Source organism: Anthonomus grandis, chromosome 5 (genome assembly GCF_022605725.1).
Source record: "Anthonomus grandis grandis chromosome 5, icAntGran1.3, whole genome shotgun sequence".
Taxonomy (NCBI): domain Eukaryota; kingdom Metazoa; phylum Arthropoda; class Insecta; order Coleoptera; family Curculionidae; genus Anthonomus; species Anthonomus grandis.
The window spans coordinates 9,394,799-9,466,887 of record NC_065550.1 but is presented as its reverse complement, the minus strand read 5'-3'; the positions used below and the strand labels follow the sequence as shown (position 1 = coordinate 9,466,887).

Genomic DNA, 72,089 nt, shown 5'->3' with positions numbered 1-72,089 from the left:
ACATGCATTCGACAATAACCATGGAATAAACTGGAATGCTTCGTCAATTTTAGCAAAGGAACCAATATCAAAATTACGTAAACTAAAGGAAAGGGCATTTATAACGTTAAATGAAGATAAATGCTTAGCTACTTGTTCGGTTGATTTTAATAATACATGAATTCCTTTGTTAAAAAGAGAGGTAGAACAGGGCATTTTTAAAATTAATTAATAATTTAAAATATATGATATTCATATATTTTCTATCATTAAATTACATTAAGATCACACCCCTTTAATTTTAAAAGAAGTAACCTTTGAATTTTTTGTTATCTTTCAAAACAGTTTGTCTATTAATTAACCGTGAAATATAAAAAAGTATTTAAGGTAATTATTAAAAGTATCTATTTAAAGGGAGGAGTTGTAAAGGAAGTATTAACGAGAAATTTAAAAGATAGGTATATTTTGTTCATACCTTTAATTTAATTTAATTTAATTTAATTTAATTTAATTTAATTTAATTTAATTTAATTTAATTTAATTTAATTTAATTTAATTTAATTTAATTTAATTTAATTTAATTTAATTTAATTTAATTTAATTTAATTTAATTTAATTTAATTTAATTTAATTTAATTTAATTTAATTTAATTTAATTTAATTTAATTTAACTTTATTTACCTTGATAACAGTAGTAGATATAACTACCAAAACGTTGGTTCAAATTAGGTATTTTTATTTAAAAAGTAGGTCTTCTCGTTGTCTTTATGGTTTTTAATTTTAATATTCATAATAAAGTTAGGTAGGATATTGAAAAGAAAAAACGAGCTCAGAGATTAATAGATTAAACCTCAGCTCCTAAGTATACAAAAAAAATCTATTATACCTTAAGTAAATTATTGTATTTAAAACTTATTGAACTTAAATTAAATTAAGTATAACGAAAGATATCATTAAAGATTTACTGTACTATTCTTTCTGTACTATTTCTTTTAAATACGTGAATAAGTCTATTTTCTTCTTTTCAATTTTTGAGCGTGTGAGATCAAAATTTCTAAATTGGTTTTTGCTATCAGTGACGTAATACCCAATAAAATAAGTAACTCATAACAGATCTAAGTAATAAAATACAGTGAAAACTATTTTTGCGGGATTACTTAATTGAAAATTAAGACTTTATCTCATTCATGGCGCCCTATTTAAAACGCCCCATTGTTTTGTGAATATGATTTTCTATTGAAATGCGTACTACCATACCAAGTGTCCCATATAAACTAATAAGAAAGTTAGTGTCACACAGAAACTGAATGTTAAAATATCCTCTTATTAAAGATTACTTACCTATCTAAAATTTGGGAACAGTCGCCTTATGCAGCATCGTTCGTCCGCCACTTATATAAATGTAGTCTTCATTAAAATGTTTTTCACAAATAAGTCTATTTTTTAGTAAAACCTCATCCATAACATATGGTTTCCACAATTATTTATCCATTCAGCGAGTATTTCTGGCTTTTTTAAAGGGAACTTAAAAAAAACTTATAATATTGTTTGTCCTTTTCTTCACGTTACTGCATCCACGATAAACGCAAATATTCATATTAAGTGACGACTTATTAACAAGTTTTATTTAAAAACAAGCAAAATAAATCTGCTCAATTAAAAGTATTAAAAAATAATAAAGGAAATTCAAACTTAACAATCTAGGTGTGTGCGAAAACTCGTAAGCCTGTTCGTCCGCTATGAAATGATGCATTCGTACAGGCAATGAAATGATGCAAGTTAAAGGACAACAACCAGCATTTGCTTTTTTAAAAAACAAATTTATTGAGAACAGGGACTAACTTAACTTACAACTAACTTGATTGATAGATAATGACAACATCGATTACTATATTAATTGTTATTGCTCTTGTCTATTACATTATATTTATACGTTCTAAAAATGATGACAATACAAACTAAGCTATTTCTAAATAAAGTATGCAGGGTCGGCATAAGGTGGCGGGTTGGTACCCGTAACTCCTCCCTCCTAAGAAATGAGCCCAGGGGTGAATTATATGACAATATGGCTCGGATTCTGTAGGGTTTCTTCGTCGTCACTGGTCGTGGTGGTGGTTTGGTTGGGATGTTTTCTTTTGGTCTGGATTAATTTTCTTGTCTTTCTTAGCAACAGGAAGGCGGCTACAGTGGTCATCAGGATATACAGGATGATGGTCCATACGCTAACATTTGTTATATGGACAGGTCCTTGGCTGGTTTCTTCCATTTTCTTGGCTTGGATGTCCATCATGGTTTGAATGTTCTTAAGTTCATCGAAGTTTAAGCTATTGAGTTCAAAGGGCTGTAAATCAATAGCATTAGGGTGAACATTTAAGTCTAAGGTCAGCTTGGGTAATTCAATGTTGTGAAAATGGGTGTTTGTATCGTGGAAACTTCTAATCTGGAAGTCCTGAACTTGTATGGTGCAGCTAGGGTTTAACTCAAGGACAAGGATGCCTTGGATTGGGATATTTTCTTTATTATGGCCACATTGTTGGACAGCTACGGTTTTTTTGGGGTGAAACAATTATCCATTTTTCTTGTTCCAGCTTCTGGATTTTCAAAGACTTGACCTCGGTTTGAATGGCTCGACAATTTGAGGGATGTTTTGAATACAACATCATTTGTACTTCACATGGCGGATCCTCGGATACGCTCAGAGGGCTGTTTTCTTTGCAGAGGTAGATTTCTGTAGCTACCTCTTGACATTTGGCATTGAACAGTACATATGAGTGTTCATTTAGGATAAGGTATTGACTTTGAGGGATAATTATTTGGTAAATGGAATTTAAGGGTACGGGCAAAGGGTAGAGGTGATATAGTACATAATTTTCGAGTTCAACTATAGGTACCTCTATTATAAAGAATATTTTATTTTCCTTTGTATAACCCTTAATTTCGACAATTTTTTCGAATAGTAAAATGTTCTCTAAAGTTGCCGCAAATGGTAACTTAGTTTTACTTAAGTTAGGGCCAATCCAAATCAAATTACTACTAAAGGAAATGACATAATAAAAATAAAAAATAATAACAAAGAATTTTCAAATAACAAAGACATGGCAAACTTTTGTAATCAGTATTTTATAAACGTAGGAGTAAATATGCAAAACCAAATAAAAAAACCAAAAAAACAATTCAAAATTAATCATAACAGTGTATCTTCAATGTTTCTAAAACCAACTAATAGGAATGAAATAATTAAACATATTTTTTCGTTAAAAAACAATTCAGCGCCTGGGATAGATACTATTAGCTCAAAATTTATAAAAAAATTTCATATTTACCTTATTAAACCATTGGTTCACATTATCAACCTAATATTTAAAACAGGAACAGTACCTACTCAATTTAAAGTATCAATAATCACTCCAATATATAAATCAGGTGATAAATGTGAAATAGGTAACTATCGTCCTATAAGTGTGATCAATAATTTTTCCAAGCTCTTCGAGAAATGTTTGAAAGATAGACTTATTGACTATTTACAAAAAAATAACATATTAACACAAAATCAGTTTGGTTTCATTGGGGGGCTCAGCGCATCCGATGCTGTCTGCGAATTAACAAAGCGAGTGAATCAGGCTTTTGATGGTGATAGAAAGTGTTTGGCAGTGTTTCTGGACCTAGCAAGGGCCTTTGACACTGTACCGCATGAGCTTTTGCTAGATACTTTAAGATCTTATGGTATTAGAGGTCCAGTGTCAAGGGTCTTTGAAAGTTACTTGGGGGACAGAAAACAGTCTTTAAAAATAAATAATGAGATTAGTGAACCATCTTATATAAAAATTGGAATTCCACAAGGAACAGTTATTGGACCTATACTCTTTATAACTTATATTAACGCTCTTACCAATCTTAAAATTCATGACGGGTCACTGATATCATATGCAGATGACACGGTTGCGGTGTTTCACGGAATTTCTTGGGGAGACACAAAAAAAACTGCAGAACTTGGTCTAGCAACAGTCAAGAACTGGCTGGATTCTTTTAAATTAAGTCTCAATAGTCAAAAAACAAACTATATTGCATTTTCTATAACAGCTGCTAATCGCCCCAGCTTTCAACAAATTAAACTTGAATTAATTGATATCAAGGAAGTTTCATTTACTAAATATCTGGGTATCATTGTGGATAAACATTTAAAATGGGACCAACACATTCTAAAATTAACACAAAACATCCGTAAACTTATTTATCGATTTCATATTTTGAGAAATATCTTAAATGAAAAACTACTAATTTTAATTTATAAATCCTTGGTTGAGTCCTTGTTAAGGTATGGGGTGATTGTCTGGGGAGGTCTATACAAGAATTGTTTAAAACAACTTAATGTAGTACAAAACTTTATTTTAAAAGTTATATACAAAAAACAAAAAAGATTTCCTACACAACAATTATATTCTGAAGAAATTTTTAATATACGCTCAATTTACATATTGTCAACATGCATTTATACACATAAATCAGAAAAAATCAAGAATTATGTTAGTCATTTCTACACAACCCGAAATAATATAAACAGACACCTAAAAATACCAAACATAAAAAAAACTATAGGGCAACGATTTTTAGGATACTTGTCCCCGAAATTTTATAACATCTTACCAAACAGCTTAAAAAATATAAATAATATTAAAAACTTTAGTAAGGTCTGTAGAAAATTTATTTATTCAAATATAGATAAATTTAATTTTTTTAAATAGTTTTGGGAAGGGAAATTTTATTGGAGAATTTTTGTTTAGTTGTAGATTATGGTTAGTTATATTTTATATTATTACTAAAATTTTGTGATTTCTCAGCATACACAAACAGATGTTACAACATCTAGGTGTATGTTAAAAACAATGACTGTTAACTATTATTATTGAATATAATTAAGTTAAAAATTGTTATAATATAACCAAAATGATTAATAAATTTGAATTTGAATTTGAAAAAAAAAAAAAAAAAAAAATTAATTTTATTTCATTTAGAAGTTCTTTTGGGTCGATTATAGAGCTGTGAAATATATTTAATTTCGAGAATGTAATCGCTATTTCGATGTTATCCAAGATATCGTATATATTTTGATACGCACTTATCACTTGAGAGACAAGTATTTCACTTAAAAAGAAAGAGTATGTATTTGTATTATTCAAATTCATTTGTTTAACCACCAATTCTAGTTTTTTTACACGATTTTCTAAAATACGTTGATTATGTGACAAATTTTTGCTTATGCTTTCGAAATGTTCGACAGATTTTTTAGATACGGTTATTTGCTCTTTTAAAAACGTTTTTTGCGAATTTTGGTTATTAGAGATTTCCAAAATAGCTTTGTCATATTTTTCAGCATCTTCTTGTGCGAGATTACCAGTTATGGTTTTTATAATGGAACCTAAACCGTTAATAAGTCCACGTTTCTTTGGGTTGTTAAATAAGGGATTTAGTTGTTCAATTTGTAAGTTTACTTTAGCACTTAACGAATTGACTAGATTATAGGAGTTTAAAAAGGAGTTATTGTCAAAGAATTTATGAATTGATTCTTTTAGTTTTATAAAAGTCTGTTCTAGGTATTTGGTTTCTTGGATTATGTCACTTACGTCAAAAATTTGTACAAAAGACCAATAGTCTGCTGTGTTTTGGGCATTGCCGAGTTTAAGTGGTAGTAGTCCAGGGTTCTGGTTGAGGTTATGAAATTGGGGAAGGGCTAGTTCTCTTCCAACGAGGGTGAAGATTCTGTAACAACAGGGGGTTTTCTTAATTCTTTAACATGAATTGTTGTTACCTTTTTAGATTGTTTATTTTTTACTTTAACTTTATTATGTTGTAGTAGTTGTAGTATTTCATAGGGGCCTTTAAATTTATTGTCTTTTTTGTTTCTAGTGTTGTTAGCTATATAAACAGTTTGACCTATTTTATATTGTGTTTGTTCTGGTCCGGCAGTGTTATGCTTTTCTACGATTTTTCTTTTTGTTCTTTATTACAGTGTTGTAAGCGTAAATTTTTCAGATTTTCTTTTAATAAATTGTCATGTTCGAGAGTAAGAGTTTGTTCACTTTCCATTTTTTGACAAAAATTTACGTCTAAAGAATTTATTGGTTCAACGTTAAATGATTTATTTATGTTGATTTCGACGGGGGTCTCATTAGAATTAGTGACCATAGTATAAGCGTAAAAGTTAGAAATGTTTACTAATGCTTTTGGAATTTCTACTCCATTTTCGAAATTTATGTAATCAAAAATTCCTAAACCAGATTCAATAGTCACAGGTAGTTTAATAACTTCTTGCGATCTTGGTGAAATGATTATAGAAAAGTTTTGAAAAAAATTGTCGGAATTATTATTGGTTATTTCTTTTGAGTTTTCGAAAATTATTGGAATGTCAGAGTTTTGTGTAGAAAGTCTACTATTTTTTAGGTCAATTTTAGCGTTTAGTTGTTTTAAGAGATCAGTACCAATCAATCCATCATATTTTTGAGAGAAGCTAAATAAATAAAATTTGTGTGAGCCACGGGTGTTAAATATTTTAAAAATAGGGATGTTAGCAACTTCATCGTGAAAGGAATTGGCGTGTGCTGTCTGTATATTAAATATCTCATTTGAAATGTGATTCCTGAAACATTTGTATGCTAGTTGCGGACTCATCAAACTTCTCGAGCTTCCAGTGTCGATTAAAAAATATGCTTGTATTTCTGGGATGTAAACGTACGGTAAATCTGATCTGATATTGTTAAGGTATATTAGGTTACGGGTTCGTGGTTTGTGATTTCGTGAAAATTTTGCTGTTCAGATTTATTGTAGGGTTCATCGGAACTATGAGGTAGATGACTTTGATCGTGTGATGAACTATCATGAGGTTCATCGTATTGAGTTTCTGGGAATGCACCAGTTAGTTGTGCATGTGGCGACAAAATTTCACTGTGATAATCAGAATAATTGTAATATAAATTAATATAGGGGTCATTGGAATAATTATCAGGATCGTAGTAATTATTTTCTGAATATTCGGGGTAAGCGGATTCCAAATTATTATGGATAATAGTGTTGCCAGAACTTGTATCCATAGGCTCAGGTTGATTTCTTCGAATAATAGAACTTGCTCGGGGATTAAAATTATTTGGTCTACTTGGGGGTAGAAAGGGTTGTCTAAAAGTAGAGCTATTACTACTTCTAAAAAGGTGGGGCTGTGAAGTAGAGTCAGTACGAGATCTATTTTGGAAGTTATTGCCTAGATGAACAGGACCTTGAGGAAAATTTGAACGATTCAAATTTTGGGGAATTGATCCAATACCTTGTGGTACATTAGATCTGAAAATATTTTGAGGTAATGGGGTCGGTTGAGGAGCATTTCTAAATGGAAAATTAGAGGTAGGAATATTCGTATATGGTCGTTGTTGGGGTTGATGCCTGGAAGAATGTGGGAAATTTCGAGGTGGTAAGGGTGGTAAAGTAAGCGGTCTTGAATAGTTTTGTTGAAAATTCTTGCCTTGAGAAAAATAAAGAAAGTTCTCTTCTACGACTAAAGAAATTGCTTTTTCCAAAGTGTCAGGGTTTCTTAGCCTAACAACAAGTTGAATTTGGTAAGGTAATCCATTTAAAAATGTTTTAAGGGCAAAATCTTCGTAGTGTGCTAACTTAATTCTACGTTCATTTTCATCTGCAACGGAAGTATTGAGTTTTGAAAATAAGAGTGAACGAGCATCTTGCACTCTCATACCAAATTGAACAGGATTTTCATTTCTACGTATTTTTAATAAAATTAAATCTTGTATCAAACATTCAATACTACGCTGATCTGAAAAAGCTATTAAAAGTGCGTCTTTAATTAATAACCATGAATTTAAATCTGAGTTAGAGCATATGAGATCGGCTGCACGACCTCTCAGTTTCATTAAAATTGTATCAATTAAAGCTAAATTTATCGGATTATTTAAATTAGCGGCATCTTGAAAGTTTTGAAGTACATGCTCACAAGCAGTGATAAATCTATTGAGTTGTCTTGGATTGCCATCAAAAGTAGGGATATTGTCAGCTTGATATCTTAACATACCAATATCTATTTGACTCATTTTCTTTTTTTCGATAGTAATTGAAGGTAAAGGTCTTAGTTCTTCGTGAGAAACGGTTTGCAAAAAATTTATGAACTCGTTGAGTTCTCTTATTTCATGCTCAGACATAAAAGAAATTCAAAAATCCAGTAAAATTTACAATTATTAACTGTAAAAATTGTAAAAATAAAGGTTATAAAAAGGTAAAGCGTCTTTTTATAAAGAAATTAAAATAAATGGTAAAAACTTCAATTAAAATTCACTCAAATAAAATAAAATACACCTTGGTAAATATTAAAATATACCAAAATACTCGAAAATAAATGCAAATATATATCACCAAAAGGATTTAAAAATAATGGTAAGGAAAAATGTTCACTTACAGTAAGGTTCTTGCCAAAATTTCCATTTGTCTCTTAGCCTAATTTCCTAAAGGAATCGATTTTTGTATTCCCAGGACCTAAACTATAGCTGTTCTCAATCCGGTGCTGAACGGGTGGTTGCTTCAGTTGGATCGCTGCAGGTACTTCCGACGATTCTTGTTCTTTGAAGGTTTCTGCAGGTCTTCTTTCAGCTTCCAGGGATTGTAGCGGTCTTCAAACCGTAGAAACGGACCCAAATATGGCGATTTTTGTCCAATATTGGAAAGATCGAACTACCGACTGCGCCAGTTAAAAGACAACAACCAGCATTTGCTTTTTTAAAAAACAAATTTATTGAGAACAGGGACTAACATAACTTACAACTAACTTGATTGATAGATAATGACTACATCGATTACTATATTAATTGTTATTGCTCTTGTCTATTACATTATATTTATACGTTCTAAAAATGATGACAATACAAACTAAGCTATTTCTAAATAAAGTATGCAGGGTCGGCATAAGGTGGCGGGTTGGTACCCGTAACTTGCACGAGATTTTTAAACGAGACCGGGGCGCGCTTCTTGTTGCGCCATCTATCCGCCGGCCGCTTTTAGAAGTACGAGTTTGCCCGTAAAGTTGCGCATCTTCCCATGTTCTCAATCCACGGTTGCAGCGTTGATTGAATATTTGGGAAGATAAGCAATCATGGGCTGGGATTCTAAAATCTGTGTTAAAAAATGTACCCGGTCGCGTAAATTCAAATCTTACTACGGTACAGCGCGGCTTCATGCTGTAAAACAGTAGACATTGTAGTTGCAATACGCATATTTTAATATACCATACCTTACTGCGGTACAGCGAAACTTGCCGCTGTAGCGCGGTAATGTTTGTCAACCACATACGCGGCATAATAAGGAACAATCCTTACTATCACGTCAACATGTGATCGATGCTATTTGCTTTTTAACGGCTTTTTTTTAAGAGTTGGGTTGCGTCGCTGTCATTGTCAATCAGTTGTTTTTCTTGATTCCACTAATAGGTATATCGATCTCTCGGTTTTGGAAAAATGTCTAAGAACGATATTTTAAACCAAATTAAATCGGTGTGTAGAGGTGAAGACGTGATTACTGACTACAATTATAAAGCAAATTAAGACTATTCTTGTATAATTAGATCGAAAATAACTAATGACGATGAACCCAGTAAGTGGTGTAATAACTGGGTAAAAACATTTAGTGCTGCTACATCTAATTGGATTGTCAGATATACATATCAATCGGCACAAAAGTATATTTATCGAAAAGTGTTTAAGTGCCACCACAGCAGTTTTGCCAAATCAAAGATGAAGAACAAAAACACTTCTCGAATGCGCGACAGGGACTGCAAGGCCACTATAGACATACTCATAAAGAAAATTAATTCAGATACAGTGAAAAATGATGAACACTTGAAGAAAGGACTAAATGTTCTTATTAAGGTGAGTTTGTTTTAAATTATTTTTGTACCACTTATTTATTCGCGAACGCCGACGACCAAGAGATGGCACTAAAGAGGGGGTCCAGAACATGAACATCCGAATTTAGATGCATTCTTATCTCTCTCGTAGATTAGAGTTGCCTATTTTCCTCTTTCTTAAAATCTCATCTGCTCCGCGATACCAATGCCTAACGCGAACGCATCACGAATCCTGTAAATATAGCAAAGCTCATTACTGTGTTGCCGATTGCCGTTGTTATTTACTCTTTTTTTTTAAACTACAATAATTGTACTGTATAGCGAGAGGAAAATTAAAAATTTAAAAGTACGGCAGAGATAGACTGCCTCTTGGTCATTCCCAGTCATCTTTTTGTGTAACCTCGTAGAACGATTAAAAATATGACAAGAATGACAGATAAAACGCATTTTTTAGATCATTCGGAATTCGGATGCACTCTATTTCTTTCGTACTTTTGAATTGTCTATTTTCCTCTCGCTTAAAAATCGCTCTGCTCCGCGATGCCAATGCCGAATTCGCCTGATTTCGCCATCGTGATTGGTGAATGGTCGATTTCGGCAGGGGGACGGAGAACGATTTTAACGGATTGGGCTTAGGCATAATAGTTCGAAAGTGCGCTCAATTTAGTTCAAATAATTTAGATGAACTAGATCGCTTTTTTAGTTACTAGTTTACTAAATCAAAGGAGAGATAACTGAGGCAAAAACGTATAGATATTATAAAAGATTTCAAGTTCAACAATAATTAAAAAATTAAAATTATTCCAACTTTCCAATAGAAGTGGTTATATGTCGATCTTTTTAGTCTTCTTTGTTACCTTTTAATCTTTTACAGTTTTTAACGATTTGAAACTGGACTAAAACCAGACTATAATAGAGTATTTAGTGTAGCGGTAAAACTGATTTGGTTTTGATTAGGTGTCACACCAAAGATTCCATTTCCTTAACACTACTTAACTTTATGTTTTACAACGATGCACAAATGCACCGACGGTGGTCTAAATTTTAAACATTAAATTTTTTGACAGATTTACATGCAAATATGTCAAAATAAGTTGTTTAAAATTTAAACCACCGTTATCTTTACGGTGCAATTGACCATAATGGTAAATAACAAATTTTTTTAGGTAAAATTCGAACATATTCACAATGTTATGGTGGCCGAAGCATTCAGTTACTTACGTATGACATTAGATACACAGAACACATTTCTTAAATATTTTGATGACGGAATGACACCGTCAGTGGCAAGAGCATACCATGAAATGTTTATTGAGTCGCAGTATGAAGGTCCTGATTTGTATGTTTATTTATCCAATGCTCAAGTTAATCCAACTGAAAGGCAAGTTAACTACCTGTACGAAAAAGGGAGGTAAATATCAATTTTAAAAATCTTCTCGTTTTATAGAACTCTTTCTTTCTTAGAACTGCTAATTTTGAAACTCGGGAAGAAAAAAGCATTTTGGATGTTCTACGACAAAAAGAGGAATCCTTAAGTCAAGCAGGAGTAAAACTTATAATTAAAGAAAATCCATTAATCATAATAGTTCTTACTCCTATAATGCTAAGAGCACATAGGCGAGACTATTCACATGACATTGTCTTTATCGACTCCAGTGGTTCGTGCGACCAAACTAATAGGTATTTCCATAACATTCTTATTTGCTGCCTTTAAGATAGAAGCTGTACCGTTAGCATGTATTTTACATACTGAACAAAGTGAGGCTAATTATACATTAGCATTTAGTTTATTGCGTGAGAAGTTAGGAAATGAAGGATTTGGCGGTTTTGGTTTTCCCAAAGTTATGATGACTTACGATTCTCTTGCAGAGAGAAACTCACTGAGGACCGTTATTCCAGAATCACATTTATTGTTTTGTATATTTCACGTATTTCAAGCCTTTTGGAGCAGCAACCATGGAATCTCAAAGGATCATAGAAAAATAATAATGACATAATTTCAACGACTGCTTTATTCAGTATGTGAAAAAGATGCAGAGGAGATTTATAATGAAACATATTTATTAAGTAATGAAATATATTTGCTATATGATAACCTTATTAAATACGTAAAAGGTATGTGGGAACGCAAAAGAGATTGGATTCTATGTTTCAGAAATCAACTTCTAATAAAAGAACACAACACTAACAACTTTGCTGAGGCTTCTATTAGAATTTTTAAGGACATCGTTTTACAACGTTGTAAAGCTTTCAACGCATGTGCCCTTGTTGACTTCTTCGTAACTGTATTTGAATCATATCACAGGAGGCATCTACTCACTTATGCAAACAACAGAAAAAAAAATATTAACAATCAAATGCTTTAGCAAAGCAAAAACATATCAATTTGTGAAATTGCAAAGAACACATACCGAGTTTCCTCTAGTACTCATAAAATGATGATGTTTTATACTGCATACACAGATATTTCATTCTGTGATTGCATATATGGACAAGGCGGTCGATTTTGTAAGCACCTTTGTGCTATTCAGCAAAAGTTGGGCATCATATTAAAATCAGCACCCAATCTCAACTTAAATGACAGGAAGGATTTAGCTAAATTGGCTCTGGGCGAAGATACGTGTACAGAATTTTTTAACACGATGGATACCGATGAAACGGGGCAAGATTTCGAAACTGACACTCCTTAACAAATATTGGAAAATTTGGAATCGGAAAAATTCTATAGATATACCCATCAACGGCGTTTCCCCTAATACTAACAAGAATTTAAGTAATAATGACCACTTGGTGCAGTAGCTGATCTCTCACAAGAGTTTCAGAGGATAACTAATATTGCTGCAAATAGTAATTCAGTGGATATGGCAAACACCGTCCTTAAACTTACAAGTAGATTTTGGGCTGTTTAATAATTAATTAAAAATCAGTTTTTTGCCGTCAAAATTTTTAAACATCCTAAAATTACGAAAACAGCAGAAGAAGCTTATTACGCTAGCTGCTGAAGCGCAGTCATGCCGTTTCAGCTGTATCGTGGTAAGGTCTGTATTACCTAAAAAAGCGTTAACGTAAATCCATTGTTTACTGCGCTTCAGCAGCACTCTTCGCTGTCCCACGGTAAGGATTGTATTAATTTAACCCTTTCAGGCACATAAAAGAAAAAGTCTTTAATCAAAAAATTTTTATTAATAAATAAAAACTTTATACTCTAACTTATAACTTAACTTTAATTTTTTTTTCTTAATTTATTTACAAGTTTCCTGCAGAACATGGTTTTATCTGGTAACCACTGTGAGACAACATAAACTCGTTCCGAAAACAAAGTCTTAAATTTATGTGGTATGGTACGTAATAAAAGTTTTTATCCGAATTGAGAATAAGCCAACATTACAAGTATTGCAGACCCATTTAGTTCGATGTGGCATTACTGTAGTGCTACATAGAGCACAACGTCTAGATCCTCCATGGACGGGCATATGAAGAGCATTACTTTTTCTTACCTCAGGCGGTACGTACGGCTTGTACCTATTTTCTTTTATGACGCTTTTTTTGCCAGGAGTGCCTTTTTTAGTCGCGCCAATAAGCCCAGAAATTATTCTAAGGCGAAATAACTTCATAGTTAGTTTTTCCGCATTCGGTGAGCTTCGATATAAAATATACAAGTTTACCACAGAAACATCAATGAAGTGCCAAAACAGTCTATGCCACCATTTTCTTGATTTTCTGTCAATACTGTAGCAAGATTTTATCTCATTATTTAGGTAGGATCTATATAAAAATTAAAACTGTAAATCAAATCAAAACTAAATAACACTAATTACAAAATATATTATCAAATTCTATGTTCATACTAGATAACTCATACTGGTTTCACCGCGAAACCATAACAAGAAACGTTTTTACTAATTTTACTTTTGCAGACATTTGACATATATCGCTCTAAACATAACCGTAATGCTACACACCTACCAATCATATTGTACTTACCGCTTAATTTTATGCCAAATTACAATAAAAAAACACCCGCGAAATTGGATACTTCTGCAAAAAACCACCTGACGGAAATATTTGAAGAACGGTAACCTCAAATTGAATCGATAGAACGCCTTAAAAACATTTAATTCAACGAGCCGATAACAGATATCGCTAATACTGTCGTTGGTTTCACTTAAAAACCACTGTGAGACAAAATAAAGACTTTTGATATGGTGGTTTCATAGTGAAACCACTATGCCTGAAAGGGTTAAAAGGCGTAACTGAAATCCATTCTTTACTGCGCTACGCTACAGCAACAGGGTCAGCTGTACGGTAGTAAGGTTTGGATTTACACGACCCGGTCGACTATCGGATTGCCGTTCAGTTTCGCGCACCGTGTGGTGCTGCCGCGAAGCGTCAAATCTAGGAACGATTTATTTTAGCTGCGTGGACTTGGCTTTTGGCTTCTTTGAGTCAGGTTTTCAACGACGCTGGAATCTCCGGTTACGCGGCCGTGTTGGATATATTTTAAGACATGGGATGATGCCGCCAACTATGTTTTTATTATTTTTTTTAAAAAACAACAAACACAGTGGTGTCATTTAGGTGGTCAAGTGATCTACTTAAGAGTATAGGAGTTAAAGAGACATTGAAATTTATTAAAAGTTAAATTTTATACACAAATAATTACTTAAATAAGTTCTTGAAACAAAAATTAATACAAAAATTATGTTTTCTCCATTTTGTGTTCAAGAGGATCAAGTTTTTAAATAAAAAGCCTGTTGCACTTATTAACTAAAAATTAATATTCAAAAAATATGTGGAACAAATTTTAAGATATAAGTAGGATTCACGTGAATATTATAGAGAATAACTGAAATAGTTCATAAGACTTAATACTTATGGTAATATAACTTCTTGATCAATAATTTTTTGTAAAAAGTAACCCATTTTGTTATATGATACAATATCTGAAAAATTGTGCAGCGTAGTGAGATCTGTAAAGTAAGGGGTTTTGAATAAGGATGTTAATAGAAATAGAAAATAGGCCACATCTTAAGTTTTAAGCCACACAGGCAAATTCTCAATTACCATTTGTTACAACTATACTTAAAACTAGAAAAAGATTTATTTATTTATTTATTTATTTTTATTTATTTCATGTACTTTACAGAAGTTTACTAAGTAAACGGTCCTATTACAAAGTACATACTAATGATAATAATAATAATAAAGATAACAAATGTTTTAAAAATAATTCAAAATAATACTTAATACTAACTTAATCTGGCCAGCACTAACTATAAAATTATATCTAACCGACATTTGAGTTCAGCACAACTTGTATTAAAAATATCAATGCTTTCTTGAATTCTGTTAAAGGTTTCACACAAATTAAATTATGGTGAACTTAAATGTCTATTATTAAGAGCTACATCCGACATATAAAATGTCTTACATCTTCTAGTAAGATACGCTGGAGCATTCACACTCAACCTTGAAAGAAATGTAGGATCATTTATTTGCCCATTTATTGTTTTATATAGATAAATAACTGCAAATTTTTGCCTCCTCTTATCTAATGATTGGAGGACATATCTTTCGCGTAATGTCGTGGTTGACACCTCACGGTCATATACCCCCCTTTCTCTAAAATAGATATAGCGGAGCATTTTATTTTACACCCGCTCCAACGTATATTTGTAACAGTTATAATATGGCGACCACACTATACATGCATAATCCAACAAACTACGTACAAATGAGACATACAACTGCTTGAGACAGGAAACACTCACGAAATCCTTAGTACTTCTGGCAATAAATCCATACATTTTGCATGCCCGGTTTGCCACTTCGTTTACATGTAGATTAAAAGTCAATCTTTTATCAAATAACACACCCAAATCTTTAATCTTTTCTACTCTAGTCAATAGACTATCTTGTATTTTATAACGAAATAATATATCTCTTTGTTTTCTATTATAAGACATAACTACACACTTATTGACATTAAAATATAATCTATTTTCTATTGACTATTGTACAACATTATTTAAATCGTCTTGTAGCATTCTACAGTCATCTATGTTATTTATTTGATAATATAATTTGAGATCATCAGCAAACAGCGAGCATGTAGCATGAGTTACTACTTGCGTCAGAGAGTTAATAAAAAGAAGAAAAAATAATGGTTCCAAATTGGAGCCTTGTGGTATGCCAGACGTAGGAGTAAATGGTCGCGAACTATGTCCCCCAATCACAACTATATGTCTACGGTTATACAAATAGGACTCAATAAAATGCACCAAATTATTATGAAAACCATATTCTCTATCTAATCTATCCAATAATATTTTAAATCATATCTTATCAAAAGCTTTTTCAAAATCTGTGTATACAATATCCATTTGACCCCTCTGATTCAGCACATCAGATATAGTTTGAGTGACACTTAATAAGTTGCTTACAGTTGATTTAGCTTTTAAAAATCCGTGTTGAAATATTGATATGCTAGATCTAACAGTACGATAAATAGTTCTAAAAATAATGGTTTCAAACACTTTAGCTGGTGCTGAGAGCACAGCAATAGGTCTGTAATTTTTTATTTCACTTAAAGATTGGACATATTTTTGCTACTTTCCAAGCATTGGAAAAAATTCCTGTTTTAAGGCTTAGATTAATCAAAAAACATAATGGGTAACTTAATATATCACAAAATCCCTTGTACAAATAGCTTGGAACATTATCTGGACCTATTGCTTTGTTCTCTTCTAATTTCTTAATAACATCAATTACATCATCTATATTTACATTATTTAAAAGTATTTCTGGTGAATAAATATTTTCTAATGTATTCCGGTTATTACCCTCTTCCCTCGAATAAACACTACTAAAATAGTCACTAAATGCATTAAATATTTCTTCACCAGAGTTAAATTCCGAATTGTCCATAAACATTTTGTTGGGTATATGCACAGATCCTTTCTTATTATTTATATATGACCAGAAAGATCGAGAGTCTACACTGATTTTGTCTTGTATTGCCTTTAAATATTTTTTGTGGGCGGTATTTATATCCTTTTTAATTTCAACTCTAAGTTTTTTAAATTGAAGATAATGATCTTGATTTTTGCTTAATTTGTATTTTTTCCGAGCTTTTTCTTTGAATTTTAGTTTATTTATAATATTTTTTGTAAACCAAACAGGATATTTTTTACATTTTTTTCCACCTTTAGGTACACATATATCAAAAATTGAATATAAAGTTCTATAAAATTCATCAATTGCTTTATTAATATCAGTGTGAGACTTCAGAAAGCTCCAGTCTATTTTTAGAAAAAGGTAATACATAGACAAAAAGTCAGCCTTGCGAAAATTATACCTTGACGATAAAGATGCCAACTCTTTTTGATTACTATTACAGCACAATGACAAGGATACTTTAAGAGTAGGGTGGTGTTTATCTTCTTTAACAAAACAAAAGTCACTTCTTAAAACAGTACAGTTACTTTTTGTAACCACTACATCTAGTATATGATTTAAGCTATTGGAAACAAAATTGACTTGTGTAGCATCATAAAAATTTAAAAATTGCAAAAATGTCTCTACAAACCTGTCTGACTCTCCTGTTTGGTAATATCGATTAAGATTTGTGATATTTAAGTCACCTATAATAATAATGTCAGAGTCAAACAGATATTGCTGTTTTTCTAGAAAATCATATAATCTTTCATACGAGTTAAGAGTACAAGATGGTGCTACATACAGGGTGTCATTGAAATGATGTAAAAAAATTCGGGGGGTGATAGTACTCCTAAAAATTTTAAAAAAAGTTCCTATAACTATAGGGTGGAAAATGCATATTAAGGGAGTTAGGGGCACTGAAAGGGTAAATTTAAAAAACGGTTTTTTGAAATTGTAGGCTTAAAAAATGAGATAAAATTTCGAAAAAAAATCCTCTGCCATAAATTTTGACCCAAAATCAAATGGTGATACTGAAAAATAATTTGGAAAATCGGAAAGGGTAGTTTTTGCAAGGGTAGGGGGTTAATTCGTGAATAACTTTTTTTAGGTTATTTTCTTCGCAACGTGGGTTCATTTTTTAAAAACTACATACTTTTTCCTACAAAAAAGGTACTCTTGTTGCACATCGCCCAGAACGATGGTTTTCGAGAAAATTGAAGGCAAAAAGTTTGCTCTGATGGGCTGCTAACTGGTTAAACAACATAAACTTATGAAAGTAGACTATCCCACTCGAGTCATCTTCTGTCGTTGGTTATTAAGAAAACAGGTACAAGAACCCCTTTTTTTGGCAAATATTTTATGCACGGATGAAGCTGGGTTTACAAGAAATGGAATTTTCAATTACCATAATACACATCACTGGTCCGATGAGAACCCTCATGCTGTTGTGGAAAGTCGACACCAAATTCGATTCTCAGTTAATGTTTGGGCGGGAATTCTTGGCGATAGACTTATTGGACCATTTTTTCTACCCCCGAGGTTAATTTGACACCTTTTGAAAAGTCGCTTGTTATTTATAATAATAAACATTTTAGGCTAAATGGTCAAAGTTACCTTAATTTTCTAATACATGATCTACCAGCACTTTTGGAGGAAGTTCCCATAGCACAGAGGCAGATCACGTATTTTATGCATGATGGTGCACCAGCTCATTTTCCGCTAGCGGTGAGGAATCATTTAAACCAAGTTTTTGAGAGGCGTTGCATAGGACGTTGTGGTCCACAAGCTTGGCCAGCAAGATCACCAGAATAAATAATCCTTCTTAATCCATTAGATTTCTACTTCTGGGGCCACTTGAAAACTTTGGTTTACTCAGTGCCGATTAATACTGAAGAGCAACTACGTCAACGCATTATCGACTGTTCCAATCAAATTCGTACAACCCCAGGGATATTCCACAGGGTACGCAGATCATGGAGAAGAAGAGCAGATGTCTATTGAAATGAATGGTGGTCACTTTGAACATTTACTATGAATGAATTAAGAAATGCATTATTTTAATAAGGAATTTTGGTAATTGGTTTATTTCGTTTTTTAAAGCAATAAGATGTTTTAAAAATCATAAAATTTAGATTTTTCAATTAATTATTTAATAACTACGTGTTTACTTTTGAAACCCCATAACTTTCATAGGTTTATGTTGTTTAACCAGTTAGCAACCCATCAGAGCAAACTTTTTGCCTTCAATTTTCTCGAAAACCATCGTTCTGGGCGATGTGCAACAAGAGTACCTTTTTTGTAGGAAAAAGTATGTAGTTTTTAAAAAATGAACCCACGTTGCGAAAAAAATAACCTAAAAAAAGTTATTTACGAATTAACCCCCTACCCTTGCAAAAACTACCCTTTCCGATTTTCCAAATTATTTTTCAGTATCACCATTTGATTTTGGGTCAAAATTTATGGCAGAGGATTTTTTTTCGAAATTTTATCTCGTTTTTTAAGCCTACAATTTCAAAAAACCGTTTTTTAAATTTACCCTTTCAGTGCCCCTAACTCCCTTAATATGCATTTTCCGCCCTATAGTTATAGGAACTTTTTTTAAAATTTTTAGGAGTACTATCACCCCCCGAATTTTTTTACACCATTTCAATGACACCCTGTATAATGTCAATAAATACAAATATTTACAATTTTCCTTTGTAAGTTTTACACACAAAAAATCAATATTTTCATCTATAAATCCTGTGTCAACAGTACTTACACAGAAATTATTTTTGGATGCTAGTAAAACTCCACCCCCTCTGGTTTTTCCACTTAGTTGAAAATCCCTATCAACTCTAAATACATTAAATATATTTGGAAATATTTCACAATCATTTACAGAGTTATGCAACCATGTTTCGGTTAATATTACAATATCATATTCATCAGATGTAGTCCAAATGCTCTCTAAAAACTCATCTATTTTCGTATTTAACCCTCTTACGTTCTGATATACAATATTTAGTGTCTTAGGTTCACTTACTGTCACACTTAGTTTCTCTGGTTCCTGTTGAAGCCTCTTCGAAAATTCTGCGAAGTATTCATCCCGTTAAAGCGACGTCCCATAGGGCGAAATGAAAAAGGTTTGACCACTACATTCAAAGGCCACAGATCACTGTTTAATATAAGTTTCTCCAACTGTGGCTCAAAAGATATTTTAAATGCTACTTTATGATCAAACTGACTATTTAATTTTTCACAACTGGACAAATCTATATCGTTCTTGATTAAATGGTCCTTTAGGCGTTCCTCCGTACAGTCAGGATGTAAATTTCCCACATAGTATCACTTTCTTTCGGCAGCTGCAGCTATATCCAAAACTCTTCCTGTGCCCTTAACCATACTTTGAATTTGGTTGCTAATTGATGTCTCATTTATTGTCGCTGACGATGATGCACTTATTCCATTTGCTATGGTAGGTCTGGTTTGCATTAGTTCTTTTGCCGGATTTGCATTTGTAATATTTAACAGTTTCTTTTCCTGCAGTGGTGTTTTGGTAACTGGACTACTTTTTGTTATGTTTTGAGTCAAAAATTCGACTAGTTCTTTGTTGGTACTTTTAATAGCCTGCACTATGCCATCCAATTTAATTGCAATCTGCTCAGATTGATCTTTCAGTGCACCATTAATGGTGGTCAACAAATCGTCATCTCTTCCCTGCTTGCTATTTTCAGAGATTTCGTCCACCTCAGTGACCGTTTCAGAGCTTGAATCCAGCATTGGTGGCTTAGTTTTTAAATATTCTATGTCTTGTTCCATCTCCTCAATTTTTTTATTTATTTCCATGATTGGATTATTCAATGACGGTGATTCTTGTAATTGTTGATTTTCAGATTTTTCCATAAGTTTTTTAATTGTTTCTTCAAGAATATTTATTTTATTATTTAGTTTTAGAATTGTTTTATCAAAATAAAATTCTATAAAAGATACCTAGTAACAAAAAAAACTAAGTCTTCATAATTTTTGAAGTTTTTTAACAAAAATAATGGTAACGTCTACAGAGTACTGAATTTCTTTAACCTCCAGTCATAGTTTGTGAAGTTTAATGTTAATAATTCCAAGTCATTAATTTTTCTTTTGGTATATTTATCTTGTTTATTTCTAAAAAGAGAATTTTGAGTGTTATGTTGCAATATATTGACCATAATTGGATAGTGATCTATGACACAAATAATATATAGCAATTTATTTGTTTTGTTGTTGTGCTGGTGTTAATAAAAAATGGATGTAAGCAGGTCTGAGTCAGAGAGTTGTTAGTTTAATATAGAGCAGAAAACCACAATTTGACATGAGACTGAGATATCATTTACTGTACTGCTATTTACGTCCTTTAAGTCAATATCTATATCCTCTGTAAAGATTTCTATATTATTTTTCAATTTGTCATCAAAAAAACATTATCAGCCCATCATTACTATTACATCCCCTCCATTATAGTATGTGCTATAACCTTCAATATTAAAATATTCAGAAGATGTTAATTGAAAACACTCAATACATAACTCACGGCAAAAATAAACACATCACAATGATTAAATTTTGCTTGTTGAAATAAAAGTAATAATTTATCAAAATTTTCTTGGTGAATTCTGACTAGTTATTACTTAAAGACTGTAAAATTAATAAATTTTTGCGAAATATCCAAAAACATTATATTAGAACACCTTGCCAAACTTTAAAACGGTTTTATTTGAATTATTCGATTAAAAAACAATGATTTTCAAAAATCCAAAAAAACACACATTCGACACTTCGAACATGCATTCGACTGGAATGCTTCCTCAATTTTAGCAAAGGCACCAATTTCAAAATTACCTAAACTAAAGGAAAGTGCATTTATAATGTTAAATAAAGATAAATGCTTAACTACTTGTTCGGTTGATTTTAATAATACATGGATTCCTTTGTTAAAAAGAGAGGTAGAACAGGACATTCTCAAAATTAATTAATAATTTAAAATATATGATATTCATATATTTTCTATCATTAAATTACATTAAGATCACACCTCTTTAATTTTAAAAGAAGTAACCTTTGAATTTTTTGTTATCTTTAAAAATAGTTTGTCAAGCTATTAATCAACTGTCAAATTATATAAAAAAGTATTTAAAGTATTTAAAGGGAGGAGTTGCAAAGGAAGTATTAACAAGAAATTTAAAATATAGGTATATTTTGTTCATACCTTTAATTTAATTTAATTTAACTTTATTTACCTTGATAACGGTAGTAAATATAACTACCGAAACGTTGGTTCAAATTAGGTATTTTTATTTAAAAAGTAGGTCTTCTCGTTGTTTTTATTGTTTTTAATTTTAATATTCATAACAAAGTTAGGTAGGATATTGAAAAGAAAAAACGAGCTCAGAGATTAATAGATTAAACCTCAGCTCCCAGGTATATAAAAAAAATCTATTATACCTTAAGTAAATTATTGTATTTAAAACTTATTGAAATTAAATTAAATTAAGTATAACGAAAGATATCATTAAAGATTTCCGTTCATATTTCTTTTAAATAAGTCTATTTTCTTCCTCTTTTCAATTTTTGAGCGTGTGAGATAGTATTTTCTCCCACGCTCCTAAGAGATCTAAGTAATAAAATACAGTGATAACTATTTTTGCGTGATTACTTAATTGAAAATTAAGACTTTATCTCATTCATGGCACCCTATTTAAAATTAAAAAAAAAAAAAGAATTCTATGATTATAATACAAGAAAGTAGCAAACGGGGTATCATTGTTTTGTGAATATGATTTTCTATTGAAATACGTACTACCATACCAAGTGTCTCATATTAAATAAGAAAGTTAGTGTCACACAGAAAATAACTGAATGTTAAAATATCCTCATATTAAAGATTACTTACCTTTCCAAAATTTGGGAACAGCCGCCTTATGCAGCATCGTTCGTCCGCCACTTATATACATGCAGCCTTTATTAAAATTTTTTTCACAAATAAGTCTATTTTTTAGTAAAACCTTATCCATAACATATATTGCCTGGTTTCCACAATTATTTATCCACTCAGCGAGTATTTCTGGCTTTTTTAAAGGGAACTTAAAAAAACTTATAATATTGTTTGTCCTTTTCTTCACGTTACTGCCTCCACGATAAACGCAAATTTTCATTTTAAGTGACGATCTATTAACAAGTTTTATTTATTAAGAAGCAAAATAAATCTGTTCAATTAAAAGTATTAAAAAATAATAAAGGAAATTCAAACTTAATAATCTAGGTGTGTGCGAAAACTCCTAAGCCTGTTTATCCTAGATCTGTTATGAGTTACTTATTTTATTGGGTATTACCGTTGATTGAATATTTGGGAAGATACGCAACCTTATGGGCTAAAGCGTGACCGCAAATATGCGTGAAAAATAGATGGCGATTCTCTCCAGTATGCGCGAAAATAATTTCGTCCGTCGCTTCTCATTAGTAATCGGCCGATCATCGAGTCGTGTGGGAGAGTTTTTGCACAGGTTCGTGTTTGCCGTATTGCAATTTGGTAGTTGTTAAAAAATTTTCTTGGATATCATAATCACAAATAGATAGATATATGTAAATGTGTTTAGTTTGTGAGACGATGGCTCCTTTAGGCAAAATTAATCAGTGTGCGTATATTAATTAAGACTTTGATTTATAACAACCTAATATGGGAATCTCAAAATCTTATTAGAAAATCTTTAAAAAAATCTAATTATAAACCTCACAGAAAATTATCTATTTTATCTACAAAAATCAATCCGAACTCTTAAAAATACTGTCTCTTCATGTCTATGAAAGCCATTTTCTCTTTTTCTTTTTTTTACTTTAAGAAAATTTTAAATCAATATATTATGTTTATGGTCTTTAGTGTTTTAAGTATTTTCAATAATTGTTTTCATGATGAAATTCATTCATGAAAAAGATAAAAATAAAGCCTAAAAAGCCTTTAAAGTTATTGAGAAACTGGTTATAGTACGAATGGTAGCTTTCCTAATTAAAAAAAATAACATATTAAATGAATGTCGAGTAATGTTTTCATTCCTGGAGAGATTATATTTGAGCTTGAAGAAGGTCACTTTGCTGCAGCGGTATTCTGCGACTTCTCTAAAGACTTTGACTGTGTCAACCATGGAATATTGCTCGGTAAGCTTTCTAGATATGGGTTTAGGGGAGTTGCTCTAGAATGGTTAAAATTTTGTTTTGTTAGACAGAAAAAAGTTTGTTTGGCCAAATGGTAGTTTGTCTGAACTTTGTGTAGTAAGCAGGGTTCGTTTCTCGGTCCTATTTTATTTCTATTGTATATAAATGACCTGGCGTTTCTCCAGATAAGAGGATTCTTCACTATTTTTGCAGATGACACCACTATCTTATGGGCAGACAATAATAAAAGCACATTAACAAAAACAATTTCTAAAGATTTATTAATGATTAAACAGTGATTTGATGCTAATTTGTTGTCTTTAAACATAGATAAGACTAAATTGTTAAGTTTTTATGTTCAGAGCAGTTCATGATTCACAAGAAAGAAATGGAAGCGAATAATTTTAACAGATTTCTTCGAATTGTTATCGATCATAAACGTAAGTTTCATGGAGATATGTCAGGAGGCAAAAACTGGCTAGACGATGTTATGCTGTTAGAGTGGTTTTAAATGAACTGAGATTGATATCTGCAAAAACGGTCTATTTTTTTTTGTCGAAAGTTGGAACTTACTTTCATACAAAAATACCTACAGTATAGAATAACATTTTGGAGTTGCATTAGTAAACGGCTTTTTGACTCGATGTTTGTTTTTAAAAAACGAGCCATTAAATATATGTGTCATAAATCTCCACAGGACATGCAGACCCCTATTTAAAGATACTTTCCTTGTGTTGCTTGTTTATTGTTGAGTCTGCTTGCCTAATATATAAAAAATATAAATTGTATCTTCAAAATAATGGTTCCTTAAAACATTATAATATCAGAAAAGAATACAATATTCCAATGCCCATCCCGAAAAGTGAACTAAGAATTCTCTTATTTACTTGAGCATACAAATTTTTAATCATTTTCCAAATGTCATAAAAGTCTCTAGAAGTTCTCCTCGCTTTAAAAAGTTCTTAACGAAACTTCTTAAAAGCAAGTATTTTTATAGCATTAGAATTTTTTTAAGATAGTTAGGAACAGGCCAATAGTATATAATTAGTTTTTAGTAAAGATGTAAAGGTTAGAATTTGGGATGTTACTCTAAAAAATTTTTAAGTCGTCTTGCTTTGAAATTGAAAATACATTTTGTGTTTATACTAGTATGTTGAACCCACTATTGTGTATTGTTTTTAAATTATGTGTTAGTAATATGTCGATTAATGTGCCTATTTTATATCATAGAAGTACCATGTCAACAAGTAGGTACCATGTATTTATGAATAAAGTATGTTTTGAATTTTTTGAAATTCGAAATTGTATTTAAAAGAGAGAGAGGTATATAATATTTAATAGGGATGATTCCAACAACTCACTAGAAATTACCTCGTTGAAAAAGTAATTCTTGTTGTAAAAGGGTTATTGAAAACTGCAAGTGGCCAACATGGAGTCGACAAGAAGAAAAAAAGTTGATTATGACTCTCTAAAGAAGGATTTAAGAGTTATTAAACGTCGTATTTAAAAGTTAAAGATGTTAACTTGTAAATGAGAGAAAGCGTTTACAACAATGTATAAATGATTTTATTTTATATTTTCAAATAACGCCAGAAAAAAATAAAAAAACCATTTTGCCAAATTTCACCTTTTTCCTGAATATTAGGAAGTATTTGGCATTTTTCCAATTTTTAGATTGCATTTATTCAATCATTGCATTTATATTGCGCAACTTTCGCCTAATTAAATCATTTACTGCTCATCCTTATTTTGGACATCCTGTATAATCGCGATGAGACCCTTCATACTGTTAAACAAAATATTTGTTTTTTTTTCTTATTAACTTTTTCTAGTTTTAAGAATTAGTAATTAAGTGTTTCCCTGTATTGCAAATTAAAGTGTGGCCTATTTTCGATATTTTATAGTGTTGTTACGCCCTTATTCAAAACATTTCAACCCTTATTCAAACATTCATACATTACTTAACCACCACATTTATCGAGTTATTTATGCGAGATCACAGCGCATTTAAATATCGGCAATAACAAAATAAATAAAAGCGCTGTTATCATCATCGCCCTTGTCTTAAAAAAATAATAAAACGGCCGAGCGCCCAAAGATTCCCGCGTCGTTAAACTGCAAATGGTCAATATAGCGCCGACAAAGAAAAACAAAGTTGATGATGGCTCTTTAAAGACAGAACGTCGTATTTTAAATTTTAAAGGTATCATCGTATAGGCGAGAAAAAGTGGTTACAATAATTTATTCATTTAATAAATACTTGTGTCATATATTTTGAAATAACGCCAGAAAAAAATAAAACGATTTTGCCAAATTTCAGTTTTTTGCAAAATTTAGGTTTTTTGTAAAAGTATTTAGATTTTATTATAAAAGGACACTATATTGCTCAACTTTCCTCTAATTATACCACCTCTATTGACGTCCTGTATAACCGTGATGCGGGGTCTTTAAACAAAATGTTTTTTTTTTGTTACTAGGTATCTTTTTATAGTTTTAAGTATAGTTGTAACAACTGGTAATTGAGAATTTTCCTGTGTCGCGTAAAACTTAAAATGTGGCCTATTTATTATTATCTATTATTTTCAATTTCTATTAACATCCTCACTCACAACCCCTTACTTTACAGATGTCACTACGCTGCATAATTTTTCAGATATTGAATCACATGACAAAATGGGTTACTTTTTACAAAAAATTTATTGATCAAGAAGTTATATTATGATCGGTATTAAGTCTTATGAATTATTTCAATTATTCTTTATAATATTTACGTGAAACCTACTTATATCTTAAAATTTGTTCCACATATTTTTTGTATATTAGTTTTTAGTTAATTAAGTGCAACGGGCTTTTTATTTAAAAACTTAACCTTCTTGAACACAAAATAAAGGAAACAATGTTTGTTGGAATTATAACTTGTATTAAACTTTGTTGGTAATTTTGTAAAAATAGCTTTTTATATATATTTTTGTATTAATTTTTGTCTCAAAAACATATTTTGGTAAGTAATTATTTGTTTATAAAATTTAACTTTTAAGAAATTTCAATATGCCTCCACCCTTAAGTATATCACTTATCACTTGACCACCACATAAATGACACCGTGTTGTATGTTCAAAAAAAATAATAAAAACATAGTTGGCAGCATCATCCCATATCTTAAAAGCGTCAGGACCGGTCAGCCGGAGACTCCAGCGTCGTTGAAAACCTGACTCAAAGAAGCCAAAAGCCATGTCCACGCAGCTAAAATAAATCGTTCCTAGATTTGACGCTTCGCGGCAGCACCTCACGGTGCACGAAACTGAACGGCAATCCGATAGTCGACCGGGTACACTTTTTAACACAGGATTGCGTATCTTCCCAAATATTCAATCAACGGTATTACGTTCAAAAATTATGAAGGCATCTGAGAGAATAGAAGTGTTTAAAAACACTTAAAAGAAACTGAAGGAATGGATAACAAGAGGACTGATTGCCTCAATTAAACACGTACAGGGATAGACTGCAGAAGAACCTACAAAAACATTACGATCATGAATTACAAACACTTACAAAGCTTATAGAAATCATTTAAATAAACTAATAAATATAACAAATTATACATTTTACAAAAACAAAATAAAAATAGAAACAAGAATGATATGAAAAAGTATATAAAATCATAAATAAGATAACCGGTGGAGCCAAGGGCAAAAAAGCAATATATTGGTTATTAAGGATGAACAAGACCAACTTTTTAAAGATCCTCTGGTGATGTCAAACATTTGCAACAAATACTTTGTGGATGTCTGTACAGAACTAGAGCAAGAAATAAAAGTGCCCGTTGAAACTTATTTATCCTCAAGAAAGCAATACACTAAAGTAAATAACAACTTAAGTTTCCCAGAAATAATTAAAATCGGCGTTTCTTAATGGAATATAATGAGACGTATTCTTTTCATTACCTATATAAATTCATTTCTCGAACTAATTTCAACTTCTTGCAAACCAAAGTCCCAGCTTGTCTATATTTTTAAAACTAGTGTCAGTCATGGAACTTATATCATATATTATCATTAAAATCAGATAGTACTCGAGGGATGCACAAAATAATCAGCAGGATTTTTATTGATAATTCACCCTTTTATTGTTTTACAACACATAGTTAATCCATTCTTTAAAACCGAAAAGTTACCAGAACACTTTAAAGTCTCCTTAATACATATCTCCAATTCATAGGGCCGAATCACGAAATAAAATTCAAAATTATCGATCAGTTAACCTAGTTAATAATCTAGCCAAATTATTTGAAAAGGCATTAAAGGATAGACTGATACATTTTTTCAAGTAAGCTAAAATCTTATCGTCGAGACAATATCGATTTTTAGACGGAAGAGGGACCACCGATGCTATATAGTGGCTTATCTCGGAGATCGCCAAAGGCCTTGACGATCATGAAAAGGTGATAGTAGTTTTCATGGACCTTGTTAAAGCTTTCGACACAGTGTCTCACCAAAACCTCTTTATGTTCCTGAACATTATGGAGTGAAAGGCATTGTGTTTGAAGTCGTTGAAAGTGATTTATTCTCAAGAAAGGAATACACTAAAGAAAATAACAACTTAGGTTCCCCAGAAATAAACTCCCCGACAAAATTATCGAACCACTTGATTTTTACAGATTTTTTTTTAATAAAGATAAAAAAATGAATAATAAGCATTGTTAACTTATTTATTAACAAAAAAATTATATTCTATTTAACAAAACGAAATTTAAGTAACTTAATTCAATACAAGGAAAAACATCGATTTTCACTAACTTCAATTTTGATGCAAAAATAAAACAATAGGCCCATATGAATTGTATTATATTATCGTGTATATTGTGTATATATTATCGTGTAAATTGCCACCTCTAGCTGCTTGACTGTGACTCGATGACCGCTTGAAGTCTTCGCGGCATTCCTCGTATCAAATTTTGAAAACTTTCCTGCGGAATGTTTTCCCACTCCTCACAAGCAGCATGTTCCATGATAGAACATAAACATAGTTTTTCTCTAGTTCTAATTTTTGTATGAAAAAAGATATATAACTGTTTTAACTGATATTTATTTTTATTTAAATTTTCTTGACAAAATATTCAGTGGTGCGATAATTTTGTCCAGGAATGTATCTCAGCCTGTCCAAAGGGGTCACCCTGTATACATTTTCCATTATAATGGTTGATTTTTCTTATGCGCGCCGTATTGGAATTTTAAAAATTTAAACAGCTCTTTATTTTAAAACTTTAAACAGCGATAGAGAGATAGCTATATAATATTATAGGGGTGACCCTAAATCCTCATTCGAAATACAAGATACCTCATTAAAAAGGTAATTAAAAGGGCTATTCAAAACTGAAAATGGTCAACATGCTTGTTTTTGCGCCGAAAAAGAAAAACAAAGTTGATGATGGCTCTTTAAAGACAGAACGTCGTATTTTAAATTTAATGGTGTCATCGTATAGGCGAGAAAAAGTGGTCACAATAATTTATTCATTTAATAAATACTTTTGTTATATATTTTTTAATAACGCCAGAAAAAAATTAAAATGATTTTCCCAAATTTCAGTTTTGTGCAAAATTTAGGAAGTATTTGGATTTTATTATAAAAGGAAACTATATTGCTCAACTTTTCTTTAATTATACCACCTCTATTGACGTCCTGTAAAACCGTGACGCGGGGTCTTTACACAAAATGTTTGTTTTTTTTTGTTGTTACTAGGTATCTTTTTATAGTTTTAAGTATAGTTGTAATAAATGGTAATTGAGAATTTGCCTGTGTCGCTTAAAACTTAAGATGTAGCCTATTTTCTATTTCTATTAACATCCTCACTCAAAACCCCTTACTTTACAGATCTCACTACGCTGCACAATTTTTCAGATATTGAATCATATGACCAAATGGGTTACTTTTTACAAAAAATTATTGATCAAGAAGTTATATTACCATAGGTATTAAGTCTTCTGAATTATTTCAATTATTCTTTATAATATTTACGTGAAACCTGCTTATATCTTAAAATTTGTTCCACATATTTTTTGAATATTAGTTTTTAGTTAATTAAGTGCAACAGGCTTTTTATTTAAAAACTTGATCCTCTTGAACACAAAATGGAGAAAACATAATCTTTGTTGTTGGAATTATAACTTGTATTAAACTTTGTTGATAATTTTGTAAAAATAGCTTTGTATATATATATATATATATATATATATATATATATATATATTATTGTATTAATTTTTGTCTCAAAAACTTATTTAAGTAAGTAATTATTAGTTTATAAAATTTAACTTTTAAGAAATTTCAATGTCTCCACCCTTAAGTAGATCACTCATCACTTGACCACCTAAATGACACCACTGTGTTTGATGTATGTTAAAAAAAAAGTAAAAACATAGTTGGCGGCATCATCACATGTCTTAAAATATATCCAATATCCAACACGGCCGCGTAACCGGAGATTCCAGCGTCGTTGAAAACCTGACTCAAAGAAGCCAACTCCACGCAGCTAAAATAAATCGTTCCTAGATTTGACGCTTCGCGGCAGCACCACTCGGTGCACGAAACTGAACGGCAATCCGATAGTCGACTGGGTACACTTTTTAACACAAGATTGCGTATCTTCCCAAATATTCAATCAACGGTTGTAGCGTTAATTTAATTTCTAGTGAGTAGTTGGAATCATCCCTATTAAATATTATATACCTCTCTCTCTTTTAAATACAATTTCGAATTTCAAAAAATTCAAAACATACTTTATTCATAAATACATGGTACCTACTTGTTGAGATGGTACCTCTATGATATAAAATAGGCACATTAATCGACATATTACTAATACATAATCTAAAAACAATACACTAATAGTGGGTTCAACATACTAGTATAAACACAAAATGTATTTTCAATTTCAAAGCAAGACGACTTAAAAATTTTTTAGAGTAACATCACAAATTCTAACCTTTACATCTTTACTAAAAACTAATTAGAAGATCAAACGAACTTACCTAAGTGATGTTCGATCTTAATTATATCCAGGTCTCGACGAAGTAAATATAATATGTAGTATCCCAGCGGAAGCGCAGGCCACACACTTTAAACGTTGATTGAAGAGGCGAGAAGATACGCATATTTACGGGCAAAAACGTGACCCAAAAAGCGCGCGGCGGGTAGATGGCGCCACGCTCAAACGCGCGCGGATATCTTTTTGCCGTTTGTGTCTCATTATTGTTTAGCGGAGCTCGCCAGCATCGTCTAAGGGAGTTTTTGCATGTTTGGCGTATTATTTTGTATTATTATTGTTTTGAATTATGTCAAATTCAAGCAAAATTAACGAGTGTGCTTATCGGGGATGTACTAATACTAGGAAGAGAAAAAACAATTCTCTTAGTTTTTTGAAAATTCTTTTAGTTTTTTTAAATGGGAAACTGACAAATACCAGCAAACGAGAGAAAAACAAACTTCTAAGAAGCCGCATAGCAAAATACGTATCGTATCTAATCAATTATTGAAAATTTAATCTTGCCTCTTCAGTCAATGTTTAAACAAATAAAATTAAGAATATTGATAAAGATTGTTTAAATAATCTTTATATGTAAATACTTTTACTTCCATTTATTTATGATTATTTCGTTATGTAAAATTTTCTGGTAAAAATATATACGAGCCCCGTCTTATTTCAGTTGGCCCGCTTAGTAAAACATGAATTTATTATTCTTTTATCGAATCTTTATTCCATAATATTACAATACCAAAAAGTATCTCATATAAACATTATGTGTTATCTCTAAAATTAGATTTTGATTGATTGATAAATTTTTGAATCATATTTTAAATAGTAGAAATAAATTTCTTGTTTCTATTTTTTATTTTATTTTAACTCTTTAGGCATATACAAGGGTTCTATTCATTAGGTCCGAAATCCACTAGCAAGAAATTTGGGATAGTTTTAATCAGGGGTAGTATCAGAACTTAATAAACCCCATGCCTCAAAGAATTGCGACTGTTTTAAAAAATAAATATAGTTCAATATAAATGAGTTTACTTTCCCATTTTGTTGTGTTTATAGAGTAAGTAAAGCTTATTATTTGTTTAAAACTATATAACACTATAAAATTTGTCTTTTTTTTTGGGGGCTTAAACAGAAATTATTAAGAATTTTCAATTGGGCCAACTGAAGTGGGACGGGGCTCGTATAATATGAACAATGTAATTACATGGCGATTATTCATAATGCCCAATGCCCGGGCAATTTAAGAAATATGATGCTATTTATCAAACCAGAATATTAACCCAAAAATAATCCAATTTTACCATTTTCTTTGGTTGGATATATAGGGTTGGATTGTTTTTGGGTTATGTATGCCGCTTATGTATTTTTGAAATCAATTATTTTCTTGGGTATTGGTAATTGTTAAAACATAAAATTTATCTTGCTTTAATATATAATTTTAATAACGTTTCGGTCTTCATATTCTTGACCTTTATCAAATCTACAGTAGACATTTTTAGATTTAAAAAAAATACATTTAAAAGTTTTCAGCTAAAAACTTACCCTATAAAACATAAAAGTCAATCTAAAGGTGAGTAACATATACAGGGTGTTCCGTTGATCATGTTACAAACTTCTATGGCAGATAGAAAACGTCAAAAGAAAAACAAAAGTTCATATAAACATGGGTCCGGAAAAGCTTCCTCAGGGAGCTAGAGCTCTTTGAAAATAACCTTTAAAAACTAGTTTTTTTTTTATAGCTCTGGAACTACTTTAGCTACCGCAACCAATTTTGGGAGGTAAATTATTGTTAGTACGTTTATTCTTTTGAACCTACTAAATAAAAAAAATATTTACCAGGGGCTTCAGAATCAGGAGAGTATTTGGTAAATTTGGGCCCATTTCTTTAAGACTTTAATTTCTGCCCCAACATGGTTTGGACATTGGATTATGATGTTCCTATACTTTTTACATAAAAAAAGGTGCTCTTAGTAAAAGTCGGTAAATATCACCGTTTTTGTGGAAATTGACTAAAACCAAACTAAGATGCTGTATCTTGAATTAATTATTTTAATAATAATAATAATGCTAATTCATTGCCACTGTTAGTATTTTTTAAATTTGTCACTGTCAGTATTTTTTACATGATATTAATTCCCTTTTTATTATGGTTAAGTAATGGATTACACTTTTGCTGAATACGCCGATATGCTTTTAATTTATGGGGAAGTTCGATGTAATGGTAGAGCTGCTTCTGGACTATATGAAGAGTGGTTTCCCGAAAGGCGAATCCCAGCTCACACACTTTTTGAAAGGGTCAATCAACGGCTCAGGGAGACTGGCTCTGTTAAAATAAAACGCCAAGATAATGGCGCGCAAAGGAACATCCGAATCCCGGATTTTGAGGAAGAAGTGCTTCAGCGATTTGAAGATAACCCATCAGTAAATACTCGAGCAGTTGCTGATGCGATGCATGTAAATCATGTTAGGGTTTGGAACGTTGTTAATGAACAGCTTCTTCGGCCCTACCACCTGCAAAAGGTGGAATCATTAGGACCCAATGATTTTAGGCCCCGCGTGAATTTTTGCCAGTGGTTTCTTGACCGGTGTACAGAAGAACCTCAATTTCCAAAATATGTCCTTTTTACTGACGAGGCTTTATTTACAAAAGAAGGCATTTTTAATTCTAAGAATAATCATGTGTGAAGTGAGGAAAACCCTTGGTGGATGATGAATACCCATGGTATTAATTTTAGCAGCTATCAACATAAGTTTTCGGTCATTTGTGGGCCGGCATTGTTGGAGAACGCTTAATTGGTCCAATTATGTTGCCTCCTCGTTTAACGGGAAATATTTATTTAATTTTTTTATGAAATGTACTGCCAGAACTATTAGATGACCTGCCCCTAAATATACGACAGAACTTATGGCTACAACACGATGGAGCGCCAGCTCATTTTCCACTTATTGTCCGCGAGTTTATAAACGAAAATTTTGAAAGGCGCTGGATTGGCCGCGGAGGCCCTGTCACCTGGCCAGCGCGCTTACCAGATTTGACACCCTTAGATTTTTTTCTTTGGGGGCATATGAAAAGTCTCGTATATGAAACTCCAGTCGAGTCAGAAGAAGACTTAAGTTTATTTTTGTAATGCCAATTTTTAATAAAATTTGTTTACGTTTCTAAAATTGTTAATTTGTTGGTTTTTTAGTACACTTAAAATCATTTAAACATTTTATGCCTCAAGGTAATTAAAGTGACAGTTAATTAATTTGAGTACCAATTTAATAAAGTGGCTACCTTAACTTTTTTTAAACATTTATTTTATATTTACACCAGATTTTTTTTTTAATTGTTTATTAATAATAATAGATAATTCATTTTTGTATCTCATAACTTGCTTTTCGTCAATTTTCATAAAAACGGTGATATTTATCATTTACCGACTTTTACTAAGAGCACCTTTTTTATGTAAAAAGCATAGGAACATCATAATCTAATACCCAAACGGGCAGAAATTAAAGTCTTAAAGAAATGGGCCCAAATTTACCAAATACTCTGAAGTTCCTGGTAAATATTTTTTTTTATTTAGTAGGTTCAAAAGAATAAACGTACTAACAATAATTTACCTCCCAAAATTGGTTGCGGTAGCTAAAGTAGTTCCAGAGCTATTAAAAAAAAACTAGTTTTTAAAGGTTATTTTCAAAGAGCTCTAGCTCCCTGAGGAAGCTTTTCCGGACCCATGTTTATATGAACTTTTGTTTTTCTTTTGACGTTTTCTATCTGCCATAGAAATTTGTAACATGATGAACGGAACACCCTGGATATGTTTTTAAGGTTAATTTTTTTTCAAGGTATTTTTTTTAAATTTATAAGCCGTAGGCCCAAAAGCTTAAAACACTTTACCATATATATATTTTTGCACCTTGTATAAAAAATAACAGCCTCTGGTTTTGCCGAAATGTAGGCAAACTCTATAATATACTGTACTTTTAAAAATAAGCAAAATTATATTACTTATATTACTTATTAGATTTTATACTTAAAAATTAGAAAAAAAAACAAAATATGAAACTAAACCTTTCAATATTTTCTCCCAAATTTATACTATGGAATATGCGAATATGTCCTCAAACAGAAATAGCGCAATGCGAAAACTCCCATTTCTCTGGGATATTATGTCTGGTAATTTTTAATACCAAGGCTGCCAAGCGAGTTTCATCATTCCTACGTATGGGGGCGCCACCTCTTAGCTTCTAAATTGCTAGATAAAGCAAAGAACGGCTGGCTGCCGCGGTCACGAAATTTTATACAGTATTTGCGCATCTTTTCCCTTTTCAATCAACGCTTTAAAGCACAAAAAATCGATAAAAACCTCGGTACCTATCCGTTGCCCGCTCGTCCCAATCATTCTTTTTAAAGCTATAAAAATTGTTGTGTAAATACGGGGAAAGATTCTTTATATAGTCAGTATTTTAAAACGTATAGAAACTAATTAATAATTAGGGTTGGGTGGGAAGTATTTACTTCGTCGAGACCTGGATATAATTAAGATCGAACATCACTTAGGTAAGTTCGTTTGATCTTCTAATTATATTTCAGGTCTCGACTCGTAAATATAATATGTAGATGTTTAAAGCAAAATTCAACAATTTTTATATTATTTATAACATAATATATTATAATTTTTAATCCACTAATACCAAAGGTAACACAACTAAGAAATAGGTAAATACATAACAGAAATAAGCTAAACATATAAAAGAAACGTACCTAAATATAATAGACTCAAAGAAAAATATAACTATCCACATTAATGTATCTTATCTAAGCATACATATTCAAAATTATAACGAAACTTATCTAAAATACTTTCCTTACTAAAATACTTTCCTTAAACTACTTTCCAAAATACTAGTTGCAAAATTATTCTTTATAATAGGCCTATTATAAAACTGGCCGAAAACTTGAGATTTCTCTGACCAGCCAGCTGAACGCCTAATCGTATCAATACTTACACCCCTGTAGGCTGCTGCTGATGTAGCAGCATGCCTAGTACTATGGGCCGTAAAAATATCTGTATCGATTCCACAACGTTTTAGTATACATTTAACCCATCTAGATATAGATTGAGTAGAAGCGTTTCTATAAGGTTTCTTAAATGTAATAAGTAAATTATTCGCTTGGGATCCTCTCAATTGCTGTGTTCTTTCTAAATAAATATTAATAGTGTTTGCAACACAGAGTTGTCTGTTTGAAAAATATGACATTTTTACATTAGGCTGTACAACATTTTTCCCCGAAGTTTTTAACCTTTTAGGAATTTTAATTGTAACACCATCCGATGACTTATGTATATTGCAAACCTCAATATTCGCTATAGTTTGGACACGTTGACCCGTGGACAAAAGTAAAAGTGTTGTGAGTTTAAATGTTAAATCTTTTAAATTTATTTTTACACTATCCCATTTTTCAATTATATTTAAAACAATTGACGGATCCCAAATTGAATTATATTTTGGCTGACTGGGTCGTAAATTGTAAATTCCTTTAAAAAATCTTTTGAGCAGAAAACCTCTTTGAAACTCCTCACCCGCTATTTGCCCTATAGCAGATCTGTAGGAATTTAATGTTCCATAGGAACAACCTTTATTAAAATGAATTGTTAAAAACTTTATAACATTAATCTGTGAAATTGAAAATAAATCTAATTTTTGTTCTACGCAGTAACTCCACCAAAGCTTAAGGGCACTATTATATTGTTTCAAGGTAGAATCAGTCACAGACGCCATGCAAATATCTAAGGACTCGTTGGGGACCTGCCTTCTTAGGAGGGCTTGGCGGATAAGAGCCCTGCAACCAGGGTAATTTGGTTGCATAGTTCGTGAGGATTCCTATCAGAGAAACAAGAAATAAAATTTTCATAAGGTTGAAAATAAATAGGATCAAATTTTAAAAGAGATTTAAATTGTGGATACCACGGCTGAGTAACCCAGTTTGGAACGACCAAAATACCTTCTGCTTGATCGGTTACAATTTTCTGTAAAACTCTTAAGATCTGAGAAAATGGTGGAAAAGCATAAAATTTAAGTTCGCTCCAATTTAACGTGAAAGCATCTACTGCAAAACTGTCAGGATCCCTACGCCATGAGACAAATAATTCGCACTTTGCATTGCTGCGACTTGCAAACAAATCAATTTGGGGTTTACCAAAAACCTCAACAATTTTTTGAAATATGACTTTGTTTATTTCAAACTCTGTCTCATCTCTTAAGGACCTGGACTCTTTATCAGCCACTGTATTCTCCGAGGATTTTATATAAGAAGCAAACACATATAATTTTCTCCTTTCACACCATTTCCACAAATCTCCAGAAATCTTATTCAATGTGGGAAACTGTACACTCCCCATACGGTTTATACATGCTATAGCCGTAGTATTATCTATGCGACAAAGAATAGAACTATCAGACAAATTTTTAGCATAACATTTTAAACCAAAGAATGCTGCTAATAATTCAAGGCAATTTATGTGCAACTTTCTTTCTTGCTCTGTCCAATACCCATGAGTCCTCTGTCCATTACAGAATATTCCCCATCCTGTATTTGAAGCATCGGAAAAAATCTCTATGCAAAAAATATGCGGTTTTAACGAACCTGCAAATGAAACGTGAGATTGCCACCATAAAAAATCTTCTGTTAATTCTGAAATTAAAAACATTCGTGAATTATAATTATCGCAATTCTTTTGAAGGGCTTTCTGTTTTTCTCTCTCAAATTTTTTAATGTATAGCCAACTGTAGGGTATAGCCGAACAACAAGAAACCAAAGTGCCTATAAATTTTGCAAAATCTCTAATAAAGCAGCACTTTTTCTTTTGAAATTTAATTATTAATTTTAAAAGTCTATGTTGCTTCTCAACTGGAAGAGAGATAGATAAGTCTACGGAATTATATAAAAAACCAAGGTACTTAATCGTCTGTCTGGGAACAATACAGCTTTTACCAAAATTTATTATAAAACCTAATTTTTCCAGAATTTTTATTGTCTCATTTACATTAAGTTGGCATGCCTGAAAAGAATCCCCTATTAGTAAAAAATCATCTAAATACAGGTTAGATGTTAAACCTTTTGCTCTCAGATAAGCTAACACAGGTTTCAATAGTTTAGTGAAAACTCTAGGAGCACAACTTAATCCAAAAGGAAGACAATTAAATTCATAAATAGTACCAAGAAAAATAAACCTTAAGAACTTTCTATGTGATCTCCTTACTGACACCAAAAAATATGCATCTTTAAGGTCAATCGTTGACATAAAACAATTTGGCTTTATAAGTCGAGCAACTGTTTTATGGTCCTCCAATTTAAAATGTTTATTTTTTACAAACACATTTAAAGATTTCAAATTTAAAATCAACCTCTTAGATCCATCACTTTTTGGCGTCAAGAAAATGTTGGAAATAAATTGACCCTTAGACTTAACCGTTTTAGTAATAGCACCAATCTTTAACAATTTTTTAATTGATTTTTGAATTTCAATTTTTTCACTCTGAGACCAAATTGGCTCTCTTGGTATAAAGTTCTGAAAAGGCTTATGTAAGAAAGGTATGGTTAAACCTGATACATAAGATAAAACAACTTTATCAGAAGTTATTTCCTTCCATTCAGTTAGAAACTGGCTTAACCTATTAGCTACTTTACTAACCCTTAACGGCGTTTGTTTGGAGATATTTGACGACTCTTCTCCTGCTGACGATGAAGGAAAAAATTCCTGTTGCGTCGACGGTCCGGTTGATTGTAGGTTGGTCTCTGTTGATGGCGCGGGTTGGATTGTGGATTGTAGAATGCCTGTCTGCCTCGAGTAAATCCGCTGTTGGCACGGGGCAGACCTCTCAAGTTTAAAGGCCTCAAAATCTTTCTAGAAGTCGAGCTAGTTGGTTTTAACTCTTCACTAGATCTTTGGAGAGTTTTTGAAGTTTTAATTTCTTCCTCCAAGTTGTCTCCAAACAACCAAGAGGAGATTTCAGACTTTTCCAATGTCTCTCTTAAATTTTTATTTAGATTAGAAAGAAGAAGCTCACGTCTATATTGAGACTGGTTGTAAAATAAGTCGGCCATAAGTCGACCAGCGTCACTTAGCTGTTTTATTATGGGCTTGTTTTCTTCCCTTCCATCCTTCAAAAGCAAAGAAAGGGCCAGTCCTACTGCTGATGCTGCTGCACCCATCTGAGTTTGAACTAACGCCAATTTAATGTCCCTACGAGTACTAAATTCATTAATAGCCGCAGACACTATTCTATTGATCTTTGGAGAAATAAGGGATTGACAATTTTTGGGTATGGGGTATTCACTGATAATGCTATTTCTATCTTCAGCATTCAAGCCCTTACATAAAATGGCCTCCCATCTGTTCGCCAAATCCTTTTGAATACTAGAGCCCTCAACATCATTATTAGCAATATTAGGACCTAATAACTCCAATAAATTTACGTCAAGGGGCGGCTCAATATTTTCTCGGTCACTCTCCTCTCCCCTCTGCTCCTCCTCTTCTAAAAGAAAAGAGGGAATATTATTAATAACAGAGGGGGAATATAACTTTCTTGTTAAACAACAAAGAAGATGATGGTCAATATGCAACATAAGGTTAATCCTCATCATCCCTCCTCTACTTTAAACAAGTAGGTTAAAACAAGTAGGTAAGAAAGTTATTTAAACTTACATTTATGTAAGCAAGTATACATAATATAAAGACCTAATATCAATATCGGGTCCTCTACCATTTATGGTAGGAAATGTATACGATATATCCTCTCTACTATACCATAGTAGGATCAATATAAAATAAGGATATTTAAGTAGATATTTGCGATATAAACCAACTGAAAAAACAAAATAATATTTTATAACTTACCACCGAACAATTCCTCATCCGATGACGATGAAAGAACCCGTATGCGGCGGCGATTATCATAACGGTTCCTTCGACCCCTCGAAAAAGAAGGACTACCTGAGCCAAAAGTTTTTGCCGTCGATGTCGATGGACGCGGAGACAGAGAACGCCGCACCGAACTATCGCTATTAGAAACAGGCGATGGGGAACGCCTTGAACGATGACGACGGCTTTTTTCTAACTTTAAAATCTTTCTCTTAAGCCTATCCAACTTTATATCCACTTCACAACTACTGCTACGCTTTCTTTTAGGCATATTTTCACTACGCCACTCAAAAAAAAAAATCGAAAATTCACGACGATGCGGGGAGACAAAGAACGTAAAAATATAACACACGGCGTGGCCGACACACTGCAAAGGAATGATTGGGACGAGCGGGCAACGGATAGGTACCGAGGTTTTTATCGATTTTTTGTGCTTTAAAGTGTGTGGCCTGCGCTTCCGCTGGGATACTACATATTATATTTACGAGTCGAGACCTGAAATATAATTATATACTATTGGCCTATTCCGTACTATCTTCAAAAAATTCTAATGCTATAAAAATACTTGCTTTTAAGAAGTTTCGTTAAGGACTTTTTAAAGCGAGGAGAACTTCTAGAGACTTTTATGACATTTGGAAAATGATTAAAAATTTTTATGCTCAAGTAAATAAGAGAATTCTTAGTTCACTTTTCGGGATTTTTTTTCTGATATTATAATGTTTTAAGGAGCCATTATTTTGAAGATACAATTTATATTTTTTGTATATTAGACAAGCAGACTCAACAATAAACAAGCAACACAAGGAAAGTATCTTTAAATAGGAGTCTGCATGTCTTGTGGAGATTTATGACACATATATTTAATGGCTCGTTTTTTTAAAACAAACATCGAGTCAAAAAACCGTTTACTAATGCAACTCCAAAATGTTATTCCATACTGTAGGTATTTTTGTATGAAAGTAAGTTCCAACTTTCGACAAAAAAAAATAGACCGTTTTTGCAGATATCAATCTCAGTTCATTTAAAACCACTCTAACAGCATAATATCGTCTAGCCAGTTTTTGCCTCCTGACATATCTCCATAAAACTTAGGCTTATGATCGATAACAATTTCAAGAAATCTGTTAAAATTATTCACTTCCAATTCTTTGTTGTGAATCATGAACTGCTCTGAACATAAAAACTTAACAATTTAGTCTTATCTATGTTTAAAGACAACAAATTAGCATCAAACCACTGTTTAATCATTAATAAATCTTTAGAAATTGTTCTTGTTAATGTGCTTTTATTATTGTCTGCCCATAAGATAGTGGTGTCATGTGCAAAAATAGTGAAGAATCCTCTATCTGGAGAGACGCCAGGTCATTTATATACAATAGAAATAAAATAGGACCGAGAAACGAACCCTGCTTACTACACAAAGTTCAGACAAACTGCCATTTGGCCAAACAAACTTTATTCTGTCTAACAAAACAAAATTTTAACCATTCTAGAGCAACTTCCCTAAACCCATATCTAGAAAGCTTACCGAGCAGTATTCCATGGTTGACACAGTCAAAGTCTTTAGAGAAGTCGCAGAATACCGCTGCAGCAAAGTGACCTTCTTCAAGCTCAAATATAATCTCTCCAGGAATGAAAACATTACTCGACATTCATTTAATATGTTATTTTTTTTAATTAGGAAAGCTACCATTCGTACTATAACCAGTTTCTCAATAACTTTAAAAGCTTTTTAGGCTTTATTTTTATCTTTTTCATGAATGAATTTCATCATGAAAACGATTAATGAAAATACTTAAAACACTAAAGACCATAAACATAATATATTGATTTAAAATTTTCTTAAAGTAAAAAAAAGAAAAAGAGAAAATGGCTCTCATAGACATGAAGAGAAAATATCTTTAAGAGTTCGGATTGATTTTTGTAGATAAAGTAGATAATTTTCTGTGAGGTTTATAATTAGATTTTTTTAAAGATTTTCTAATAAGATTTTGCGATTCCCATTTAAGTTGTTATAAATCAAAGTCTTAATTAATATACGCACACTGATTAATTTTGCCTAAAGGAGCCATCGTCTCACAAACTAAACACATTTACATATATCTATCTATTTGTGATTATGATATCCAAGAAAATTTTTTAACAACTACCAAATTGCTATACGGGAAACACGAACCTGTGCAAAAACTCTCCCACACGACTCAGGAATGATCGGCCGATTACTAATGAGAAGCGACGGACGAAATTATTTTCGGGCATACTGGAGAGAATCGCCATCTATTTTTCACGCATATTTGCGATCACGCTTTAGCCCATAAGGTTGCATATCTTCCCAAATATTCAATCAACGGCAGGGTTGGGTAAGTAGCAAATTGTACATTTGCGACGGCATTTACGACTGTCGCAAATGTATATTACGACGCGTTCAAAAAATTTAATTTATTACCTACATTTGCGACAATATGTAACAAATTCAATGAAAGAAAACATTGAAACTATTGAAAGTGAAAATCTCAAGGATTTAAAATCAATAAGACACAGTTTTTTAAGAAAAAAAAATTGTTTTAATTCTGGACGGGATAGACAACTTATAATAATATAACTAAGACACGTTTATTATAATAATAATAAGGTATTAATATTAATATTGATCTGAAACATTGCTGTCCTTAAGCTTAAGGGAATAATAAACTGAAACCAACTTGCTGATGTTTCTTTGGTCAATCTATTCCTCAAATCTGAGTGGACAAAAGGCCAGTTAGAAAACAATCTCTCCAACTGAGCTGATGAAGCTGGAATACTTAGTAACTTTTGTGCCAAAGTTGAAAGAGCTTCATATTTTATTTCTACTAAATCCCAAAATGTTGAAACAGAAATGTTTTGTGTCTTCTTTTTTAGGGTGTCAAAAATACCCTCATTTCTGATAAAAGCATTAAGACCGTCCAAGCTCTCTTCGGAGTCCAAACTATTAATAAGGAAATCCTGAACCATTTGTTTCTGCTCTTTGCTTAACAAATTTCCTCTATAATTGGGGTGTAAATAGTTTGCTGCCAAGCTATATATGTTTAAAGCCATATTTGTTCGTGACTTTACACATCTTTTAATCTTATCATAGTAACTTTCTGATTCCTTAACTTGATTGTTCAATTTTAACCACTCCTCTGTGGAATCTGCAATGGAAGTAGAGAAGATTTATTTTGACATGTGTTAATGATTTTGCAAATTGGATCTAGCAAAGCTACTGTTGCTTTTACGGATTCTATAAATTCTTCATTGTAAAGATAATATACCGATACCGCCGATAGATACCGCCTTAATTTTAGTATGTTCTTCAGCTGCGACTGCTGCGACTTGTTTCATGATCCGTAAGTTTTTTAGCAAGGAATCACAAGAATCACGATGAGAGCACCAACGTGTCTCAACAGGTAAGACTATTTTTAAACACCCTTTCCGTAAAATCATGTTTTCTAAAGTTGTGTGCTTAAATTCTTTTAACACCAGAGTCACAGTTTTCATGACGTCATGATCTACTATGTCCTTAACAAGGAGATTACCTGTATGACTGCTGCAAGTGCTATGCCATAAATTTATAAGGCGACCCATTTTTACCATATTCGAAGCATTATCAGAGACTACGGCGTAAATTTCACAGTTGTATGCTGATTTTGCCGTTTCAAGAGCGTTATTGCAGACTTCTGCAAGTGCTTCACCCGTTTCCTTGGCTGTTGAAAAGTCATAAGATTCAAGAAACACACTTTCACCATTAAGAGTTTGTAGCATTGTTACTACATTGTTTGTATTATTTGATGAGTTTTTCCAACCATCTATAAGTAATGTGGCTGATTTCTTTAAACTGTTTTTATTGTTTATTAACACGTGCTCATGGACTTTATCCAAAAGGGTAGAAGATAAGGTCTTTCTTGTAGGCGGATTGTATGCCGGACGTAAAAGTTTTAAAAAATTCTTGAAATGGTCACTTTCCACAACACTGAACGGAATATTACACCCAAAAAAAAATTTTGCCAAAGATATATTTGCCTCTTCTTTTTCTTTTTGATTCATTTTGTCAACAAAGGAACTTAGGTTTTTTGTTTTTTTTTCCTTCTTTTGCCTGCTGTTATTTTTATTTCCATTAATTAACTTGTACGATCTTGATATGTCAGTCCTCGATGATGATGATGATGAGGATGCAGTGGAAATGGAAGCTGCGAAACTGATGGGAAAATTGCGACCTTGGCGCTCCTCTTTGGCATATCCATGTTCCAATAGCTGATTTTGATTGGCCAACGACTCATCAACCTCTGATGATGATATCGGTAGTGGCGATGATACAGGGGATGGAATTATCTCCAGGTTTTCCTGTAAAAATTAATAAATCTATTAGGTAATTCTAAAAATTAATAAATAAAATAAAAGTTACTAGGCGGGGCTGATACCTTTTAAAATAGCAAAAAATGTAAAAAAACATAGTAGGATGAAACATGTTAGAACAGGAAGAGAATATAGTAAAATTTAAAAGGAAAATAAATTACGGGCGATCTGAGGTCGGGAAGGGGCAGAGGGGTGAGTTTTTGAGGTTAGAAACAATTTAACTTAATTTCCGCCAAAACTACAAGTGCGATAGAAAAAAGTTAAATAGCAAAGTTGTAGATAATAATAAGGTCTACAAATTTTGTTTTCACACTTTTTTCACATAACCTCAAAATTTACGTAAAAAAAGCAAAAAACCAAGTTTTTGGTTTTTTATGTTTATCTTTTACAAAAAATGTGTTTTTTTCACGAAATTTTGAGAGAATCTACCTTTTTATGTCCCAAATACACTGTAATTTTCTTGATTAATAATGTACATTTGTTTCACTTTATTTTGACTTATATCGAAAAAGCAGCCTAATTTTCAATCAAAAATTCACCCCCACCCCCTTCCCGACGTCCGATCGCCCGTAATTTATTTTTCCTTTAATATTTGTAATATTCTCTTCGTTTTACAATGGGTTTCATCCTACTATAATTTTGTTTGGTTTCAAAAATTATCGATCCTGGTCTATACATAAATACAAGTAAAAAAAAAGTTTTAATAACATTTTTATCAATTGAAAAGTATGTAGGTACTTACAATATCTAAAACTCTATATGAAGATTGGGGAGGAGGGGCACTTGTGTTTACTTCAACTTCCATAACCACTTCTTGGGGCACTTCTTGAGTTTCATCGTCAGAAGTTATTCCAGTAGACGCAGCAGTAGAATTAATTTTCCTGTTAAGTGGTCTAACCCGTCTAACTGGCCTATCGATGGGTGTCATTACATTTTCAGACCTCACACTATCATCTGACGATAATGATATGGCTTCACCTTCTTTAGAATCAATACTACTGCTCTTGCGAAAACATCTTTTTCTGTAAATAACAGTGATAACACAATAATGACTTATTTAGAAAAGAGGTTTTAAACTATTCTGTTATGTTATAGCGTAGGTAAAAAAATCCCAAATTTTAATATAAAGATAGGCACTATATTTATAGTAAAAGAGTTTTACTTACCTATGTGTACGAAGGCGAGATATTGCTGTATTTTTTAGAATATGGTTGCACGTGTCACACTTAGCTCCCATTCTTCCATTGTCCAAATGTAATGATTCAAATCCGAGTTCCTTGTATAAATTGTGGGGCTTTCTGCCCTTTTCAGAGTTTGCGGTATCGGTATTCATCATGGTATCAACTGTGGTACCAACAGGGGTACAATTACAACACTAGGGAATTAAATTATCACGAAAAATCGAACGAAAAACAAACAGCTTAGCTCTAAAAACCATTAAAAATGAATTTAAACGATGTAAACAACTAGTTTCATAACCTTAAATTTAGAAGCAGATTTTGCGACATTTTTAATTTGCGACAAATTTCAATTTACTACATTTGCGACGTCGTAAATGTAACAAAGTAGTAAATTTATTTTTGCCGCGTATTACCCAACCCTGATCAACGGTTGTAGTCTGTAGAGATAAAAATTAGTGCAAGTTGTGGCACCTTTACTAGAGGGCGCTTAACGTCACAAGAATTTCGCCCAATTATCAACGTATAACGTCGTAACCCGCATTTCTGTATAAGTATGTTTTCTATGTCCAATATCAAGTTATTAATTATGAAGGTTTAATTTAATCTTTTATTTTTATTATTTGTTTCTTTTTTTCATTTTAAAACTTTCTATTTCTGGTTTGGCCGAGAAAGTGGTACGCATTAAGATTGTATTTTCCTAGGGACAGCAAAAGATTTGCTTTACGAAAAGCAGGATCCTAGATAGAGGTAAATAACTATAAACAAAAAGATAAGTGCAAAAGCATACATATTTTCTTGCCTTCAACTACCTTGTATAAAGTACTTTGCATATTGTAGACGAAAAAATTACGCTTTATTAAATCAGGCGATTATATACCTAAACCAAGATAATTGTATTTAAAAAAATATACGATTAGGAAAATAACAATATGCAACAATTAGCCATACTCTAATAATCTGCTTCTCACTACCGAAGTTATAATAAGTATAATAATAAATTAATATTAATTAAATTAATACATAACCAATTTTAAATATCGATATTTTCGATAAATCGATCCTTGTACATACCTAAACTGGATCCATAACCTCATAAACGTCATTTGCAATTTTAATTTTATGTCCTGTCAAATGCCGGATTTTTTTTGATGGAGTGTTCATTATATTTTACAGCGCGCTTTAGAAAATCTTCATTTACTTTAAATGCTTATTTAATTAAATAAAAATCGATTAAATTAGGTTCTATAATACCTCATTAATACGTTCTAAGTAAGTAATGTTTTGATTAATATTATGAGTAGGACCTTGGACAAGTAAAATTAATTTAATTTCAAATCAGTCGTTTATAAACATCAAAAAAAAATTTTCAAACGTTGGAACCGTTTAATTATTACATACCAGCTGTCAACACGTCTCTAATTTTTAAATATATTTTGGATATGAGAAATTTTTTAATTTTTTTATATATTTAAATTAAATCTCATGCGATTTACAACTTTTTCATAATTTTAGATATAAATAAATTTTTACGAGAATCCAATGGTTATCGTAAATTTGGGTTCTATCGTGTACGTTAACGTATAGGTATGGAAAGGGGATCATTGTCAATCACCCTGTATACCGCGTTTCCTAGAATGCTTTTAACAGCACAGAACTTTTTTGAAGATTTGATGAAGAAGCAAAAAATTTCAAAATCCGTTGTTTATGGGAGACAATGCTCTTTTTAAAAATATTTTCAAAACTACCCCTTACTAATTCATCCCCGAGAAACCGCCCTTAAGTTTTTTTTTCAAATAGCACGCCCATTTTTTAAATTTTTTTAATAGCATTTTTAATTCTGAATTCAATGAAAAAAAATGTTTTTTTTTTTCATTAATAAAATACAAAAATAAACTCAATTTTGTCATATTTTTCAAGGAAACTTTTCTTTATTGATTTATAAATAAATAAATAAATGAAGAAATAATTATTTAATTAATAAATTACAAAAATATACCTGGGTATATACTGGGTTTTAAAACTCAATACGAAAATAATATTGGTGTGAGAGGTAGAGCACTATTAATATTAATAGTAATTGAATCGTATTCAATGTATTCGTTCAATCGTATTAATAAAAAAAAAACAACTTTTTTCTCATTATATTTAAAATTAAAAAAAAAAACATAAAATGGTCTTCTATTTGAAATATAAGTTAGGGGTGGTTTCTCGGGGATGAATGAGTTAAGTTGAATAAAATGTTTTGCTATTTTCAAAAATGGCGAAGTTCTTTGCTGCTCAAAGCATTTTAGGACACCTGGTATACAGGGTGTATGACAATAATCCCATTTTCCATACCTATACGTCTAATGTACACGATAAAACTCAAATTTAAGGTAACCATTGGGATCTCGGAAACAGTATAAACGTGGCGTAATTTGCTGCTTATTAAAATAGCGTTTAAAAATTTGAAAAATTTGGAAAATTGCGAAAATAACTTTCTTATTTTAAGAAAGAAAAAAAGAAAGAAAGAAAATGTGCTATATTACGTAAGAATAATCTTGTGTACAAGCATCCTACAAGCTAAAAAAACAAAACAAAAATACAATTTCAAAAATTGACAAAACAATGAACAAAATTAAACACAAGAAGACAAAACTTTTTAAACATACTTCAATTAAAGATAACTAAATAAAACAATCAATTACTAAATAAAGGTAAACTTGTTGAGAAAACTAGAGAAGAAAAAAGGAAAAAAAAACTTTCCAACATGTCCAAGGTTAAAACCTATCATTAAAAAGTCATCCAGGTTATAATATGCCTTAGCCAATAAAAGCGTCTTTAATTCTCTTTTAAATTTCTTAACATCCGATATATGTCTAACACATAGAGGAACATGACTTTAATTTTTTTTACTTATGTAAATTAATGAGTTTTTGGTAAGGGAAGACGTAGGAATAGGTAGGGGAACATCATTTACACGACCAGTCAAATGGCCAGTGTCCGAGGGTAGCTTGGGAGTTTTTGAATAAGAGCAGCTGTTTCTAACATAAAGAGTGAAAAAAGAGTTAGGATTTTTTCAGAAATGAAGAGAAGTTTGCAAGAATCTCTTAACTTAGCAGAACACAGGTATCTAACTGCTTTTTTTTTTAATAACAAAGACAATGTTAAGTAGCCCCTTATTGGTTAAACCCCAAAAAGGCAAGCCATACCGAATATGAGATTCAATAAGTGAAAAGTACACTGAACGTGCAACCACCCCTCCCAGCTCTTGTTTTGCCATTCTTACTGCAAAACATCCAGAAGATAAAAATATATTTATAATTCTCAAAGAGACTTAATTTAAATATACAGGGTGGTCCAGTTTAAACGTCATAAATTTTAATACGTAATAGAGAATTTATATTAATTTATAGACTTTAATTATAAATGTTTTTCAGAAATGTTTAATAACAAAGATACAGGGTGTTAAAGTTAAGAATAACTATTTGTTTATTTATCATAAATTTGAAACTACCATCTTAATTTTAATTAAATTTCGCATGCAGGTTATTGGAGTGAATTGTTAATTACTGATGAAGCCAATTTAAAAAAAAATTGCCAGTGGCGTATCACATGAGGGACTTGGCCCTTTTTTGCCTCCAATCTGCGAGGCAATAAAATATTTTTTTATAAGAAGTTAATTGTTAGATTCTCCATTTAATTTGGAAAAAAAAGTTACTTTTGCAAAATTTTGATTTAAGGCACTCTTTTTAAAATATCTTAGTTTAATTGTACAGAAACTCCAGTTAAAATGCTGCAAAAACTTAAAAAAAAGAAAATTAGGCTTGAATCTTAAATTAAATCTGTTAAATGAAATAATAACTTAAGGTAACTTTTGATCATCTTTTATATTTAAGTTTTTTACAAATCAAAGCCTGATTTCCTTTTTTTTTAAATAAATTTTTGCAAAATTTTAGCAGGTATTAAAAAATTTAAAAAAATCAAAAGTTTTAGTAACAAGTCTCGTAACTGAAATATATTTAAAAATTTGACACATGTTTCGCCGCCTACACGGCACTCACAGACCCAACTAATACAAATACATTTCTAACCAGTGTTGCCAACTATAGAAAAATGAAATCCGCTAGTTTGATGTTTAAAAACCGCTAAATTGCATATTTTTCCTCTAAATTACTAAGTTTGTAAGTCTACATTTATATAGTTATTTTAATTTTGTTTCTGAAACAAAAATTGGTGTAAAGATGTAAACAAGGGTATGGCGTATTTTTGTTTAAATAAAATAACATAAAACTTAACACTGATTTATAAGTTTCTTATTTTTTTAAACTGTTTTAAGGGGAAATAAATAAAGATCCTTAAGTAAAGATCCTCAAGCTTATGTATTAAAGTTTTTATTATTCAAAACAAAACAAAAATATTCAACAACAACGAAAAAATAGGAACTAAAATTTAATAAACTAAACTACAATATTCTGTGAAGTTCCATAAAACAAGAAATAGAATTGTTAAAAATAATAAAAAAAAGTTATTTCTAAATAGTTTTAAAAACTAAAAGAAGAGAAATAAAATGATTCAAAAATGACAAATAAAGGTATGTATGTTAAAAAGATTACTCAATCAAAATATTAAAGTCTGTGGTATCGTCGTCATCATAGCACTTTTTTGTGCCTATTTGATTGACGATATCAAGAGGCACATCATAATCATTACAACATTTGTTATACCTTTTGAGTCCATATCTTACCGAAAGTATTGCATTTACCATATTGGTACTCATTTTGCATCCCGATATTTTACCTCAGTCCAAAAGTTAATGGTGTGGGTTATATTTTCCCATTTAATAAAAGTTATATTGTTATATTGCAAAATAATTTTTTCTATTTCATTATCAGCAATTTGCATATTTTTTAATAATAAAATCAGTGGCTCGATTTCTTTGTTTTGCTTTAAAATATTCTGAACAGAAATTAATGAAATTTTTTCTAAATGTTTAACATTTTCAGGAAGACGATTCTTAAGTTGTGTAAATAAATAACTCTACTAAAAAATTACGGCACCGCTCTCTTATCACCCTTTCTTCTGCAGGCGTAACTTTTTGTTGGTTTAATAATTCGCTAATTTTTGTCTCAAATTGGTAACCCAAATAGGGTTTGGGATTTATTAAAATTTCAAATATATTATCGCCGTCTGTATTTTGAGTTTCCCAATTGGGAACAAAAATTTTATTTCCAATACTCTTAATTAACATATTTAAATCATGTAACAATAAACTCGGATCTACATTATTAGATTCAAACGTTTTATTAACTTTTTGCACTTCATTTAGTACAGGTTTTAAAAATAAAAGATATGCCAAATTTGTTACGTCTTTAAACATTGAGTACAAAATCTCAGCGGTATAGCATTTTTCAGAAAGACGCGTTATTTCAAAATGGCTTTTTAACTCAATATATTGATTTAAGATTCTGTCTACAGCAACTTCAATACTTAACCATCTTGTGGAGCACGCGCGTACAATTTTTTTGGACCTGCTCCATCATTTATTGCATTAAAAAGATGCTTGTAATTATTTTGACGATTTGCTGACTTACTAAACCAATTGTACATTTCAGAAATCATAAATTCCAAATTTCTTGGGAATGTTTCCTTAGCTCCGTGAGATACAGCTAATTGTAGAGAATGGCAGACACATCTAATTAAAAGTAAATTCAGAATTTCCGATTTTAAATGAGTGTAGACACTGTTGTTAATACCTGTCATAACACTGGCATTATCGGTACCAATTCCCACAAGATTATTTAGAGAAGGGTTAAAAGTTTTTAAAATTTGTTTAACGGCGGTTGCAATACTTTCGGCATTACAATGCTCTAACTCAACAAGCGCTAAAAATGTTGATATTCTTTTACCCAATTGATTATCATAATAAATGATTGCCATTCCTAGTAGTTTTGTAACACTTATGTCATTGGATTCATCCAATAACAAACTATATTTACAAAAACCAGTAATTACAGATTTTAACAAATCTTTTTGAAAATGGGGGTAAAATACATTTCTTATGATCCCGCTGCATTTTGTTCTGTGTATTTTTAAATTTTTGGCGGACACATCCTGGAATGTATTTTTACATAGCTCGCCAAGATGGTCTATGGGTAATATAGAAGAATGCACACAAACAAATAATGATAATTTTGCCTCTGCAGTCGCTGAAGGGTTATCCTTATTCATACCGGCAAAATTTATTTTTGATTGGACCCCAGATCTACTCGGTGCAAATGGTTCAGCTGCCTTGACATGTTTAAGGGATGCCAAATGTTTTTTTATATTGAATAGCTTTGCAGAAAAATCAGATTTACAATATTTGCACCGTGCACGGGTTGGATGGCCTGCAACCTGCACTAACCAATTTCGAAATTGAGGAAAACTTAACCATTCCTCGCGAAAATGTTAAAAATATTTTGGTTTTTCGGCCATTTCTAAAAAGTAAATCGATTGGTAACCATAGCAATAATTTTTTAATAGAGAATTAAATAATAAAAATTTAAATATGTATGTTACGGATAAAATGCACTATTTGAATAAAACGCAATATCTTTATAGTATTTTCATTGCTTAATTCGGTATTTTTTAAATCATTTTAAAAATATAATAAAAATAATATTTAACAAAAAACGACCATTCCACTCTTATGTCATCATAACCCAAACCAAGACAATATTTACTAGAATTATCCGGCTAAGACGCAGTGTTTCCAAATTTCGCATTTCACCCATAACGTACCTTACACTTGAAACAATAACAATAACAATGAAACTTACCCAGTTATTCTGTTTTTAAGCAGAAAACAAACAATGTAAAACAATAACAACAAAATTGCAAAGAACTAAACAGCATAACCTAATAACGTAACTCTGACCTGATAAATTATGTTTCTTATTTCCCAATAAGGCAAGTTACGAACTAAAGAGAATCCCCGAGAACAAGGGAATCCCCGAGATGTGAATTATGCAGCCAATAGGAGTTCGAATATATCAGTCGACAAAGCAAGCAAAGGCGATGTTGCCTATTACTAATAAATCGATTTGTAAAAACAATAAAATTATTCTAATTTATTGTTTAAAAGGACAGTTGCAGTTAATACGCTAAATTATGTTTTTTCCCCCATGTAAACCTCAGTTTTCCGCTAAAAAATCCGCTAGCCGCAATAAGCAATTTTTTTCCGCCAATGCAAATGTAATTACGCCAAATCTAGCGAAAATTCCGCTAAGTTGGCAACACTGTTTCTAACCTAAATCAGTTAGAAAGAATAAAAACAAGAATTACCTGTTTTAGTTACATTAAAACTAATTTTATAATAATTTAAATACTCTTTATTTGTCTTGAAAAGGAACGTAAATCTTAAGTTGAACTATGTCGTATTCTGCTGCTCGACTAACTTAGCACACTTCCAGGGCTGTCGTATGCACCAGTCCGTAACCGATGTTTAAACTCCCGATGAACATAAAGCATAATACATACTTATTTAATGCTATCTGTTACATTACCTATCTAAAACAGCTACTAACCTAACCCGGACAGAAATTCAAGACAAGCGATCGTCTATGAGGACGATATCGTCTGCAAATCCTAAATGACTGAACTTTGCTGCATTCGTCTGCCCTCTTAGTGCGGGTATACAAGATCCGGTTTCCACGGATGCGGTAGAAACGGAGGGGTACCGCATTGGTACAACAACACATAGCTTTAAATAGTAGGCGATACACGATGCGTTAGCACCGCATCGACGGAAAAATAACGCATCTTGCTGCGGTAGCGACGGACGACGCCAACGGAATGGTTCTAGCCAACACATGTACTTAAATGTATCGCGATACACGTTCCGGTTGTAACGCGCATTTTTAGTCATTTTCACCCAAAGTATTGTAACACACCAAAGTACATTAAATATCTTTATCGTTTTAACATAGTTAACAATTCGCCAAATAATTTTTTAGACATTCTGTAATAATTAAAAAACTTATACTGCCGAATATTTGCATAAAATTTGTCGATTTTTTTTCGACACCACTTTCAAAATATGGATGCCTTCAATGTTTATGTTATACTGACTCTCGCAAAAAATCTTCATGATCACAAATAATTCTTAGCAATGAAGACATTATTTCTCGATGAAAGTCTCGAAGCAATTAAATTTTGGAATTTTTCTTAGTGCATATCCGTTTTCAACGCAGTGTGTATCAGGTATATCCCATGCGGTAGAAACGGATGCGTTGATAAAATGGTGCCTCATTGAGATCGATTTTTGTTTTTTTTTAGGGAAATTAAATTTTTACATTATGGAAATATGAACGTTTTTTTCTTATTGAAATAAAACTTAAAATTTATAAGCTTTTAAACTAAAATTATGTTTTAAGGAACATGGAAAATCGACCAGACTCTACAGTTAAACATCCAAAATTAAAAAAGGACGAATGCTTCTCTGGGTTTCTACCAGAATTTAACTCAAAGAACATTAAGTGGCGCTCTCCACTAATTAATTCCCCTAACATAAGACATTCTCCAAAAAACCAAAATAATGTATATAATATCTTTGAAAAAAATAATGACGATGCCAATGCAAGGCAACCGGATCTGCAGAGAAGTAGGTAGGTAGTAGGTACACTGTATTTAATTTTTATGTTTTTATTATTTGCCTATTTGTTTTTAGTAATTACCCTAGACCCTTTGGTTGTCAAACTGCAAATTTTATCTATTCGTCTAAAAGAAATCCGAAAAACATAATCAAACAGAAAGTTGCTTTTCCTCTCAGCGATCAGGAGTTTGCTGAGGAAGAAATCAATTCTTCTAAGCAAGATAATGAACTAAGCGAGTTTTGTGACCTGGAGAGCTTTGGGTTGACAAAATCTGGAACTTCCAGAGGGGAAGTTAATACATCCTCAAGTAGTGTAGGAAAATATTATACTCGCCTATTGCAAACTCAGCCAAATCAAACTAAAAAGGATGAACAAAAACCAGAAAAAACGACTCCAGAAGAAGTAACTCATTTGAGAGGGTTTACTAGCGAAGTTGATATGCAACGCAGGGAACCTAGTGAAAGAGTGTTGCCTCTCAGACATTCAAGCCAAGCACCTCCCAGAAATAATTTGCCTCCAGAATTAACGCAAAGAGAAATTCCCTCTAGGCAAGAATTGGAGTTTTCTCAGCGCTCTGCTGATTTTGATGCTGGTTTCAGGCTACCTGTTGAAAGCTACAGGCATAGCTGCAGATCTCAGCCCTATATGTCACCAAATCCCCGAAGATATTCTCCCTATTTACCCACTCCTTGCCATCACCATCCCTATAAATGTTGCTCACATAATGACCCATATTTAAACCATTATCAGCCTAAACCATATTGGGATCCCATGAGAGAAAATATCAGACGGACCAGAGGCTATCCAATATATTATGGGCCAGAACCACCCGAAGATATAAGACCCGTAAGGAGCTTTTCCGAATATTGTGCTCCAGAACCACATTATGTAAGACCAGAAGAAGGTTTTTGTGCTGGTGCCACACATAATGATCTAGGAAGGAGCTGCTTTAAAGAGAATATAAATCCATATGAGCATCATGTACCAGAAAGGTTTAATTACCGGCCAACATTCCTCGACTTTCCTGAGCAAAGAGAATTCTCCAGCAGGCACAATATGGAATCCCCCTTTGCGTCCACTTATCGTCAAAGCGCTCAAAGGAAACCGTTGTTACACGTAAATAGTTTCGAAGAGCGACTAGACAACTTGCTAGTGCCTTCACCTATGAATGCAGCTTCTAGCTACTCTGGTTTAAGAGCCCCCAGTGATACGAGGCTCTTTAGGGATCGTCAGTGGAACATGGACGAGCAGTGGTCCAACGATAAGTTTACCTTTAATGGTGGAATAGCCTCAGAGTAGGAATTTATTTTATTTTGTTATTGTTAAACATGTTCTTAAAATAAAAACTGTGTTTCGCTTCTGTTAAATTTGTTTTTTTACGTGTTTATCTTAGTGGGTATAAAGACGAAAGAAAAAGGAATAGTCCAACGAACTACGCCTATTAAATTTGGTTCTATTAAATTTGGTTTGGTATAATGATGTACCAGAAGTCTCCTATGGTTGGAACCTTTAGTGTGACACTTAAATCACGAGACAGTTTTACCACTAACCAAAACTCTTTATTTTACTCTCGACACGTGTTTCGCTAACGAGAGGAAACTTGCGTTAGCGTTAGCGAAACACGTGTCGAGAGTAAAGTACAGAGTTTTGCTTAGTGATAAAACTATCTCGTGATTTGAATGTATCATCGATGTATCAGATGATAGGGTTTCTCCAAATAAATTCTATATGATCGGTTTTGTAACTCCAAGTTTAGTAGTTGCCTATGTAAAAATGCTCAATAAATAAAATAGCGTAATCTTCAGAAACAAATAATATTATTTTATCATTTTGACACTACTTTATTCAGATCAATAACTTTTTTGCTAAATACCTATACAAATAGGTTTATCTACCCTGCTCTGTGTAACCTTAGATATCCATCGTGTATCGTTTGTTTTACTAGAGACTTTCCATGACTAACTGAATTTTATATGAAAAAAAATCTCTTCAATTTAGTGAAACAGCACAAAGAATAGACTAATTCAAAAATAGAAAATACATAAAATTCTGAAAAATATTTAGAGACAATTACATAAAGACAAATTTTGCCAATGGTACTAATTTCTAAAAACGATTACAATTGTAGATTTTCTGCATTGCTTAGAAATATGTGGCAGTACAATATAAGTGTTAATGGATAACTGGACCCAGATTTACCAATGTGCTGTTTTAATTGCCATAATTGACACTTACAGATGCAAGAAAATCCTTATCATTTTGAACAGATAGAAAATGAATTTCGATATAATATTTGATTTGGTTTTTGGATCGACATTTTTGAGCCATATATTTTTTAACGTAGGTAGGTTGGCAGGTGTCTGTTAGTCCACGTTTTAAAAATAATTACATTAATAATAATTGCGGAATTTAAGAAATTATTTTATAAACATAATTAAATTGTTAAAATAGTACACAGTAATACTTTAACAAAACTTTTTCATTTGAAACTATAATCCAATTCCTATTGCATAGAAGCACAAGAGAGGGTCGATAGCCATAAAGTGGCAATAAACCATTGGCATTACATTTTTCGGTAGACCAAGACCTAAATGGTTTTATTTGTCGAGTTGATTTAATAATAAAAAATTTATGCAAATATCATATTATTAATAAGTAATTATTACATTATTAAGAGCCGATTTTACATAGTGGTATTAACTAGGTATTCTAGATATTTATACAGTGCTTTCATTTCAAAACGATCCACCCTTAATAACCTTCTTAAAAAAAAAAAAAAAAACACGTCAAATTAGATATACAGGGGGACGTTTAATTATGCATTTACTGAAGTTCTGTCAATCACCTCCAGCTAACCTCACTTTAATATGTCAAATGGGAACCCCCATCGTGTGATACATCATAGTAAGGAGCGTAAAATTCTCTATTCAACGGTACCAAAAAAAATGAAATCGGTAAATGTGTAAGCAAATAGTTAGCGAAAATGTCTAGAAATAATGAATATTTTATTTACGCCAAACTTTGGTATGTCGAATGGCTACCCCATGGTGTGATACACTATTTTAAAGGGCATTCATTATGCTATCAATGGTTGAAAAAAAAATAAAATTGATTGACCAAGAAGCAATTAAAGTGTAAATCGGTAGGGTAGAAAAACAAATTTAATTAGTTTAACAAATTTATTTTATTAAATGTTCAAAATGCGCACCGTTATTAGCAAGACAATAAAAAACCCTATTTTCAAACTCCTTACGATCATTGGCAAGGTTCTGCCTGCTAATTTCTCTGCATTCTTGAAATATTATATTTTTTAAATTCTCAATACTCTCAGGTGGGGTTTTATAAACTTTGCTTTTTAAGTAGCCCCAAAGAAAAAAGTCTAGTGGGGTTAGGTCCGGACACCACGCAGGCCATTCGATTGCACCACGTCTGCCAATCCACTTTTCTCGAAAATTTTTATCAAGCCACTCTCGAACTACCAAAGTGTAGTGCGCGGGAGCTCCATCCTGCTGAAAATGTATATTATTTTCATTCAATAATATAGCATCATGTTGATCTACTTGATTTTCCATAGATTGGATGATGGAAGGGTATATTGCATTTTCTAAAAGGTTTAAATAAATTTCACCAGTCAAATTTTCTTCCAAAAAAAATGGCCCGATTATTTCATTCCCATAAATTCCTGCCCAAACATTAATTTTTTGGGGATATTGGGTATGGCCTTCCCGAAAAACATGCGGATTTTCATTATCCCAGTATCTACAGTTATGTCTGTTCACCAGGCCATTTAAAAAAAGGTCGATTCGTCACTGAAGCAAATGTTCTTCAATAAATGGGGATCGTCGTCAATTCGCTGGCACATCACAAAATTAAATTCTCCTATCAAAATCATCTTCTCCGAGTTCATGAAGAATATAAATTTTATAAAGAAAGAACTTATTTTTTTTTTAAACTTTATGTACGGAACCAGTGGAAATATTTGTTAGTTTTGCGGCCTTTGGTATAGACAAAGTTGGATCCATAGCAAATTGTCCTAGTACTTCAACTTGGCATGCTTCATCGACAACTCTATTTTCATATTTTTTCTTATTGCAAATCGATCCCGTCTCTTCAAATTTTCGTATCAATTCTAATACGTATTTATGGCTCACGTTTTTATCTTGATACCTTTCATTAAATGCTCTCGCGGTTCTGCGAGCACACCGATCTTGAGCTTCATAAAGGAAAATTATTTCTATTCTTTCGGCTAGCGTATACACCATTTTATTAACTCACTGTTTTAACTAAAATTGAAAAATTGCACGCGTCAAACTGACAGTTTTAACAATAATAAATCGCCTGCTTTTTAAACGTCTTAAAAATGTAAGGTATTGCAGTGTTTTTTTGTACCTATTAGGTAGGTTTCGCAAAAAATATAAGTGAAATAAATACACATACAAAGTTATAAGACTGCAAAGATTTTTGCAAAAAATTTGAAGACACTCTTTTTTCTCGCAAATAACGGTACACATTCTTTACTTAAAAAATAAATAATTTGCTTGAACTAAATGTACTGTTTGTTACCACACATTTTAACTTCTAAATTGCTTGTTTTTTTTTTTTTGATTATCTATTATAAAAAATGTAAGAATTTTAAAATGATGTAGGTACCACACTAAAAGTATTCATTTAAAATACCAAAGTTTGGCGTAAATAAAATATTCATTATTTCTAGACATTTTCGCTAACTATTTGCTTACACATTTACCGATTTTTTTTTGTACCGTTGAATAGAGAATTTTACGCTGCTTACTATGATGTATCACACGATGGGGGTTCCCATTTGACGTGAGGTTAGCTGGAGGTGAGGAGGCGATTGATAGAACTTCAGTAAATGAATAATTAAACGTCCCCCTGTATATCTAATTTGACGTGTTTTTTTCTTGTTTTTTTTTTTTAAGAAAGTTATTAAGGGTGGACCGTTTTGAAATGAAAGCACTGTATATATAGATATATTTATCAGTATTTGGTGCGTTTTTGTAGTCAGAATGCCGTCAAAATTTAGCCCTATAGTGTTTTAAATTTAAAAGCAAGGACTATAGTACTAACGGTACATGATAAACTTGTGCATTAAACACCTTGAAGTACTATTAGAAGTATAGTTTTCACGTGTGCTAATATGACAGGAATCGGCAAATCAACAATTTACAGACTTTTTAGTGAAAAAAAGGTGGAAACCGTGTGAAGTTGCCTGTTAAGTGTAAAGAATACCCCTGTTAGAGATCCGCTAGAAATTAGTATAGAAACCAAAACACGAAAAATATAATCAGAAAAATATAATTAAAAATATAAACAAAATCAGAAGAAATAATCTGTTGTAGAAGAACATTTTTTAAAAAAATTAAAGAGCATCGAAGGGAAGAGAGAAAAATTATTTTTATTTAGACGAAACCTGGGTTTTTAATCGAAAAACACACCGTGAGCTAATATTGGCCGGACAAAAATGTAGAAAGTTCTCGCCAGACTTTTTTTCAGGGCTTATTGACTGAATTGAAAATTCTTTCTGGTAAGGATCGCAGATTAATAATTACACATATTGGTAAAGGATATCGATCCTTTATATATTCGATTTATATTTAAAGGATTTTATCGAATCGATAAAGGATTTTTATATAGTGGTTGATTCGAATTCGAATCTAAGTCAACTAAAGATTACCATGAGAAAATGAACGTTGTTCTTTTTGAAGATTATTTTTTTCGAAGTGATCAAGGCAAATCTTAAAAATTCCCCCATTGCTATGGACAATGCCAGCTATTGTCTGGTACTAGTACTAAAAGTGCCGTCGTCGAGCTTGGGAAAGAGGTAAATAAAAAATTATCTGACTGAAGAAAAACTTATTGATAGCGATTGCGTAAAAGTAGAGCTTCTAACAATAGTGAGAGATAATAAGTCAAAATTAACTTGAAATGGTATTGTGGGATTTAAATATTGTCGATAAAATTGACAAAGAACATACTATAATTGTTCTTCATTTGCCACTTCATTGCGAATTAAATCTCTTAGAATTAATTTGGGCTCGAGTAAAAGGATTTATTGCCAGACAAATAGTACCTTTAAAATCCAAGATATTAGACCACTTTGTCTACGTTACTGAAAACTGGAGCACTGCTGTAAACCACGTTATTAAAAAAGAGCAAAAGATGTGGGATTTTGATAATCTTGTTAAATAAATTATAAAACCTTTAGTATTTACAGTGACAATGTCTGATTGGGATGAAAGAATGATGATGACACTTTTTAATAAAATTGTTTATTTACCCCATAGCATAGTATTGTGTATACAGATCGTGTTATCGTCAGCTACGTATTACCCAAAATAATGGCAGCACCGCTTGGTTGCGGCCTGCACGCGGCGATATTTTTCGTTTTTATTTTTTGAACCGGGAGTCAGCAGACCTCACTTTGCTGTGTTACTGCACGTTGCATTAATAATTTTAGAGCGTTATTTTCGTGTTTTTTTCACTATGGCTGTTTAATTGTTTATACCCCTTTCGAAAGAGTTTAACTAATTAAATGGTTTTATGGAGGCAATTCGGCAGTACAATGTAGAGATTTGTTTTCAGTGACATTTGAGAATAGACCGATTCCTTGTGCAAAAACGGTTTTAAATGTGGTTACAAATTTTGAGACATCTTTTTGTCTTCAAGATTGTAAAAAATGCCACACAAAACGTCAAGGACCACCTGTTGAAGTGGTCCAGGTTATAGAACGGCGGAAAGAAATGGTTTGCAGTACCCTAGAACTTGATTCGACACGGTCCACTAGTGTTGGAGAAGAATTGGGAATGAGCAATAAAACTGTTGCTCGTATCTGGAAAAACTATGGGTACAAATGTTTCAAGTATTCAAAAACTCAGAAAATATTTCCTGAAGACCAGTGGCGAAGAATGGAATTTTGTGAAACCATGATGGAAAAGGCAAATGAAAACGAATATTTTTTAAAAAATATGTTGTTTTCTGTTCAATATTCTTTTCCATTACAATGCAAACACAATCCTTCCATTGTTCGTTATTGGTCTCAGGAAAACGAGCACAGAAGTTTTCAGTTTTGTACCCAGTATCCTCAGAAATTGAATGTTTGGGCAGGTATTTTGGGCAACAATGTTATAGGGCCATTTTTTATTGATGGCACTTTAAACGCCCAAAAGTACCTTGAGTTGCTGCAAAACCAAGTTCTGCCTGCCATTCAAATCCTACCTGATGTAGACCTGGGATCGGTTTATTTTCAGCAAGATGGCTGTCCTGCTCATAACGCTAGGGTAAAAGAATTTTTAACAAATACTTTTCCTAACCGCCTTATTAGTGGGACTGGCGATATTAAATGGCCTCCTAGATCTCCAGATTTGTCTCCAAATGACTTTTATCTGTGGGGTTACCTTAAGCAGACCATTTACAAGCATGAATTTAGTAGGCCAACAAATTTAGAGGAGTTGCAAAATAAAATTGTCGAAGGTGCCAATTCCATTTTACCTGAAACTTTTTTGGAGGTGCGAAATAGCTTTTACGATAGGTTAAGTTTATGTTTAGCGAAAGAAGGCGGTTTATTTGAGACTTTTATTTAAAAAATGATATGTTGTTATTTTTGTTTATTAGAGTTTTATTACTGATTTTTTATTATATTTTTATCATAGTTGATATTTTATTTTTTATTAGAATAACGCTTTAATTTTCATTATACAAAACACAGAATATTAAACATTTTAAGATTACAATTCTATGCAGGTTTTACACATTGTCATGTCTGTAAAACCCGCATTAGAATAAATATTTTAAAAATGCCTGGATTTTCGCGTAATATTTTGGGACATTTTGTCGCCAAACGACGCAGCTCCCACGAAAGTCAGATGTTTACTAATCCCGTCCACGTCCTCGGGCCGGCCGGGGCGGTGCTCTGTCGCAGGCACTCATACACGCGCGACGTTGCAAAATTTCGCCTCTATGCGGTTTAAAAGTAAATAAATATTTTTTCTAAATCTATCGGTTTTATTTCGTGCTTTTAACCAACATTAAATATCCATCAATTTAAGTAGTGCTGTTTTATCATTATGTAAATCAAAAAGTGTTTTTTATCACTGTATAAAAATATGTTGGGATAGTTCGGTTACATTTACTAAGGAAGGTATGCAAAAAGAAATGTCAAATCAATTTCTAAAATATTACAATGAGTCATATTGTTATCAAAATTTACTTCTACCTTAAGTTCATAAAAACAAATTTTATTTAAAATTTTAATCATTGCCGTTCTTCTAAACAATTTTCTAAGTTGCTTCTTTTTCACAACGCAAAATAAAGAATATTTGTTTGTAACTTTTTTTAAAATAATTGTTATTTTTATTTTTGGCTTTTTATATAACTTTTGTATAGCGCTTTTGCCAACTACAACTTTTTTCATAGTATTCTTAAAAAACTATACTATAAAAAAAAACTTAGCGTAAACATGACTTAAATTAGATAGAAATAATGCACACAACGAAATCTCTTAATTTATAATAAGTGCACGTAATCTTGTCTATTTTTGCCTCCTCAGCTACAAGGATTCGCACACTAAGAATTTTATTGCGTACTGACCAATGTAATGTAAGTTACTATGATCAGGATACTCTGATGATTATGTCTGTGTTCTTGGTCTACTATACCAGCCGGGCCAAACGGAGATCTAGGGTGCGGAAATCAAACAACCTACAATTATAAGTCTATATCACTATTAAAAAGAGCCAGATTATGTTACTCCTAATTTAGGTTTTATTCAAAGAGGAAAAATATTAAATAAATAATCTAAAAATCGAAAATATTTTCCCGTGAATAAGAAATTAATATCAAATGGCATTTAAGAGTTGAGATTGTAGAGAAAGGGATTAGGCGATTTATTGTTGATTACCCCAAAATACGACAATAAACGACATCCACTGAAGCGATTTTAAACGTTTTTTACCTGAAATTTTATATTATCACCAAATTGTCACTAGAATTTATAGCATCGGAGATACTATCGATTATTAAAGTGGAGTTTTATCATGATTAGCTCGGGTATTGTAAAGTTCAATAGGGAAATATTCGCGAGTACTTGATAAGTTAAATTAACTTAACAACTCATTTAAATCAAATAGTCCTTGAATAATCTAAAGAAAATATCATTTATTTTATTTATATTTGAATATCATTTCTTTTTTTAGAGTTAAATTTGTATTTCTAACTTACGGCTTAAGTTAATAAAAATTCAATATTTAGGTCACGGTTGTATTTTGAGATACAGTATCGATTAAGAAGCAAAATGATTCAGTTGTATTTTTGGACGCTTGAACACATTTCGACCTTATGACATGCACCTCAGAAAATATTTTAAATAGAATTACATTTGACGGCCTAGCAGGACCTTTCTTAGGTCCTCTCTTCTCTTTCCACGGATTTGAAAACATTTCATGAAAAGTGTATGTAGATCAAATAGCAGCCTAGTGCAGTAGTGCTCCATGTTGTTGAAATATCCCTTATTCTTCTGCAGAACTTAGTTCTTATGGATCCAGAAATAAAGCGAATTCAAAAAATAAAAATGATCTTTATCTCTCCAGTACTATTGCATTCCCCGTATTTATTTTCGGGTACTGTGTGTTACCTATCATCCAAAGTTGATTTTCTGTTATTTCTGGCCTTAGTCTGTATATATTGGCGTTCAAACTGAACATGGCTTTACCGGAAAAAGAAATTAATATTTGTTACCAAGTTTTTATTCATACTGCACAGATTTTGCATGCAATCACAAAATTAAACTCGGCCATCAACACCCTCTTCAACTAGGTTTTACACCAGAACGTAACGTGGATTTTCCTTCAAATAAAGCAAAACGTCAACTTATTTAATATCCATTGGATTATATACAGAGACAAATACCCAGAATTTAAAGTTTTTATTTTACTAATTTTTTTACTTATAAGCTAATAAGTTGTGTAAGACATAAAACACTTAGAAAAAGAATATGGCGCGATGTACTATAAATTTTATAAAACAGAGCGTGTATTCATTTTTTATTCTCTCCAGTGGTATTTTTGTTTTGGGTAGATGAACGACGGAGCCCTTCAAGTCTCAATAAGTCAAGTTTTTGATCTGCATTAATATGACAAATTAAAATTCAAAATTGATTTAGTACTTGCTAACTTTTCATGCAAAATACTTTGTTGATAAAAGTATTCAACTTGTACGGAAAATTAGGTATTATCCCACCACATATTTTTTTGACAAAGGATTGAATTTGATTGACCAGAGTTGTTTAATAACAATACAAATCAAAATACGTAAAATTGATGAAAAAAAAACATTTTAGGCGATAGTTTTTTGCTTAAACCCATTATATGGTCAAAATGCAACCCTCCATCAATCAGGATTTCCAAAAACTTTAAAAGCGTTATGCTCTAAAGTGGCCAATAGACACTCAATATTATTGTGCAATGTGAGTTGCACAATATTTTGACGGAGGCTTCTAGACGGTCAATATTACTGTACAATATTTTGGTTTGTGCAAAAAATTGTACCGTATGGAGGCCATATTGAAGGTTGCGCAACTGCGAGCATAGACGAACAACCATATTGTGCAGCCAAACACTGCAGTCTTCGCCAGAATTTCACAAAGTCAACATGTTGAGTGAAAGTGAATTGTGTTGCGTGATAATTGCTGTGGCCGCAAGTGCAAAAAAAGGAAAGAAAAAAGGCTCGCAGAAAGGCAGAAAATGAGCCAAATAGTGGTTTATTGATCGGGAGAAGTATGCACACGAAAAATTACTCAATGAACTAAGAATAATTGAACCAAATGATTTTCGCAACATTTTACGAATGGACGGAAAATTATTTGATGAACTTCTCGCATTGGTTACTCCTGAAATCGGTTAAAGGAACACTATCATGAGCGATGCAATTCCTGCAAGTCAACATTTGTCCATAACCCTACGATATCTCGCAACCGGGAATAGTTTTAAAAACCTGAAGTTCTAAACTGTTGTTTCACCTCAGTCAATAGGCCATATTGTGATGGAATCGTGCACTGCTCTGATCAAGTGCCTTAAGGAATATATTAAGGGTAAGTAGGTTAAGGTACAATATATTTAGGGAATATATTAGGTAGAACAAGAATTGACATTGTACAGAATGTATATCTACATACATTTTAAAGGTAACTTTTTACTGGAAAGTAGCGAAATATGTACTTGTGTCTTGCGTAGAGGGACCTGTATATTCGTTCTGACGGAATGAAGAGGTATTGAGAGGAATTGAAGGGAGGTACTAAACACTATATGGTGTGGACACTCGTGAGACGTCAATTTCCACAGAATTACGATGTAGGGTCCCCAGTTGTCCATAAAATAAAATATGATTGATCGCTTTCTTCGCAAACATCTTTTGTTTGGGATTTATTTTTCGGAGCTTGACTGCCCAAGCTGTAGCAATTTTGTCAGTGTAGTCTTGTGGTTGTTGTAGGCTTTTGGAAGCCAATTGCACTAATTCATCAGTGGGATATCGAGGTGTACGTTTCCTGTCCTTTGGCGAGGTTCATCATTCGCCTGAAAAAAAATCTAAAGTAAAGTATCTTTGCTTTTTAAATTGTTTAGAATTAAAAAAAAAACTTATTTCATATACGTGTATATTAAAACACTAACTTATTAATAGAATAACTCAATTTTTTTTCTCTGTTGCAGGTACCAACCACAAATCAAGAATGGAAACAGATTGCACGAGATTTCTATGATCAGTGGAATTTCCCCAATTGCCTGAGTGCAATCGATGGCAAGCATGTTGCAATAAAGAAACCCGTCAATTCGGGATCACTTTACTTTAATTATAAAAAAAAATTCAGCATTGTGATGATGGCAGTAGCAAACGCAAACTATGAGTTCATGATGGTTGATATAGGAGTAAATGGGCGAATTATCAGATGGTGGTGTAATCAGTTATACGAGATTCGGGCAAGTGCCTGCTAATAATAAATTGAAAATTCCGGAACCAACACAACTGCCGAATAGTCAAAAGATATTGCCGTTCGTTTTTTTGGGAGATGATGCCTTCGGGTTAACAGTAAATTTAATGAAACCTTACTCTCAAGCGGCATTAAATGTGAAGAGGACCATTTTCAATTATCGGTTGAACCGTGCTCGTCGTGTGATCGAAAATACCTTTGGGATTTTGATCAGCCAATTTAATGTGCCATAGAAGCCAAACACTCTCTCCAGAAAAGGCAAAACAGTTGCCTTGGCGTGTTGTTATTTTCATAACTTTTTATGCAAATGCCAATCACGAGTATATGTCACTACAAATCTCGAGGATAGTAAGGATTTGCAGGCAGGCATATTTACTGGTGGATTGTGGAGGAAAGTTGTGAATGAAATAACACCACTTAGGCCAAACACTTCGTCCAGAAACGTAGCAAATGATTCTAAATATATGCTAATAATATGTAGTAATATGTAATAATTTCTTCAACAATGAAGGCCAGGTTTCATGGCAACATAAAATTGTAGGCGCAATCAACTCAACCAATAATTTAGTCTACCTAACCTATACTATGCTACGCTATATTTAAATAAACAACTTACTGTGTGGCCGCTGGTTTCATTTACATCTGCATGATCTTCGTCATCGAGAACATCCTCAGATATGTCCATCGTTCTCACTGAAGCAGTAAGTGTTTCTTGAGTTTGAAGAAACTTCATTTCTGCAAAATACCACAGCAAAGGTTCGACATCCTCTGCACCTGCACTACTTTTCTCTGCATCGCGAATCCGCGTTAATTTTTTCCGGAAGTTTGTACGCAAAGAATTTTTTTTTACTACTTCTTGTTTTTCGGTATCCGGGTATTTTTCGCGTTATTTTTTTATCAGCACATCGTACTGCTACCCCTTCTTGGCACGATTACTATAATCTTTGCACCTCACATCCCAAAGATGCCGGAAGACCACGATATCCCTCGATAAATTCAGCAATAAATTGTCTTTCGGCTTTCTTGTCACCCATGATAACTGTTAAACGACCGGCGACCATTATTAAGACCAATTGACGGGATATTGTGCAATATTGCCTACATACGGCACAACATTTTCCCGTTTGCACAATATATTTTCAACATTTTGACAATCACACAATATATTGCGCAATATTTTAACATTGCTCACATACGATTAATTATATTGCACAAACCAAAGCATTACGCAATAATATTAACCGTCTTTGGGCCGCTTAAGGCAACTTCCATTTAAAAAAGGATCTTTTAAATTACACCTAAAGCCGAAAATATGTGCTTTAGGGCCGGTTTTATAAATATATTTCAGAAGTTAACTTTAACTTTAACCATCAAATTACCCTTAGCAATAATATGTAATAGTTTTATAATACCGGCCCTTACTCAAGTTCAGAGGAAGGCGATTGGGATGAAACCATTTTCTAACAAGTATAAGGGCGGTTAATTAATATATGTTTCAAACCCTTAATATTTTTCACATATCTAAATAGAGTCAAATTACCAAAGATATTCAGGTGCTCCATCATGTATGAAGCTTGTATGGTGAAAATCGGAATCGTATGTCGGCCATCTTGCTTGGCAAAATTGACAGGGAGCTGACAGACAGTTGCTGACATTTACTCATAGAACATCATTGGTCATTCAATGAATGCAAGCATGGATTGAATTTGCTATTTGTTTTAAGGATGTTATTTTAAATTCGTGACTTTTTTTCTAAAAAGTTTTCTTTCAATATTGGGAGTAATGTTTTAATTGATTTGCAGCAAGCAATTCCAGGTTTCTGGTAAGAAAATCTGATTTTATTTATTACTATTATGTTTTTGTATTTAGTCTTTAATAAAATCAAATTCAGTTGATTTCAATGAAGAAGTTTCACTTTTCAAGTATTTAATTTTTAACTTGATTATTATAAATACATATTACAAAATGTCTGGCCTCTCATTTTTAATTTAACAATTTAAAATTTTCCTGAAAATTTACTTGATGTAAGAGTATGTATATTTTAAATGGTTCTGAGAAACATAGAAATAAAATATTTTTTTAATTTCGTTCAGTTCCTATTACAAGAAAAACATGGAGAGAGATATGCATTGTAAATTTTATTAAGACTTTGAGCTATGGAATTTCTTCTGATCAGTTCTCTCCACAAATTTTAATAATGCTGATACTGCTGGCTTTACACTACAATACATATTTATTTAAACATTTATTTTGTACATTTCCTGTAGGTATAGAGACTAAAAGACCTGAGCACCCGGAATGGATCAGAATTAATGTTTTTCTTACAACTTGTATTTTTTTAGGAATTTCTTTTTATTTTATGTAAACCAATCAAAAAGGCGTGGCCAAATTAAGGCGGGAAATCAAATTTCATTTAATCTGCCAATCTTATCATTTAATCGTAATATCTAAAGCAAACGCCTACTCAAAAAGGTTACTCATAGAGAAAAGGGACTTTTTGATCAAAACCTAGATTAACAAAAATAAAATTTTTTAACTTTATTTTACAAATCTAAATGAGTTAATTTACTGCAATAATGTACGACAGTGTACTAACAATAGTGTACGACATATCACCAATTGGACAAATGGAAATAAAACAATGTTTTTCTTTAATACATTTATTATTTCATTTTCCTGAAAAAAAAACTTAAAATGATATACATAATATTATAAAGGAAATTATATAAATTAGAATTAAGCCAAAAATGTTTAAAAAAATTTTGTTAGCCCTGAACTACCCTAACTTTAAACAGATTAGAAAAGGTTGTCAAAATTTTTGTGATATTTTCTCATCATACATCTAAAGGCATTCTTATTAGGTTAATAATATCCTCATTTTATTAACACAGATTCAATAGAGGATGAATTATCCTTATTTAATATGTACTTGTATCTGTTTCCTAAAGAAAAATTAAACGGATTTTAAAATTATTTAAACTATAATTTAAATATTAATTTTTAAAATTAATTAAAAATTCTATAGCAGAGTATTATCGAAAGAAACAATATATCCATCTACAAAACAAAATAAACTCTTTATACTAAAAAGTTGTAAAAACAACATCTGTCCTTGAATTAAGTTTTTAATAATATTATAGTTCCAAGATATGTTAGTATTATAAAAGACCAACAAATATATACTATGTAAGTGATATATGTTTGAAAATTAAAATAACTTTTTTATATAAACATTTATCACTTACATAGTATATAATTGTTGGTCTCTTATAATACTAACAACATATCTTGGAACTATAATATTAATAAAAACTTAATTCAAGGACAGATGTTGTTTTAGTTTTCATCTCTTTGAAAATTAAAACAACTTTTTAGTATAAAGAGTTTATTTTGTTTTGTAGATGGATATATTGTTTCTGTCGATAATACTCTGCTATAGAATTTTTAATTAATTTTAAAAATTAATATTTAAATTATAGTTTAAATAATTTTAAAATCCGTTTAATTTTTCTTTAGGAAACACATACAAGTACATATTAAATAAGGATAATTCATCCTCTATTGAATCTGTGTTAATAAAATGAGGATATTATTAACCTAATAAGAATGCCTTTAGATGTATGATGAGAAAATATCACAAAAATTTTGACAACCTTTTCTAATCTGTTTAAAGTTAGGGTAGTTTAGGACTAACAAAATTCTTTTAAACATTTTTGGCTTAATTCTAATTTATATAATTTCCTTTATAATATTATGTATATCATTTTAAGTTTTTTTTTCAGGAAAATGAAATAATAAATGTATTAAAGAAAAACATTGTTTTATTTCTATTTGTCCAATTGGTGATATGTTAATGACAGTGTACTATTGTTAGTACACTGTCGTAGATTATTGCAGTAAATTAACTCATTTAGATTTGTAAAATAAAGCTAAAAAATTTTATTTTTGTTAATCTAGGTTTTGATCAAAAAGTCCCTTTTCTCTATGAGTAACCTTTTTGAGTAGGCGTTTGCTTTAGATATTACGATTAAATGATAAGATTGGCAGATTAAATGAAATTTGATTTCCCGCCTTAATTTGGCCACGCCTTTTACCATTTTGATTGGTCCCATTAGGCACGTCAAACCGTCAAGTTAGTTACAACAGTTTCCGTTCCCAAGCGAGAGGACGCTAGCTGATTTGTCAGAAGAATTTCGATCAGTTTGTATGCAACCACCACTTCTGCAAATATTTTTGTTCTGTGTGCGCCATGTCATTTATATAGAGCAGTAATAACCCCGATGACCATCAGAGTTTCTTTTTCCTGAGCTGAATATAGATTGACCAAGACTCTCAAGGTATGAGCGTTCATTAAATATTTGGGAAGATACGCAATCCCGTGTTTTAAAATGTACCCGGTCGACTATCGATTACCGTTCAGTTTCGTTCACCATGTGGTGCTGCCGAAGCGGCAAATCTAGGAACTACCTATTTAAGCTGCTGGGACTTGGCTTTTGGCTTCTTTGAGCGAGGTTTTTAACGACGCGACGCTGGAATCTCGGGGCGCGCAGCCGTGTTGTTATCACAAAATATCCCCCCTTAGAAATTTAACTTAAATGCGCATTCCCGTGAAATGATAAAGACTTATGCGGTCAGTCGCCAGGGAGCGCTGTAGTCATCGTAAAGTCGTAAGTTCGCTACTCAGTCCGCCATATTGATTATTTTCTTTGTTTACGTGTTTTGTTATTGTACGTTTTTACTCGTTTTAACCGAGATTATTAAGGAGTGGTGTTTTTTTTAAAGGATTTAACTGCTTATTGAAAGTTACTTTTTGTGTGTATTTACCGTTTTTTTGTGAGTTAAAGAATAGCCATGTATTTTGCTGGTGAAAAAAGACCTAAAAAAAATATTTGTGTACCGGATAGCTCCAATAAAAATGCCAATATCTCGAAAACTGTGTAGCGTAGTGAGATCTGTGAAGTATACTTTTTTTGGATAAAAAAAATTGGAAAATAAATACCTTTAACTGAAATTAATATCAAATTAAAATCGCAAAATTTAAAAGATTGTGAATAATGGTGTTAATAACACCATAAAATATAGAAAATAGGCCATAATTGTTAGAACCATACTTAAAACAAGAAAAAGTTAATAATAAGAAAAAAAAACAAATATTTTGTTTAACAGTATGAAGGGTCTCATCGCAATTATATAGGATGTCTAAAATAAAGATGAGCAGTATGAGGATCTTGGAAACGGTAGGAGATACGAGGTGGTTTAATTAGACGAAAGTTGCGCAATATAATGCTTGAATAAATGCATTCTAAAAATTTAAAAAATGCCAAATACTTCCTAATATTCAGGAAAAAAGTGTTGGCAAAATCGTTTTTTATTTTTTTCTGGTGTTTTTTAAAAATATAAAATAAAATAATTAATACATTCACGACATCTTCAACTTTAAAATACGACGTTCTGTCTTTAGGGATAATCAACTAGGTTTCTTCTTGTCGACGTCATGTTGGCCACGTGCAGTTTTGAATAACCCTCTTAATTACTTTTTCAACGAGGTATCTTAAATTTCTAGTGAGTAGTTGGAAATATCCCTATAAAATATTATATACCTCTCCCTCTTTCAAATACAACTTTGAATTTCAAAAAATTCATAATTACATGGTACCTACTTGTTGACATGGTACTTCTTATAATATAAAATAGGCACATTAATCAACATATTACTAACACATAATTTACAAACAATACACAAAATTTAATTTAAAATTCAAAACCAGACGAACATTTTTTAGAGGAACATCACAAATTCTAACCTTTTCATCTTTACTAAAAACTAATTATATCCTATTGGCCTATTCCCAACTATCTTCACAAAATTCTGTTAGGCTATAAAAATACTTGCTTTTAAGAAATTTCAAAGAACTTTTTAAAGTGAGGAGAACTTTTAGAGACTTTTATGCAATTTGGAGATGATAAAACATTTTTATGCTCAAGTAAATAAGAGAACTGTTAGT

General features: G+C 31.8%; 1 protein-coding gene across 3 annotated transcripts; it reads left to right on the top strand.

Moving 5' to 3' along the window:
• The first annotated feature begins 46,034 nt into the window (after positions 1–46,034).
• Positions 46,035–55,453, top strand: LOC126736465 (uncharacterized). 3 transcript variants are annotated; one of them, XM_050440842.1, is made up of 3 exons: positions 46,035–46,218; positions 53,868–54,098; positions 54,161–55,453. In XM_050440842.1, exons 2-3 carry the CDS (start codon positions 53,872–53,874, stop codon positions 55,383–55,385), a joined length of 1,452 nt encoding a protein of 483 aa, XP_050296799.1. In that variant the 5' UTR covers positions 46,035–46,218; positions 53,868–53,871; the 3' UTR covers positions 55,386–55,453. The 3 variants fall into 3 exon arrangements, with proteins under 3 accessions (XP_050296799.1, XP_050296800.1, XP_050296798.1); XM_050440843.1 differs by lacking the exon at positions 46,035–46,218 and adding an exon at positions 46,594–46,740; XM_050440841.1 differs by lacking the exon at positions 46,035–46,218 and adding an exon at positions 53,190–53,315.
• Positions 55,454–72,089: the final 16,636 nt, after the last annotated feature.

Bases quoted from the DNA above. Each gene is read 5' to 3' on its own strand.
- LOC126736465 (XM_050440841.1), top strand. The intron at 54,099-54,160 runs GTAGGTAGTAGG...ATTTGTTTTTAG, and splicing joins CCGGATCTGCAGAGAAGTAG to TAATTACCCTAGACCCTTTG.